We start from the raw sequence: 72,089 nt of genomic DNA on the forward strand, positions 1-72,089 counted from the left end.
ATGGGAACGACTTAGGCACTACTCTTGGGGAAAGGTAACTTTTTCCCATTTTCCTAATTTTTCTTTAAATGTGCCGCTAAATCCACGATTGGGCACCACCACGTGGTCCTAGTCGCAATTGTCGTCATTTTGACATGGGAAAATTTTCAATTGGGGTTTTTTAGGCCTAACTCCAAAGTGAGAGTGGATTTGAAAATTTTGACAAATTGGTTATATTTGCGGGTATAACTATTAATTTGGAAATTATGGTCATAGGAAATATTTAAATAGTATTTTATTTATGAATAATTTAATGGAACTAGGGTTTTTGAATTAGAGTTCGGGTGAGCACCATGGGCATCTGTGTGGGATTCCTGTCGGTGTAGTTCGATAATTCAAGTAAGGGGAAATTAAATATTAAATTAGAATTTATGAAATTAAAGCTAATAATTTACGTTATATTATATGTATGTTTTGGTGTGAATTATTAAAAGGCCAATTATGTTAAACTATGATTTATGAGCCTAGGACCACTTATTTAGTTATGTATTTGTGGAAATGAACTGAAGAAAGTGGAAGAAATTTTCTGGATAATTATGTAAAAAAATGGAAATTGTATTTTCAGCATATAAATGTTAAATGTGGGTTGACCTATTTTACAGAAATATGTATGAATTTTACTATTAAATTGTGTGGCATGAGATTATGTGCAAATATATATTAAATGTATGAAATGCAGGCTAAGTAAATAAAGCATCGAAAGTTAAATATAAAATGAACTATGTTGCTTGTGTATGTTAAATGCAACCATGTAAACTTAAGACAGCTGAAAGACAACCATGTTAACAGATCTAGCACACTTCTGTGTAGACTAACTGATGACAGCTAAAAGGAGCTGTAGACTAATTGATGATGGCTAAAGACCAGTTGTAGTACGAAGAAAATGAAATGAAAATGTTAAGCAATGACAATGAAATGACATGGTATGAAATGACAAATGTAAATGATGTATGATGAAGAATTATGTAAAGTGAAATGTAATGCAATGTTTAAGCTATGAACACGAACATATGTGTATGAATGAATAATGACATAAAGGGATAATGTATTATGATACTAGAAGTACCTATGAACGTAGAACACGTTATGATTGGGCGGGGCGTACTCTTCGCCTGAGGGCTTGCTGAGAAAGACGAGTGCACTAGTAGCTTCAGATGTGACAGTAGCTGCATAACGTACCAGGGCAGAGGGAACCTACTTGTATGGGCGGGTAGATTTCCCTATCCTTAGGGCCTTTTCCAGTAAGCTATTGTTAAACAATGTGAGTTCGAGATTAATCTAACACTTGAGGGCTTACTGAGTAAGGTGAATGCCTTGGTATGCTTTAGTTATGACCCTAGGGTTGCCTGAGTATTAGAGCAGAGAGGTGCTACTTGTATGGATAGGTAATCACCCCTATCCTTGGGTAATCTCGTGGGTTAAACCTTTGTGTGTAATTGTTTAGATTCAGAGAATGATTTCAATGTTTATGATAATGCTTTACAAATGTTATTAAAATGATATTTTGTATTTAATATATTATTTCTTCCTTTACTGAGATGTGTCTCACCCGAATATAATTATTTATTTTTCAGGACATCCTCGAGGTCGAGCTTAGAGAGCTTGAGGGTTTTTAGCCTCTATGAGAATTGTATAAAGAGAAAAGGTATATTTTTTATATACTTTAGGGAATGTAAATATTTATATTTTATGTCTTTATGTTTTAAGTCTGTTGAGAACGGAATGGTTGTGAACATACTGAAATGTTTTGGAGATTTGTGTATGTATGGTAATGCAGGTGTTGGATGGATAGTATGAATGTTATATAGGGATAGTAAACTCTGATATGATTGATTATGGTTTTTATATTATATGAAGATTATGTTTATGTATTCCGTTGTGTATATCATGGATTATGAATTATGAAGGATTTTATCAAGTATAACGGGCCGAACTCGAGTTTAAGGGTTTGGGTCGTTACACCAGCTCCCCAGGAGGTCTGAATACTACCACCCTTCTACGAAAGTCGATCACATCATAACTAGAGAATAACCAATCCATCCCCATTATGATGTCGAGCCCCGACATATCATAGACCACCAGACTCGCCAGTAGCAACCTTCTCTGAATTACCACTGGGCAGTCTTCTAACATCCTCCTACGGAATGATACACTTCCAGATGGTGTAACTATAGACAGTTCTTCATTCATGACTTGGGTCTCCACCCCACACAGTTTTACAAAATTAGTAGATATAAAGGAGTAGGTCGCATCCGAATCAAATAAAACCATAGCTCTATTTAAAAGTAACGTCATAATACCTATCACCATATTCCCCGCATGCTCAACATCCGCTGGAGTAAACGAGTATACTCTTGTCAGAATTGTGTTCGCCTGATAAGTTCCCTGGGATACCTGATTACTTCCCCTATTTTGACTCGAAGCGGGTGTACCCCTCTTTGGTGCATGACAATCTCGAGCCATGTGACCTGACTGGCCACAATTGTAGCAGTTATCCCCAAACGGCTGGCATTCACCGTTATGCCACTTGTGGCACCTAATACAACGATCACGCAACTGATACACATGAGAACCCTGACGCTCATTAGTCTGGCGGTAACCTGAGCCCCTATTCCTCTTCTTCCATGATCCCTGGCAAGATCCCGACTGAGAACCGAAAGGTACTGGCCTCTTATTCGGTTCCTGATCCACCTCATCCTCCCGGATGCTGGTCTCGATCACAGTGGCCTTATCCACCAAAACTGAAAACTCACAGATCTGCAACATTCCCACTAACTTGCGGATGTCTTTCCTCAAGCCCTTCTCAAACCTTTGAGTCTTCTTGTACTCATTCGAGATCAAACATGACGCGAAACAGGATAGCTCTATATACCGAGCAGCATACCCCTGCACTGTTATATTTCCCCGAGTCAAAGCTGAAAACTCATCCGCCTTAGCATCGCGTGTGGAGGCCGGGAAGTATCTTTCAAAGAACATTTCCTTGAAACGACTCCATGTCATCTCCATAGGACCGGATCTCTGCTTCTCCAGCATACTCATCGCAGTCCACCATCTTGCCTCCCTAGATAGCTGGAAGGTAGTATAGAGGACCCTCTGCTAATCTGTGCAACGTAGTACCTCTAATATCCTCTCGGTTTTCTCAACCCAAACCTCTGCTATCATCGGGTCGGGTCCTCTTGAGAACTTCGGAGGATGCATACATGTGAACCTTTCGATGGTATACCTCGCAGCAATAGGAGAATGTTCGTGTTTCCTAACGCTCCACCCGGTTTTTCACATAACCTGCCTCGTCAACCCTCGAGGCACAAAAGGAGACTCATCGCTCATAGTCTCCTCGGAGCCACTTCCTAAATTATTATCCTTGGGCTCCATTTTGAAAATACGATACGAATATATTAGTACTCCTACACCACGTACAATTAACGCAATCATTTACAACTAATCATGTTAACTACTACCTCATGGGTTCAGGTTTGTTCTATCACATCGACACAAAAATCATCAATGGTTCGCCATGATTTTATTGAAATTGTCATTCTAGGAAAAACACAGAACAACGTCAACGAGTCTCTGTTTAGCAACAAAACAACCCTCGACCTACTTTACCCATTTCCTACATCTTATACTCTAGTATGTACACACAGTTATGCCTAACCAAGTCTACAAGACCTAACAACCTGGTTAGATCTGATACCAAGTTGTCACGCCCCGAACTCGGTAATGGGACCCAAGGGTGAATATGTAACCTAACCTGTCCATGTATCATACAAAACATTAATGATATACCATAATAAATGAGGGTCCGACCCCGTGGGGTTCCTATACACTCTATACAAATTCATAAACAATACATATACACAACGAAAAATGGTCTTTCTATACATGTTTTGTACCATACCAGAGTCTATACAAAAGGAGTCTAGGCTCCATACCATGAAACACAAACCTAGGTGCTAGCCAAAAATCCCAAAATGACACCCCGATAAAGGCCTAGTTCTTACATAAGTACTTTCAGTAGTACACCGACCACTACGCTCCCAACACAAGGAAGCTAGTTCCGGTTACTCGAAGGATCTGAAAAACATGTACGTACGATAAGGGTGAGACACCTCTTAGTAAGGCAGATCCAGGTTATATCGGTGTGTGACAAATGAGTATTATCATTACATAAAAACATACACAGTTTAAACAGTTCCAATATTTTCACAAAACAAGCAATACTATCTAGTGTCGTCACACCCTTCGACCGAAGCTGGACTATCTGGTGATATTTCACACCCTTCGGTAAAAGCCGGCAATCTGGTGATATTTCACACCCTTCGGCAAAAGTCAGCAGTCTGGTGATGTTTCACATCCTTCGGAAAAAGTCGGTGCCCCCGGTAACCTGACATAGCATAAACCCACAACGTTGAACCGGTGCAGATCTGGTGTTTTCACACCCTTCGGTAAAAATCGGCCGATCTAGTGGTATTGTGCACTCTTCGGCAAAAGCCGAATATCAAACCTAGAATAATTTGGAACCCCGTTCCTATTTTATTTCAGCAAAACACAATTCATGCATGTTCATATAAGCAAACAATCCACACCCATTTGGTAATCTAAAATCATGATTTTCCAAAAATATATAGTTTAAACAAGTCAAGGCACGACCATCCCTATAACATAATATATATCACAATATATTCACATTTTTCCAACGAAACCAGAGATGCAACCTAATACCCCATTTTTTCCAAAACTGTAACATGAAAAACCCATAATTTTACCCATTAGATTTTCCCAAATGAGTAACCAAAACACACAGAGAACCGTGAACTACAATTCTACCGAGTTCGATTTCGAAAATAACGGATATAAACAGAATTCCCTTACCTTTCCTTGAAAATCCAAACCCAACCTCTACGGCTCTTAAATAGCGAATCGAGTTCCCAAAACTTATAAATCACAGTACAGAACATACTCACAATTCCATTCCCTACAGAACTACCAAAACGGAATTGAAAACTGAGCCTTACTTTGATTTTTAGCTAAAACCCAAAAACGCTCGAAACGAAGATCCGTCCCACAAATCCCGAAGAGAATTCTTCCCTGATCCTTGTAGTAACATCGGATCGACGATTCTAGGAAAGTACGACGAAGAAAACTAAAGAGAGAGAGAGTGAGGTTCGAGTTCCTAGAGAGAGAGAGAGAGAAGATTTTTGATTTCTTAGCTTCTAAGTAACAAGAATGATATTTATAGTCCTTTGATACTTATAAACAATTTTTATAATTTTTAATTATCTTGGTAAACTATTGCCGAAATACTTTAATGTTTAGAATTAATGTTTTGTAAATTCAATTACTCGTTGAATTCATATATTTATTTATTAAAATGAAGTAAAATGAATGTATTAATTTTAAATATAATTAAAATAACAATGTCCATAATTTTTTTTAAATAATGAAAGTCATTTAGAAATATTTTTAATACTTTTTAATTATTATGTATAATAAGATCCTTTTTTATGAATTTGTGAAATATAATAATTAAGTAAATTAATTATAACAATTTTTTTATTTTAACATTTTAATTTATTTTATATTGATACTATTTTAATTATTTTTTAATTTTTATAATATCCAAATGTAAAAATGAACATTGTTTAAATCAAAATTTTAATATTTTTTACATTTTAAAAATATTAGCTAAACATGTTGCTTATTTTTTTTTCTCTATAGTTTTTAATTTTTATTTATAGTTTTTGTTTTCACAAATTTTTTTCGTTATACCAAACAACTCCTAATGAATGATGATGGTAAATTATTAGTGAGCCAATTAAATTACAAAAAAAAAAAAAAATATCCACAAAATATATCTTCTAATTTTGAAGGACATTTCAGTATTTTACATCAATATCCATGCCGATATGAAATTTTCTTTTTGGATGCATTTGTTTTGGTGATTAAGATTGATCAATAAAAACGAGTAAGTAAATAGCACTTATGAATGTGATATTGTATATTTAAATTGCTATTTGCAAAGAACAAATTAGTTGTGACAAAATATTTTTAATAAATATAGCAACATAGCAAACAAAGGCGGCTTGTTTTTAAATGAAAAAAAATAAAAAAAAGTGAAGTAAATGTTTTAGAAAATATTTAAATGAAAAAAAATAAAAAAAAAGTGAAGTAAATGTTTTAGAAAATATTGCAATATTTTTTAAGATTTAAAAATTTTATAAGCATTCCTTAGGATTTTAATTTTTAAATTGAAAAAAAATTATAAGTACGTAGAAAAAAAAATTCTTGTCAAGCTTTTAAAAAAATTGAAATTTTTTTAATCTTATTTAGGTATTTTTTTCGAATTTAACACTATATTAAAATTTAAAAGCATAAACTTTAAATATTTAATATTAATTTTATCTAAATTTATATAAAATTTAATATAATTTCATAGTAGACTTTATTTCATTGCAGTGTCCTGAAGTCTTCTATCCTTCACAAGTGATTGAGCTAGGTGTCGTTCCATCGTCGGATCACTTGAATTAGCCCATCATCACGGGTGATGGAGGGCTGAAAGGACGCGGCGTACGACTCAGAAAGGTAGACTCGATCGTATATTACAATCCTATTTTCTCTGTCCCCTCTCCCTCTCTTTCTCCCTCCCTGTTTTCTTCGACACTCGACCCTGCTCGGCTCCCACGATTCGTTTTCGACGCAATTGCTCCAACACTCAAAAACCGGGAAGAACATGATTGATCGATCGTAGCATCAAGATCAGTTATTGCTACATCTGTGTGTTTTCGCGAACTTTCTCTCTCCCCCGTGTGTGTGTTGTCTCTCCCTGTGCATATCTGGAGGACTCGCTATTTTTCAGAAAGAACACTTTAGTGGCTTAAGAAACTCTGCGGGTCGTGATTCGATTTCAGAAGAGGTACAAGTATGGCGGGGATAGCTATAGTTTTGGATCTGTTACGGAAAAATCCGAGTTTCGGTTCCCAGAAAACCGTACATTCGAACGGTTTCTTCTCAGCAGCAGTTGCAGCTTCCGCCGCAGCTGTATCCGTGGCCGCTGGAACCCCTTTTGCGTCTAGGCCTTTCTTCGGGTACTCTCATTCTCTCTGTCCTCTTTTAGGCTGTGATGTTGTTGCCATTGGACATTATTCATACTTGGGGACGAATCCAGTATTTTCTTGAATTGGGGCGACAAAATAAAGGACATAATAATAAAAAAGCTAAGAAGTAATACTCAATAGTAGTAACAGTTTTAGATGTAAAAGAAGGATGAATTTAAAACAAAACATATAAAGAATACTTCTTTATTGCTTCTGTGAGAAATATTTTTTGCATACTGAATTTGTTCTCCACAGATAGATATAATGGGTTAATTATGTTAGAAAAGAAATATAAAAAGGAAAAATATTTAAACCAGGGGAAATACAACATTTGTTAAAAAATTTATACTTGCTTTGCACTTTCAAATTTATTATATCATTTGTATTGTCACCAATTTGCTGTTCTTCAATATGCGTCTCTGTGTGTAATGCTGAAGGCTTTGGGCCTACTCTAAAATTTTTACGATGACACACACTTACTTCTATTATGACTGTTTCTCTTCATATGGATTAGATGATACATATTATCATATTCGGAGTAACTGCTAGTTTGCTGGGCTGTTATTTGTTGAATCATTTTGGTGCCTTGGAAAATTTTCTGGAAATTGTTTTTAATTGTTTGCATACTGTTTACGTACAAATAATGAACTAATAATTGTATTTGTAAATGTTATAAAACTTCAAATTTTATAGGTTGCCAAAATCGTCCTATTAGTGTGGCACTTGATGTTCATATCATTCAAATTCAAAGTACTGAGCTAGCTAGAGTTAGAAAAAGAAAAGGATTTAGGCAATGTAAAATGTATACAACGTGAGGATGATATTGTCTTGATCAAGGAAGAAGACATAAAAGAAAGATGATGATGTTACTCTAGTAAGCTATTAATGAAAACAAAGTAGAAGGTTTAAATTTATAATTGACAAATGAGGAAAATGCTAAAAATATGATATTTGTTTGCAAAATTATTGTTAATCAAGATAAGTTTGCTTTTAAAAAAATGATGAAAAATGGAAAGTTATAGGGCCAGATAACATCTCAATTGAAGTTTGGAAATGCTAGGTGATAACTAAATTATATGGTTTACTAGTTTATTTAGCACAATTATAAAAACTAAGAAAATGTCAGACGAATGGAGGAAAAACACTTGAATACCTATATACAAAAATAAAGAAGGTATTCAAAGTTGTAATAACTAATGCGGAATTAAATTTATGAGTCTTGCAATGAAACTATTTAAAAGGGTAGTTGAACAAAGATTAAGACCTTGGGAAGGGAGATCCTTGCTAGAGAATAATTAAGAGTTGGGTCAAGGAATTGTTAGGTTTAGTTAGTAGTTTATTGTGTGTTTGGTTTAATTAGTAGACTATTATGTGTATTTGGGGGCTTGTATGTAGTATTTGTGTATTTCAGGGGTTTGTTTGTAATATAATGTAATTTTAGAGGTTTATTTATAATTTCTTGTGAAGAGACGTTCTTGTAAATAGTGTGTAAAAGTAGTCATGTTGTGGGCAGCTGATGTTGAATTTGAATTGAGTTGTGAACATGAGTTCCCCCTGTATCTCCTCTCTCCTCCCTCCCCCTTCCCTCCTCTTTTCTATTTCTTATAATCTCTCCCATAGTTGCAGATCCTTGATGCTACCCTTGCATCATAGTGTCTTAAAAAATCAATTTGATTTTATGCTTGGGAGATCTACTATAGAAGGTACAGATCTTTTAAGAAAATAAATGAAAAATTTGAGGAAAAAGAAGAGGGAATTGCATATGATTTTTATTGACTAATAGAAACCGTATGCTAAGGCATATGGGGAAGTTCTATGGTGGGTTTTAGAAGAAAATGACATATGTAGTAGGTATATTGATGTCATTAGGGATATGTACATAGGAGTAATGATTAGTGTGAGGACTACAAATGGAGAGGTTAGGGAATTTATAATTACAATAAGTATACGTCAAGGATCCACGTCAGTCATAGTTGGAGGAATATTGGAGAAAAGGTTAAACTGATAGTCAAGAAATTAGTAACATTAGTAGATTTCGATACCTTGCATTTATTATGCAAGATGAAGGAAAAATTGAAGAAGATGTAATGCATAGGTTACAACAGGTTGGGTAAAATGGAGAAGTGCTTTGAACGTGTTATGTGATCATAGAATACTCATAGAATTAAAAGGGAAGTTCTATAGAACAGCTGTAAGACCAACTATGCCATATGGTTCAAAATGTTGGACGTCGAAGAAATAACATATCCAAAGCGTAAAAGTTGTTGAGATGAGAATGCGAAGGTGGATGAGTGGTATAATGTTTAAAGGTAAAGTAAGGAATGAAAATATTCATGGCAAGTTAGGCCTAGCTTTTGTAGAAGATACGATAAGGGAGGGATGGATTGGATGGTTTGAGTATTTGCAACGTAGCCCAAATAGTACACTGGTGAGGCTTGTGAGTTAATTACTGTAAGGGGCAATAGGAGGATAGGGGTAGACTTAAAATACCTTGGAATGAGATAGTAAGAATTTAATAACCCTGAATTTATTGGAAGAAGTTGCCCATGATTGTGTAAATTGGTGGAAAAGGATTCCTATAGCTAAGCCCACCTAGTGGGACTTGAGGTTTGGTTGGTTGTTGTATCATCCAAATTCAAGTTCTGAACATGATAATATGGCTATTCCATTTCACGTAATTAATTGTGAATTAGTTCTACTATCAAAATGAATAAGAGCAGAAGGAGATTAATTTTACAGTTTACACATTGAAGTTGATGTGTAATTATATTTCTTAGGAAGACTAATCCTCCTCAATGCTTTCATGCAACGTTAAGTTTTTAAATTTTTTTTTATAGATTTAGGAGAACTCTTATGCTGTGTTTAGGAACATGGAATTCGAGCCTTGGATCTGGATTTGTTTGCCTTGCAAATGAGCTTAGTATAATTTTATATTACACGTTGTCCACATCAATACAATTCTAAATCTAAGGCACAAAAATTCGGTGCTCTCAAACTTGATGTCGGTGCTTTCTTGTATGGTTATCTGATTCTAATTTTGGTTGATAAGTTTTTAATAATAGTTTGTAATTGGAAATATCTTGCATATTTGTTGCCACATAGACGTGTAGTTTTGTGGGATAATTTGTGATGCAAATGCATTTGTTTCCTCACTCCATCTTTCTCAATCTACTTTTTATCATGCATTTTCCATTTTCCGTTGTAGCATTACCCAAGTCTCAACATGCTGAAGCTTTTTTTGGAATATATATATATATATATATATATATATATATATATTTTGGAACAAAAATATACATTTTTTTTAATAATATAAAAATATATTTTCTCATTTAATTTGTTATTTTGTGTGGTGTCAATTATTACTGGTCAGTATGCATGTAATTTTCCCCCTTTTTTCCTTGTTTCTTCATTTCTTTTCCTTGGACTTGCTTTCAACTACATATCTTGCTTCAGATTTTTGAATGTTGGGGCAAATATACCATCTAAAGCCACCCATTTTTTGCTCTGCAAATGTATACTCTGTATGTTTCTTGGGCACATATTTGTTTATATATTAGTGTTTAACTCTCGTTGTGCAGGAATGGGGGCATATCAGTTGCTCATTGTGATGCTGGCGCAGCAAGTGTTGAAGATTATGTTTCAGAAATACGAAGCATCTCTGGAAATATCTTCCATCATGATTCTTTGAAATACAGTACAAAAGAGTACATCATTGAGCTGAAACCTATATTATCAGCCTTTGGATTGAAGTCTTTTGCGATGACATCCTTGAGGTCTTTTCTGATATTCTATTTGCCCCTTTTGGAGCCTCGTATGGACATGGAAGAAGATGATGATTTCCTACAAGATGCACAAGAAGAGCGTCGTGTTGATTTAGTTGTTCCCTTAAAAAAATCAGTGAAGCAAATTGTCCGGGAGGTGAGTTTTGCTAAAATTTCCTCTTCTCCATTTCATGAAGATTTATAGTTTAACCAAGCTGCAATTAATGCTTTGTTGGTTGAGTGATCTTAAGTCATTGGAGTCATTTAGGGTTTGTTTGATATCAATACTATTTTCTATTTTCTATTTCTATTTCTACACAATGAAGAAATAGATCATAAAAAACACGTTTGTTTAGGAGCCATTTGGTATCACTATCAAAAATAGTGAAAGCAAAAACCAGAAACGAAAATAAAAAACTAGAAACATAAACTAAAAATCAGAAACCAACAACTTGTTTGGTTAGTATTTGTAAAACTAAAACAAATTAAAAACTTAATTAAAAAGTGCTCGTTTTTGTCCTTAAATCAAGTAATAATATAGAAATATGATTAAAATAATAAAATTTGAAAAAAACACAAGAAAACAAATACTATAATAAAAATAAAAATTGTTATAATTATTTTGCTTAATAGTTATGCTTTCAAAATTTACTTTACAATAAAATTTTTATTGTACATGAAAATTGAAAAATAGTAAAAATATTTTGTGATTGGCTTTATTATTATTTTTGAAATTTATCTTTATTTTTACTTTAATTATATTTAAATTCATATGATCATTTTATTTTAAATTTAGTTTAAAAGTGTATGAATGAATGATTTGATCCAAAAAAATTATCTGAAAATCGTAAAATTTGATTTTTAGTTTTTTCACTAGCAGTTGAAAGTTGACAATAAAAGTAGAAAACTGGAAACATAAACAAAAAGAAAATCAGATTTTATGGTTTTTAGTTGTTTTCGGTCCCAAGCCCAGTTAAAGGAGGAGGGTTGCGTTAGGTAGCTGACAGCCAGTGTAAAATTTGTCAGATCACTATGATATGAATTCTTACTGAATATTTGCTGGGGCGTCCCCTACGAGCGACGCTTTGTACTTGTACCACCTGAGTGTAGCGAAAAGTGGGCGAGGGTGGGCTAGGTCGTCACCCCGAAGCGACACGCTGTGTCGGCGCCCAGGTACGGTGTCAAATATGTGAGGGTTCCTGCATCATTCTGGACGTGGGAAGGTAAAGACGTTAGTTCAGGAAACTATGATTAGATTAGTAACTTGGAATATAGGGACACTTATGAGTAAAAGCATGAAAATTATGGATACAATGATCAGAAGAAGAATTAATATAATTTGCCTTCAAAAAACTAAGTGGGTGAGGGAGAAAGCTAGAGAAATTGTTAAATCAGGATTTAAATTTTGGTACACTGGAAAAGAAAAGCATAAGAATGGAGTAGGAATTATTATAGACAAAAACTTAAAAGATAGTATTGTTGATGTAAATAGAGTAGTGGATAAAATTATAAAAATCAAGATGGTATTAGGACAAGAGATAATAAATATCATTAGTGCTTATGCTCTTCAAGTCAGCTTAGTAGAAAATCTTGAGAGACAATTTTGGAAAGATATGGATAGCAAGGCATACTAGGGACTTAGAAAATAATTATAGGATAAGTTCTGAATGAACATGTTGGAAAGGATAATAAAAATTATGAGATGATACATAGAGGATATGGATATGGAAACAAAAATGAGCCTGGGGAGATGATCTTAGATTTTGCTATGTCATATGATTTTAGTATTGTGAATACTTGCTTTAAGAAGAGAGAAGAACACTTAATAACCTTTAAAAGTGGACAAAATAGAGGTTAAATAGATATTAAGAGGGTAGATCGTTTATCATGCAATGATTGTAAGGTTATTCCAGGTGAAAGCCTAACCACACAACATAGAGTCTTAGTGTTAGATATATGTATTAAAAAATGGAAAAAAAAGATAAAATAAACTAGTATAAGAGAACTAGGTGGTGGAACCTAAAAGCAGAAAATATAATAAAATTTAAAAATAAAATGATCAAAGATGGGGATTGGACTATAGAGGATGGGATAGATACAAATACTCTTTGGAGTAGATTAGCTAGCTCTATTAAAAAAATAACAAAAGAGATTTTAGGTGAATTAATGGGAAGATTCTCAAATAGCAAAGAAAGTGGGTGGTGGGATAAAGATGTACAAAAAGCCATAAAGACAAAAAGAATTTGATATAAAACGTGGTAAAAATGTAGAAATAGGGATAACTTTGAAAAGTATAAAGAGGCAAGAAAAGATGCAAAAAAGACCGTTAGTGAAGCTAAATACAGATCATTTAATAGTTTGTATGATAGATTAGATACAAAAGAAGGGGAAAGAGATATATTTAAACTTGCTAAAGTTAGAGAAAGGAAGAGTAAGGACTTAGGAAATGTAAAATGTATAAAAGTGAGGATGATATTGTCTTGGTTAAGGACGAAGATATTAAAGAAAGATGACGAAGTTACTTTAGTAAGTTATTTAATGAAAACCAAATAGAAGGTTTAAACTTAGAATTGTCAAATGAGGAAAAGACTAAAAATATGAGATTTATTCGCAAAATTAGAGTTAACGAAGTTAACTTGGCACTGAAAAAGATGAAAAATGGGAAAGTTATGAGACCAGATAACATCCCAATTGAAGTTTGGAAATGCTTAGATGATAACGGAATTATATGGTTAACTAATTTATTTAATACAATTATAAAATTAAGAAAATGCTAGATGAATGGAGGAAAAACACTTTAATACCTATATTAAAAAATAAAGGAGATATTCAAAATTGTAATAACTATCGTGGAATTAAACTTCATACGATGAAACTATGGGAAATGGTAGTTGAACAAAGATTAATGTTAAAAACGAAGGTTTCAGAAAATCATTTTGGTTTTATGCCTGGGAGATCTACCTCAGAAGTTATATATCTTTTTAAGAAGATTAATGGAAAAGTTTAGGGAAAAGAAGAGGGACTTGCATATGATATTTATTGACCTTGAGAAAACATATGATAGGATACTTAGAGAAGTTCTATGGTGGGTTTTAGAAAAAAAGGGTGTATGTAGTAGGCATACTGATGTCATTAAGGATATTTATGATGGAGTAATGACTAGCGTAAGGATTATAGATGGAGAAACTAGATAATTTTCAATCACCATAGGTGTACATCAAGGATCCGATTTGAGTCTTTATATTTTTGCTTTAGTGATGGACCAATTGACTAAGAGTATTCAAAATGAGGCTTCATGGTTTACGTTGTTTGCAGATGATATTGTATTAATTGATAAAATTAGGGACAAAGTAGAGGCTCAATTAGAATTATGGAGAGAAACTTTGGAATTTAGAGGCTTTAGGTAAAGTAGAAATAAGACATAATATATGAAATGTAATTTTAGTAATGATAGGAGGAATATTGGAGACAAAGTTAAACTTTCTGATGAAGAAATAAATAGCACTTGTAGATTTCAATACCTTGGATATATTATGCAAGTTGAAGGAGAAATTGAAGATGATTTAATGCATAGAGTTAAAGCAGGTTGGGTAAAATGGAAAAGTGCTTCAAGTGTGCTCTGTGATCGTAGAATGCCCTTAAAATTGAAAGGAAAGTTTCATCAGACAGCTATAAGACTAGCTAAGCTATATGGATCAGAATGTTGGGCGACGAAGAAACATAATATCTAAAAAGTAAAAGTTGCCGACATGAGAATGCTTAGATGGATGAGTGGTACAATATTGAAAGATAAATTAAAGAATGAACAGATTCACGGTAAGTTAGGTGTAGCTCCTATAGAAGATAAGATAAGGGAGGGACGACTTAGATGGTGTGGACACTTGCAACGTAGGCCTCATAGTGCACTAGTGAGGAAGAGTGAGTTAGCTACTATGGGGGGTGGTAGAAGGGGTAGGGGTAGACCTAAAATAACTTGGGAGGAGATAGTAAGAATCTGTCAAAAGAAATGGTTCCTGATCGCATAAATTGGCTGAAAATGATTCATATAGCCGACCCCACCTAGTGGGACTTAAGACTTGGTTTTGTTCTTGTTGTTATAGTTGTTTTCGGTAACCTGTTGTCAGAAATTTTAATATCCAAAAAAATTTCTTTTGAATTAAATTATTCATTTAATACACTTTAAATGAAAATAAAATTATCATATAAATTTAAACATAATTAAAATAAAATACATAAATTTCAAAAAATAATAATAAAGCCAGTTATAAAATATTTTTACTATTATTTAATTGTCGTTTCCGTTAAAATTTTTATTGTGAAGTAAAATTTGAAACTATAATAGTTAAGTGAAATAATTATAATAGTTTTTATTTTATTATAGTATTTTTTAAATTTGTATCATTCAGTAATATTTTTTATAATGTATTTGATTTGAAAAAGATGAATATTTTTTTAATTAAGTTTTTAATTTATTTTATTTTTATAAATATTAACCAAACAGGTTGTTGGTTTTTGGTTTTCGTTTCTGGTTTTCATTTTTGTAATTTTTAACAATGATACTAAATGGCCCCTTAATAAGTCTGCATTTTTGCATTCACATTGTTTAGGTAGCGACTCTATTGTGTCAGATTTTGTTGACTGGGTGCCAGAATGTCAGCTGTATGAGTAAATCTGGTGTTATGAAAGTCCTGACCTTAAAATAAATAACCGATACCCTGGTCTAAGTATGATGAGCACAAATTTTAGGGCACCTACAATTGTGGAAATTGTTTCTTCTTTCCATTTTCAGTTATCTAAAGAATTACAAAAAAATATCACTTGTTTTTTAGTTTTCCTATGTATAAAAAAGTTGGAAAATATTCCAGCTTTCTGAAGTTTGTATAAAAATTTGGAAAACATCAATAATGTGTTTTCTATTGGAAATTTGAAAAACTGAGGCATATTTTTGTAGTTCTTTATGTTAAGGTTTGATATATATTATTGGCCCTCAACCTAACAGCTTAAGCTTTTAGGTAAAGTGGTAATCTAACATAGTCTCTGAGCTGGTTACCAGGAGGTCTGAGTTCTAGTCTTCTTGACGCGTTTAATGTCTATCTGTCCATGTGGTGTTAGGCTGCAGGCATAGGGGAGTGTTAAGGCTTGATATATATTGTTGGTCCACAACCTAGCAGCTTAAGATTTTCAGTAAAGTAGTAATCCAACACTAGAAAACTTGAAAATGGAAAATGGATAAGTTTTCCAAGACCAAAAACAGACCCTTAATTGTTAGGATTTTATTATAGAAAGGCATTCTCTTTCTGGTTTCTTAATTTATTTTGCCGGTGCAATATGGATTTTAGGGGATCCCAAGAATTTATTCTCTTATTTCCCCAAACATCCGTTCGAGCTGAGCAGCAGAAATAACTGAGAAATAGTTGTCAATTGATCTGTGAAAACAAGTAAAACTGGAGACTTAAAAGTTTTTAATAGTCATAAGATATTCAAAAGGTTTTAATATGACTGTAATTAGATTGTTAATTTCAAACATATTTGAGAAAGTAATTTTAAAGCAGCATAAAAATATCAATTTTTTTTCTGGAATTATATGGTTAAATGCGCCTAATAATTATCCCCATAGTTGTCTGATTTGAATTGTGATTCAAAATCGCATTTTTGGGAGTTGGGAATTGAGAATCAAATCGAATCATAAGATTTGGTAGAAATTTCCGAAACGGATTCTAAATGACATGCATATACTGATATAGGTACAAACATACAACAAACAAAAGATAAATGTATTTAAATTTTAACAATAAAAAGTTCATATTTCATGTCTGCTTTCTCTAAAGAATGCAAAGGGCAGGAGTCAAAGAAAATATAGTAAAAACTGAACTCTATTTTGTTTAAGGAAAGGAATCAAGAAAAATTAAATCTTTGCTGTTTATCTATGATTAAAAAAGAATATTTCATGCACATTCTTTCTCTAATTAAAAAGAAAAAATAGCTCAAAACAAAACTAGTTTAACAAACTACTTAAAAACTAACATTTGAATCTCAACAGCATAGTGAAATATGAGTGCCACCTTAGCTGACTAGTGTTCTGCTTTTCAATGGCAGGCAGAACAGTAGGAACACTCTACTCCTCCAAGAGTGAAGCATGGTTTTGTGAAGGAAAAAGAAGACCTAAATTTGTGTTTATTTTTGCCTCTTTCTCAGTACAAAACTGACATAGAGAATGAATAGAAGGCAAAAAGAAGGCTGTTTTGAGGTTTTAAACCAGTCAGGTCTTACTAGGTTTGATAAGTTCAGAATCATGTGAATTGATCAATTCATATTTGTTCATCAAATTCAGGGGTTGAATTGATATATTTGGCAACAATTTGGTTGCTTTTAATTCTCAAGTAAGATTCAAATTGATTTGGTGTGGAATTGATATGAATCATAGGATTCAAATTGTGAAACAGAAGATTCCAGCAACTATGATTTTCCTTGCTGAAAGTTTGATCTAATAGCATTACATCCCCATTTTGATGTGCTTATTGTTAATTTTTGTTAAATAAATGTAGTGGTATTAACTGGATTATTGTGAATAAAAAAGTGGTATTAATTGGATTTTTACTCAATTTCATCCCCCTTCTCCCCCCCCCCCCACCCAAAAAAAACAAAATCTCTTCCATTTATATGTTGTGCATATTCCATACTTTAAGACTAGTAGAAAATCATTCATATAAAAAAATATCTTGCAGCATCAACTAAACTAAAATGTGGTTGAGATGATTTGGGTACCTTGTCAAATAATGCACCAGCGAGGAGTGAGCCAATTAATGTTAAGTGGCAGTAGAAGCTGTGGACTGAGAATAATGTGGACAGTGATAACTCACAAATTGTTAAAGGATATTGCCCAAGATTGTGTAAAATGGTGGGAAATGATTCATGTAGCCAACCCCACTTGGTGGGGTTTAATGCTTGGTAGTTGTTGTATTATATCTACTAAACTAATGCAATAATTGCTGAATAAATTATGATTGAAAATTTGGAATTTATAAATTTTTGTAAACACCAAATTGTAACATTTTGATAGTGTTCTGAAGATCGCAATGTGCTGACTGATTTATGTTCTAAATAATGTCTTCTATTCAGTCTATGGCTCTTCCACCAGGATTGCACTATGTTATCACAACCCAACCTCGCAGTTTATTTATATTCCTGTCTACTTGTCAATCAATGTTTTGTGTAAGATTAGATTTTGAGTTCTTTTTTTTTTGGGCTTTGTCACTCAATCCTCATGGATAATGAATTTCTTTTGTATGGAAAGTGTGTGCGGAGGCAGCTGCTGGTTTTGTTTGAATTATGTAGTAGTTTGCCATTGCATGCTGGTTTTTGGCTCTATTGGCTGAGTTTTAACTCTTGGCACTCCCAACTTGATAACTGTATTGTTCTCTATTGTTTGTGTCACCATGTTTTGAGTTATTTCCACTGAAGACTCACCCTTATCTTTGGTTTAAAACGTTTCCATGAGATCACTTATTTGTTACATGGAAAACATGAAAAATACTTCAACGTAGGCAAAAATTCCTCTATGAATTCATGTTGAAGTGGAACTAGGAATCTAGGGCCATGAACTGGGATTCTGTGGTTATTCGGAATATCCATGTTGGTTGTCCATCAGCAATGCTTCTATTTTGTCTGCTTGTGCCTTGTTTGATGTGGTCATAAATCATCTTTATCGCCCTTCTTCGATTGGAAGTTTTGGTTTGTTCTCAGAGATTCAAACTTAGCTGTTTATGGGTGTGGTTTGTGCCCAATAATCTGTTCTCAAGCTTGCTTAACATTGGGGTGAGCCTCCCTCAGGGGCAAAATAGGCCATGTCTATTTCTTCTTTTTTTGTTTGAAAAGTTAGATATGGGAACTTATAGAAAGCAACCACACATTGGACTTTCAGCTTTCCCATTCGGTAGCCCTTGAAAATTTTTTTACTGCTTAGAATGAGTACTTGTGCAAAAAAAAAAGGTACTTGAACCACTTTTAAAAGAATTTTTAAGTGGATTTTAAGAAGCAATGAGGGATGTCTTTTTTGACCATTTATAAGCAGTATTATACTTGGGATGAGGTAGTGAGGAAGGATTTGATAGCCCCTTAATCTAATAGAGGAAAAAGCTTTGAATCGGGTGAATTGGCAGCAAAGGATTCATGTAGCCAACCTCGCCTAGTGGGACTTAAGGCTTGCTATTGTTGTTGTTATAAGCAGTATTATTATACAGTGGGAATTTTGTAATTTTACAACTCCATCCTTCCCTCCCTCTCTCTCAGCCTGGGAGCAGGAAAAGCCCTTGCTGAAAGACCTGCCAGAGCTCTGTACCTCTCCTCTCACTGCCTCTGCCACCAGATACCGTTGGTCGAAGTCCCCCCTGAGTCTACTCCTCTGGATCTCGGTTCTCTCCCCCTCTCCTGTCTTCTGTCTCCCTCACCCCTCCTACTCTCATTCTCTCTCTCTCCTCGACCGTGTGGCAGAAGCATGCTGTCTGCAACTACGTGCCACAAGCACATCCTGTGGCTGTAATCATTATTGTCATGCGTCCATCAGCATTCATTGTCATTGTCTCAGTTTATATTTCTGAATGGAGTAACTGGGCATGTTTTGGGTGCCAGAGCCCTTGCTTCCCATTCGAGCTGTCTAGTGCCATGCTGAGCCGCTTCTCCGCCATGGTGATGCTCTGCTAGATCTGGTGGTTGCCTGCATTGCTCCCTCTCTTGATTTCTATTTTATTAGTTAGAAATTAATTATAAATTATAAAAAATATTATAAAACTAATAGCATTATAAAAATAAATTTAATAATAAACCTATTGTTAATTAGAAAGCAAGAGTTATATATTATTTATTTAAAATAAGAAATATGAAAAATGTGAATTAAGAATTTAACATAAGATATTAATTAATTTTTAATTAGAAACTACTAAAAAGTCAATTAAAAATTTAGCATAAAATATTAATGAATTTTTAATTAGAAAATCTTAAAATGTGAATTTATTTAATAAAATATTATAACATAATTTAAAAATCATATATTATTTTTATATATTATAATTTATTAATTATATTTAAATATATAATAATAAATATTATTGATTTATACAACACCTAAAACAAAAATTGAGTATCCAAAAATCACTTATTAATCCACACTTGTGACTTTCAGCAGTTTTCTAATTCAACACTTATTGTAGTTTTTATTAAATTCAGAATTTTTTCTGTAAAGTACTCCACGAGTGGTTCCAAAGGATCCAGGCAATAGAGGTACTAACATGAGTTCCATTGTTAGAATCTTTTTTTCGTAGTTTGGATCTGCTGAAACCAAAGAATCAGATGTTAGGATTCAATGCATTACTTAAATAGGGACTCTTTATACATGCAAAATTTTAAGGATTTTTTTCTTAACTTGATGCCACAGCACTCTGGAAGCATCTCTACAGCAACTTGACCATTCAGCATGCTTGCAACCTCACAATGCAAAAAGACTGAAAATGCTGGATAGAACCCCTGCCCAAGAATCTAGAACCCTTAAACACCAGTTCCAGCTCCAGTTAGTACGGGTGACTTAGCAGTGTGTTTCCTTTTTGATTTTATAGCATTGATTGATAAATTCTCATAAATTGAGCAGTGATTGCACATTAATACTTCAGTGTCCCTCCCCTTTGTGTGTGCGCGCGCGCATGTGAGTATTATTTTCAATAAAAGGCATTAATTTACATAACCCTCTCAATCAGTTCTAGACTCTAGAGTGCTGTCTCTTCTCTCTTCTATTTTTCCATCCATCTTTGATGTGCATGCCTCTATGGCACTTTACTTTTTGGTTTGTTTATTTTCGGTGCATAATCTAGAAGTTATATTGAAAAGATGAATGGGAAGATCTGAGTTGCTTATGTCCTAGTAGACAATTACCTCAAAGCACTGGCAACTGCCTGTTATGTGGGCTAGGTTGATATACTGGATCTGCCTTGTCTTTTTAACAATCATGCCAGGAAATTCCATAAATTGTTACTTTAGTGTTGCTTCCAAAATTAAGTGAAATATGTTTTCCACAATTTGCAGACAACTGTTGTAACTACCAGGCGGATTTTGGAAAGACTTGCAGTCCATTATGTTTCACAGCGGATGGCATGGAAACTTCTTAAAGGTACAAGTCACACACTGATTTAAAGGAAGAATCATTGCATGACATTGTATCCATATTTAACAATCTGCATTGCTTTCTTCATTAGATCTTTGAGGGAACTTATGAATTTGATCATGTACAGATGTTCCCAAGTCAGCTGTGCGCAAGGCCGGAAGGGGGCTGCCTACAACTGTTTACTTCTTTAGTGTTTGCAGAACAACTTTGAGAGGTTAAAATATTTACAGCTTTGTCTCTCTTTTCTTTAATTGATTGCTTCAAGCCTCCAATCTCACTATTTTGTGTCCCATATCCTTTTTTCTTTAAAACCCTCGAAGCAGGACATTTTCTAGGTATTACAGCATCTTGGCTTGTCCAAGTGGGCGTTGAAATCTACCAGTGCTTCTCTGGTATTTTCAGCTCTAAAGATGAGGTAGAGAAGGTCGATAAAGCAGAGAAGGCCAAGCTTCTTGGTAAAAAGGTTTCTGCTACAACTGTGAGGTGTGGTGCATCTCTTGTTTTTGCTTCCATTGGTGCAGGAATTGGTGCCACCCTTTCTCGTCCTTCGGCTGGTCAGTGGATTGGTAAGCACCCATATTCTGCACTTAATCTAAATCAACACTAAATCAACGCTGTTTAAGTTATCATTGAAATTTGTTTAGGATCCCCAGTGGATTGGAAACACCCATAATCCGCACTTAATCTAAATCAATTCTGTTTAAGTTATCATTGAAATTTGTTTAGAATCCCAACTATGTTTTATGATTTAACTGCTATTTTGAATTTTTCTGCAGGCTGTGCTGTTGGGGATTTGGCAGGCCCAGTTATTGTTGCAGTTTGCTTCGACAAAGTTTTTCATGTTGACCTTTAGAGCATCTGAGACTAGATTGTCTGACATATTCTTTACACCTGCTTTATACTCAACTTGTAAGTGCACATGCATATTGCAATTAATTATTGACGAGTGACTCAAATCAGGTGTTGGAGATCAAAGAAGCTACTGGGCAGGCCATATGTCAAGAAAATCCAATTTTGGAACCATAATTATTGTTTTTTCCTCCTACATTAGTAATAAAAAATTGATCAGTAATCCAAATTGAAACATGATTGAGGTATTACGATTTGTGTGATTCAGCAAACAATGTTCTCTGCTTATTTTAACTTCATGTGAATGTTTTGAAGCAAGGGAGATGATCAGTAAGGCAAAATTTGTAGTTCAGGGAAATGAGCAATACAAAGGAATTATCCTTCAATGTGCTTCTAGTTTTTCATCCATGCTCTAGAATCAAGAAAAATCCAACAGAATAAATTATATCCTTTCCCTGAAGCTCTCCTCTGTACATGGTGTGATTGAACAGTGAAATGCATGATGCTTGTAGTGTGAGACGAGAGCAGCAGCCTCCTTCCACCAGCTGGTGTTTGGAGTAAAAACTAGAAAAAAAGGCTGGCACCGATACCTGCTGCAGCAGGATCTTAGGTGTCCCAGATCATCACCACTGCAATGACCCCCACACCTAGAAGCACGGCCAAAAACCTATGGTAGGGCGTTTTGACCGAAACCATTTTCTGGGTCACACCATTCTTCGAGAGGAGATGGTTGATTGATACATAAATGAACACCCCGCAAGCCACACCCATGGATATGGCATATATCCAATCTGCGACTGCACCCTGGGTCGTGGCATCAATCACAATTCCAATGGCAACTCCTATTGGACTTGAAATGGCAAATGCAAACGAGTAGGCTATGCATGAGAAGAGGGGACGATCTGGAATCATTTGGAGGAGGGCTATTCCCATCGCAATGGCTGCAAAGATCTTGTGTAGGCAGACTGTCCATAAAGCTCTCCAGGCATCAGCATCTGTCTCTGCAACTCCGATCGCAATGCCCTCGAAGATGGAGTGGAAGCACAGAGCAATAATCAACAGTATGCTATCTCCAAGTGAAGTTGCAGTTGCAAGTGAGGAACCAGGAGAATGGGCATCAGTGCCATTTTCAACCTGTTACAGAAACAAACATCATTTCTTAAATAGCTACAAAATTTTTTTGGATGGTATAAATGAGTAATTTGTGACTTTGAAAACTTTGGAACTATTCATGGTACCTGATGATGGAATTCTGAAGTCGGATTGTCCAGACTGCTTTTGGCTTGTTGAACACCTGTGATGAGAAAATACGTGAGAAGATGAAACTGAACAGCCCAAAGATGGACATTTATATTTTAGGGTTTCTATTTACCTTCACTTGATTGTTTTAATCTAGGATCAAATTTGGTTTAAATTTAAATAAAATTTGAGCTCAAACCAAGCTTATGCTAAGCTGAAACATGCTTGTTCAAGTTCATTATTCATTTAGCTCTCTATTTTATAATTGAGCTTTAGTCAATTTTAATTTAAAGACAAATTTATTCAATAAATTGATCAGAGTGAATGAATATAAAAAGTTTTTAGGCAAATAAAATAATCAAATTCAAATAATTTGCGAAAAAAAGATCATCATACTACATTGAGTCTTAAACCAGCTGGCCACTAAATGAGTATTAAAATTAGTTTCAACAAGTCAAGTCAAGTCAAGCCCAGCTGGGACAACCCCAATGACCCAAGTAGTTATGCTCCCAGAAGTTAATTCAGTGCAAGGATAAATGTGAGGGGAGTTCAATCACTAGAGTTGAATCAAAATAAAAATTCAACTTCATCCTAGTTTTACTCGAAGTCAAATTAAGCTCGATTTTTAAAATATATCAACTATATGTAGAAATATAAATAAGAAATTAAATATATTTACAAAGATATAATACGTGATCACTTAAATATTAGGGAAAAAAATAATAATAAAATAACGAAAGGCAAGGCGAGACTTGAAATTGTCAACCATGGAAAAAGTATTCAACTGCAAATCCCCAAATTGCAATAAAAAGAGAGAGACTTTACATGCATCGGGAAATATTAACATAAAAAGTGCCAATCAACAGTAACGAAAATCAAATTTCAAATTTTTTTTTTTAAAAAAAAAAGGCAATGAAGACACCATTAGAGCACGAACCTTGAAGCTCGTGAACCCCAGGAGAACGAGGACTCTCTCGCTTCGCAAAAACGCCGCTAACTACACAATCAGCGAGCATGGTGAGCAGGTACCCGGCGCTCGCAAGCATAAACGCAAACGGGTACTTTTTCGGCGTCAAATCCCCAAACGTCTCGTTCGAATCGCTGAGGAAGTGCATAAGCGCCGTTCCCATGAACACGCCGCCGGCGAACTGCGTCCCCAGGGCCAGAAACCCCTCGTTCCACTTCACGAAGTACGGCGACATTCCGCCGGCGAAGGTCCCGGCGAAGACGACGATCAGGCACCAGATCTTGGTGAGAATCAGAGACTTCGACCTCAGATCGGGGTGGTCCGGAGAGGAGTCATCGTCGTCGGCGTGGGAGTCGCCGCCGTGGCCGGAGACGGCGACGGCGAGAAGGAGGAGAGAGAGGGAGAGGCAGAGGAGGCGAGACATAGGTGGGGATTGACGAAGGAAGAGAACACGATGGATCGTTGGGTCATCGCGAGGATTTTTGTGAATTTGAGGTTGAACCTTTAAATAGGGTTAGGTGGTAATGAAGAGTTCGTGAAAATGTCCTTTTCCTTTGTACTACACATACACAGAATTGGGGAAGAGAGAGAAAGTACTGGAGAGAGAGAGAGAGAGAAAGTACTGCAATGGGGACTTGACGACGAAGATGGAAAGAGTACTGCAAAAAATTACGCGTGGGCCCTGGGCCCAGTTATGCTAAACAATGGCAAAAATTTTCTCCCAGTCTCAAATTTTCCAACAATATTTTCATTTTTTTTTAATATAAATTTTCATAAAATTATAAAAAGTTAAAGATATTTTTATAAATCTTAATCTATTTTTATTTTAAAAATAAAAATATTTTCTTCATCCTATATTTATTCACATGAACGCTAAAAACATTCCAAAAGGATATTTATACCATGTTTGGAGCTCTATGTTGAGACCATAATTTGATTTTTGTTATTTTTATTTTTATAAATTTAAATAAAACATAAAATAAATGCATAGAATTTAAAAAATTTTAAATTTGAATTCATGTTTCTAAACAATTTTGGATTCATGTGCGTAATGAATAAATTATGGGGCAATGTTATCCATGCCCACCATGAGTTCACATTGTAGTATCAAATGATTGAAACACCTTGATTCTACTTGTCAACTCATTCTATTCCTAACATAATTATTGGGCCCTCACACTCAATAATTTTTAGGATCTAAGGCTAAATGCTATTTTGTAAGCATTCAATGTTATAACTTTAAAAATGTTGTAAAGAATGCAGAAAAATAAATACAGACGAGATAAACATTTTACATGGTTTGACTATACCTACTCAATGGACATATGAGATTAAAAATTTCACTATCTCGGGAGGAATTATAAGATTTTGAAATCGGTCTTGTACAAAATATTTCTCTTCTTTTTCTCTCTCATCTTCTTCCATTCTTTCTATTCGTATGCCTACTCCAAGTCTTATATGTGTATGTCAAAATGAGAGGGAGAGAGAACCCTTTTATAGGGTAATAAGGATAGCACATAATTTATGCTAGTGAAAAATGAAGGGACATAATTTATAGAGGTAGAAAATGAAGGGGTGACAGCCATCAATTTTTATGATTTTCATAATATTTCCTGACATCCATATATTAACTCTTTCTGTTAAGATCTTTATGATATCTCATTCCGATAAGATGAACCAATTTCTTGAATATTATAATAGACAAAATTTTGGTGAACAAATCTAATAGATTATTACTTGATTGGATCTGCTGAACATCTATATTACCATTCTTCTGGAGTTCATATGTATAGAAGAATTTTGGAGAGATATGTTTCGTTCTGTCACCCTTTATGTATCCTTCTTTTAGTTGAGTTATATATGCAACATTGTCTTCATATAAAACTGTTGGAATACCCTTGATTGATTGAAAACTATAATTTGCTTGGATATGAGAAATCATTGATATGAACCACACACATTCTCAACAAATTTCATGGATAGCTAGTACTTTAGAATTATTTGAAGATATTGCTGTAATCGTCTACTTTATTGACTTCCAAGAAATATCAATTTTTACGTAAGGAAATACATATCCAGTTTGAGATTTAGCGTTGTGAAGATCATATAAATATCCAACATCTGTATATCCTACTAGTTGAAACTTGAAATCAAATGAGTAGAATAGACTTAAATAAAATTACCTCTCAAATAATGTAGAATGTGCTTAATTCCATTTCAGTGTTATTGAGTAGGAGTAGAACTATATCTTACTAGTAGATTTATCGCAAATACAATGTCGGGTGTTGTATAATTGGCCAAATACATCAAAGAGCCGATAACACTTAAATATTGTACTTTAGGACAAAGTAATTCCTCCCCCTCATCATATGGTCGAAATGGATCATTCTTAACATCAAGTGATAACACCATCATTAGAGATCCCAAAGAATGAACTTTGTCTATATAAAATTGCGTTAATGTCCTTTTGGTATATTTAGATCGATCGATGAACAATAATTTTGCAATTTACATGTTCAATCTATAGGCCAAGACAATATTTTGTCTTTCCTAATTCTTTCATCTCAAATTTCGCCCTTAAATAATTAGTAGCTTTAGTGAGTTCTTTAGGAGTCCCAACTAAATTTAATTCATCAACATAAACAACAATTATAGTAAATTTGGATTCTTATTTTTAATAAAAGCGCATGAACAAATTAGATCATTTATAAATTCTTCTTTCACAAGGTACTCACTTAATCTATTGTACCACATTCGTCTAAATTGCTTTAATCCATATAAAGAACGTTGAAGTTTAATGGAATATAAATTTCTGGATTTTGCTTCAGGCAATTTAAATCCTTCAGGGATTTTCATATAAATTTCACTATCCAACGATCCATATAGGTATGTTGTTACTACGTCCATAAGATGCATGCTTAGTCGTTCTGCGACCGCTAACCCAATTAAGAATTTGAAAGTGATTTCGTCCATTATGGGAGAATATGTCTTCTCATAATCAATTTTGGGTTTCTACGAGAAACCTTGTACCCCAAGCCTTGCTTTATATGGAATAATTTCATTATTTTCATGTCGCTTACGCACAAATACCCATTTTTATCCAATGGGTTGGACATTTTCTGGTGTCTGGATTACAAGTCCAAAAACTTGTTTTTTTAAAAGAGAGTTTAATTCTGCTATGATAGCCTCTTTCCATTTTCGCCAGTCACTTCTATATCGACATTCATTAATAGATTTAGGTTCAAGATCCTTATTACTTCTGGTAATATTAGTAGCTATTGCATATGCAAATATGTCGTTGACAACAACTTTATTCTATTCCACATTTCTCTTGTGTAATGGATGGAGATCTCATTATTATTTCCAAGTACCTGTCCCTTTTCAAGGGATGTTTCTTAAGAAGTTTTCTTTTCAGGAGATTCCTCTTCAGAAGGTTCCATAATAGGGATATCATTTTTATGAGAAATGGGTTTGTAAATGTCAAATGAATTATCTACCTTTGTAACCTTTTCTGGAGTGTTTACAGATTTCAATTTTTTCTTTGTGAGAGTTTTATCTTTTGCACCAACAAACCTTCCATGCTTAACTTGTGGTTTAGGTTTATTAGCCGGCTGTTGTCCTTTAAGGACATCAATGCGTGCTGAAATATTTATAGCCAGATATATGAGATTTTAGTATGACCTTGATATCTGTAAAAAAAATCTAGTAACTGATTTGCAATCTCTTACAAATGTATAAACTTCTGAACTTCAAGTTCACTTTAATTTGTGCGAGAATCTAAATGAGGTAAACTCATAGCATTCCATGTGATTTCATGTTGTCCTTTAGACACAAATTTTGTTCCCCCTAATGTAGGGGAATATTGTTTCATAAAAATGACAATCTTGAAACTGTGCTCTAAACAAATCATCTGTCAAAGGTTCAAGATATCTAATAATAGAAGGGGAATCAAAACCAACATAGATATCAAGCTTACGTTGAGGACCCATTTTACTTCTTTGAGGACTAGGATATGCTGCACAACCAAAAGTTCTTACATAAGAAATATCAGGTTGTTGCCGAGAAACTAATTGCATAAGTGAAAGTTTATTGTAAGCAGTTGATCTTATACGAACAAAACATATAACATGAAGAATAGCATATCACCAAACAGATAAAAGTAATTTGGTTCTCATAATCATAGGTCTAACAATGAGTTGAAGTGTTTTAATAAAAAAATTCAACTAAACCATTTTGTGTATGGGTATGAGCAACGGGATGTTCAACATCTATTTCAAGTGACATGCAATAGTTATCAAATGTTTGGGATATAAATTTACTAGCATTATCCAAATGAATTGATTTAATTGGATAATCGGAAAAATGAGCTCGTAATCTAATCAGTTGAGAAAAAAGTCTAACAAATGCAATATTATAAGTAGAAAGTAGAGAAACATGTGACCATCTAATAGATGCATTAATTAAGACCATAAAATATCTAAACGGCCTAGTGGATGTATTGGTCCATATCTATCACTATAGATTCGTTGTAAGAAACTAGGTGATTCAATACTATCTCACTTGATAAAAGAATGTTTTGGTTCTTTAGTGGAAGACTATGTGAATTCTCAATGATTATTCGCATCATTGCATCTCCAAGATGTCCAAGACGATCATGCCAAAGTGTAAATAACTTTGGGTAATTGCACTTCTGGTGCAAGACATTATATGATTTAATTGCTTTAATTTTGCATAATACAATCCAGAAGATAAAATTTATAACTTTTCTAAAATTTGTTTCTTCCCAGAAACAATAAAAGTACTATATAAGAATTCTTTACTGCCTTCATTTGTAGTTTCAATGTGATATCCATTGAATTTTAAATCTTTAAAGTTTAACAGATTTCATCTGGCTATCCTGGAATATAAAACTTCATCAATTTGTAATAAAGTACCATTGGGTAACTTTATATTAGCTCTTTCGGAGAGCTAAATATTCCATTAACATTTGTTGAAGATATATTCAAGTAATGGAAATATTTCCTATCTCGAAAAATTGTATGTCTGGTTGCACTGTTAGCTAAACAAACTTCTTTCATAGAAATCTTTGAATTGATCAAAACTTTGGTACAATCCATGCTGCAATATATATTTTAAAAACTCATTATTATAATTGTTCATCACAACAATAAATATGATAATTTATTTATGGAAATCCAAATACAATATTGCATACTTTATATCTTAAAATATTACATCATTACTTTCATCTTGGTTTAAAAGGAAATCAACAACATCAAGATAAATAGAGTTAGATGGTCCAACATCAAGGTCTATTAGAACAATATTATCAACAAAATTTGTTTCAACTTCTTTACTCTTTTCCTTTTCTTTTATAGAGGCATGGTATAGATCTACCAAGTGTCTGGGCATATGACAAGTACACGACCAATGACCTTTTCCTCCACATTTGTAGAATTAATTTTCATGATACTTGGGTTGTTGATCCTAATCATTATCTTACTTTTGGGTGCCATCCCTTTTTTGGGGGTCATCCCTCTTCTGAGAGATTGCAGCTTCACGTCAATGCCAATGATTATTTCAAATATGGCCATGACCATGCTCATAACCATGCCTGCGGTCTCGTCCTCGACCACGAGATGTATTCATATTCATTTTAGGGAATGGGGTTGAACCAGGTTAACGAGTTTGGTGATTTTTTATCAAAAATTCGTATTTTTGCTCAGCAACAAGACATGATATAAGTTCAAAAAATTTAGTAAATTTCTTTTGTAACGACCCAAAAAATATAGATGCAAGATTAGTGGAATGATACTAAAATAATAATAATAAATTAAATTAAAATTAATTAATTTATTAAATAATAATTATTAATTAAATAATATAATATTATAATATTATATATATATATATATATATATATATATATAAAAGAGCAATTAGGATGTTGGAAGCATCATGATTCAATAGGAACCCTCCCTCACGAATTCACTAACTCTCTCTCTCTCTTAATTTTCTCTACTCCTCTAAGCAAAGTTGAAGAACAGACATCATTCTAAGGTCCCAACTCCACTCTTCTACGATTTAACCAAAGAAACCTTATTGTTGGCATGCAACACCACTACAGGGTTAGGGTAAGTAAACTAGATTATGTCAGGTTTATTTTAAACTATTCCCGATAAAATTTGAGTATGCGAATTTAATTAGATTTATGTTATTTAAAATATGCCCAATTTAAGTTGAGTATGTGAAATTAATTATATCCATGTTCAGATTTTATTTTAAAAATATGCCTGATTTTAATTGATTACGTAAATTTAATTATATTCATATGCTTGAGTTAAATTAAACTACAAGGGTTTGATTATAGCGGATTTTTGGAAATAATTTTGGAATTAAATTAAAATGTGGGGATTTGATCATATCGGTTTTTCTTTTGGAATATATTGGAATTAAATTAAATAGGTGAAAATGATCATATCCGCGTTTTTATTTAAATTTACCGAATATATATTTGTAAAAATCTCTCAGGTAATTTATGAAATTATAGTTATTATATAAATTGTGTGGCATGAGTTTATTTTATTTTATTGTATAATTGAGCAAATTTGGGGTTTTTGCGGAGTTATGCCTAATGTGTGATTCATTGCGAGTATTGACGAGATTGAGAATAAGGATGATATTTTGTACAGATTTTATACTAGGAATAATGATGAGATTACATGTTTTATTGCATAAATTACAATTATATGTTTTAAGAGCCTTGATATGCCGGATGTGATGAATGCTCAGTACCGTAGCTACATATGAGTATTAGTGCAGCCACACTGTTGTGAAAGTATTGGCGGTGGATAGTGGATTTGGCCTGAGTAGGGATGAAGTACCTCACTTGTTTCTAGACCAGGATGGGGAGGCAAATCGCACTTACAAATGGGCTACCTTTGATTTAGCTTTGGTCGGCCAACCAAAGTAAAGTCCAGTTTTCGGACTGCACAACCTGGTCATGAGGGTTAAACATGACATGCATAGGTCAAAAGGAGTTCAATTATACATATTTGTATATTTATGTGGTTCGGATTATGTGGTAGGCTTGAGTGTTGTTTCGAGAAAGAAGTATGCATATATTTATATGTTTATAAATGGCCATATTTGAAGGGCCTAACAGATGATTTTCAGTAAGGAAAAGTATACGTGTATATGTGAATAGAGTTCGGGTAGTAGGGCTAAAATGTGATGTGAAAGAAAGGTATCAAGGGAAATATATATATTTATATGCATACGTCTTTTGGATAAAAATGATTTACAATTATTCAAATGCAATTTTTAACTGTTAATTTATTAATTGAGTTATTTTTACACTAAACCTCATTTGAGTCACACACTGATAATAATTTACTCCTTACTTATTGAGAGGTGTCTCACCCCATTATTATCTTACATTTCAGATACTTTGAAGGGCATAGTCGAAATTAGAGTAGCATAGCAGAAGCGTGGGTGAGATAAAAAAGTTATTTAGAATAGATACTAAATTAGTTATGTTTTTAATGTTTTAGAATTTTTAGGGATGTTAATTGTAATATTGGAGATATTGTTGTATAAGAGTTTTTAGTACTCTGGTAAATAAATTTGAGGTCTTCCACTGTATAAAATTTCGTGTTATCATAGTTGGTATCAAAACAAATTTTTGGTTACCACATCTTCTCCCTATATTGTTGTTGCAGGAGCACATTAGTGGGTTGGAAAGTAGTAAATGTATTTTTAAGCATATTTTCATCAGTAATATTTTTACCACATAATTTTAACTTCGAGTTAATCTTATGCAAAGCTGAATTATATTCACTGATTGTTTTAAAATCTTACAGCCTTGATCAGGTGCAACCATTCATGTTGAGCATTTCGTAAAATTACAGTCTTTTGATGGTCAAATCTATACAATAAATTTTTCCATAATATAAGTGGGTCTTTGATGGTGAGGTATTTAGTTTTTAATTCATCATCTAAATGATGAAGGAAGATCATAACTTTTGTGCGATCCTAAAGGGATGCGGTATATTCATCTAAAATAGTATTTCCCAAGTTCATTGCATTTAGATAGATATTAACATCAATAATCCATGATAAATAATTGTTATCTTTGATATGAAGGGGAACAAATTCAACTTTGCTTAGGTTTGACATCTGAATAAATTAACAATGATAAGACAATTTAGAAAAACAAAATGTAAAACTGAAATAAAATTGAGATAATAATAGATATAATATTACTTCCACCCTTCTGGGGGTACTTAAATATGTTTCTTTAGAAACATTATTTTTTTCCTCAATTTGTATTCTTCAAGAATATGATTTCAATTATAATATGAAAATGGGTAATAATTTACCATCTCTTCTAGTGGTTGAATGTACTATCTCATTTGGAGGATAAACATCTCACCTCTTCAGGAGGTCGATTTTAACATCTCTTTGGGAGGTTAAAATATACCCTTTTTAGCAGGTAAATATTTACCATCTCTTCTAGAGACTAGATACGTAGCCTCTTCAGGAGGTTTATCTCTTCGTGAGATTAAATATATAGGCAGGAGATTTAAATATATAACTTATTCAGGATAACTATCTTACTATCTCTTCTAAAGATTGGTACTCTTTAAACTTTAAAAGACATAATCTCTTCTAGAGAATATTATACTCTTGTGGAGTAAAACTTACAAGAAATAAATTAAATAGGATTTAAAGAAATATCTAAGATAGTTAGAGTCATGTGCTAATAATGTGTTGTAAAATATTTAGAATGTTGTAAAAATGTAGAAAAATAAATAAAGTTGAAACAAAAATTTTACATGGTTCGGCTGTGCCTACTCCATGGGTGGATGTGATAAAAAACTTCACTATCTCGGGAGGAATTATAAGATGATTTGAAACTATACTTGTACAAAATATCTCTCTTCTTTCTATCTCTCATCCTTTATATTCGTATGCCTACTCCAAGACTTATGTGTGTGTGTCAAAAATGAAAGGGAGAGAGAGTACTTTTATAGGGCAATAAGGATAGCACATAATTTATGTTGGAAAATGAAGAGACATAATTTATGGAGGTGGAAAGTGAAGGGACATAATTTATGGAGGTGGAAATGAAGGGGTGACAATCATTTATTTTTATGGTTTTCATAACATAAATAAAGACGAGATAGAAATTTTACATGGTTCGGCTATGTCTACTTAACGAGCAGATGAGATAAAAAATTTCAGTATTTCGAGAGAAATTACAAAATGATTTGAAACTGGCATTGTACAAAATATGTCTTTTCTTTCTATTTCTCCTCTTCTCTTTGTATACCTACTCCAAGCCTTATGTGTGCATGTCAAAATGAGAGGGAGAAATGACCCTTTTATAGGGTAATAAGGATAACACATAATTTATGATGATGGAAAACAAGGGGACACAATTTTTGGAGGTAGAAAATGAAGCGGTGACAACTATTAATTTTTATGGTTTTCATAACAAAAAAACCTACTGATGCTTGCTTGGACTATCCCTATTAAGGAGATATCCAAATCTCATATTAATTTTATTCCTAAGATTGTCTTTGACAAAATAAATTTTGAATTTTAACTTTAAATTTGTGTACATTGAAATAAAATTTAATGTAATTTTACACTATATTTTGTGTAAATTTTCATAGATATTAAATCTTAGTTTTGAAATCTTTTAAACATTAATTGTATTTGGAAGCATGAACATTACTTTCCAAATATAAATTTGTATGGATTTGAATAGAACTAATTGCTATTTATGTTTCAGTACGATGTTGCTTAGGCTTCACGCGTGGGGCATGTCCAAAAGTATTCACATGTGCATGAGATAGGTTCGGCACTATTTTAATATTTACTCAGGTTCATATAAATAAAGGTAAATTTTAATACATAAAATTATATAATTTTTTTAAAAAAAATATAAAATATAATTTATGTTTTCAAATACAATTTATACGTGTGATCTGTAACTTTGTTTCAAGATACGAGTAAAAGAGTTGAGATAATAAATAATTATCAATATTTTTTTGAGAAACATAAATTTAGTGATCGTCATTAATTAATTATTTCATTTTTTTTCTAAACTTGTAAGAAAATGATATTTTAAAAAAAATAAAAAAATACACATTAAAAGTCATCTTTTTTTTTTTTTCATTCACACTTGCATATGCTTTTCAAAAATAATTATTTAAATAGTATGATTCATCGCTATCACACTTTAGTACGAACACGCAAATTATACAACGCGTATAATTGATTGATTTTTTTGTTTGAAATGTAATGACCAATCATGGGTTTTTGGGTATAAAGTTTTTATTTTATTTTAGTGCAAATTTCCTACAAATTCTTATGACCAATATAATGATAATTAGAAAAAATAAATAAAAATTGATGAATTTAGAATCGTGTAATATGTGTGAACATGAATCTGAATCTCAACTTTAAAATTAAGCTCCCTTAGAATTTGTGAAAAATAAATTAAACATTTTATGGGCCTCCTTAGCAATAATTATAAGAAGCCCGTAATTTTTTTATTATCTCAAGGAAAATCTGTTAAATATTAAAATATGAGAAAATTTTAAATTGTAAACATTTACTAAATCTCATATGGAGTCGGTTCTGTTTGCCTAAAGATATAATGCATATATCTTTCCTTCTAATTATTAATTATAAAAAGTAGTTTTCAGTCAAATTTTAATTATTTCTTAACTACCCTTAAGTTCAAAATTTATCATTTACTAATAAAATTTGCAATCCATCAATATATAAATCAAAATTTAAAAATAACTTCAACTTTCAAATTTTAAAATATCTAACTCTTCATAATTTCCCATAAATAAAACTTTGTTCTATTTTCCTTGATTCCATTCTCTTCCTCAACACCAAAAAATGTAAATGTAATTTCCAAAAGTTTTTCCTAAACAATAAAACCTTCCAACGGATTCACTATTTTAACTAAATACATGAATGTTACACAATTTCTTTCATAAATGGATTTGAATCAAATTCATATAAACTCAAAACTAAGACTCCAAATTCAAATTTCTATTCAACAGCTTCCCCAGCTAAAGAATGGCGTTGGCTTCATAGCAAAATGGAATGAGAATAACTAGAAGAATTACTTGATCTTCATCCTTAGCTTTTTTCCAAAGGGTATTTGAATCCAAGTTGCCTGCAATCTGTTTCTATGTTCAACGTCGCCAGAATCGACCCTGCTGCTTCTGCTCTTGCATTCGCCTGCATTTTCCATTTGACCAAATCAGTATCATTCATACAGTTTTCAGCTTTTTCTACTAATGCTAATGAAAAATCAAAGAGGAAATCTGTATGTTCCATGGGAATGAAATGATTCTAATGTTTCTGGTGAAGCATTTAAATCAATTAAACTCGTACGCGACTGGAGATGGGAGTAGAGCAATCATCAAAATCCTTTAATTAGTAAGGAGATTATGTCACGTCATTCATTAAAATCCTAATATTAGCTCATTACAATTTTAAACAAATGTATTTACCATATCACAGGCTCAAATCGCATGTAAGTTTAACAAAGTTACATGTGTATTTTTAGAAGGTTTACATCATTGTCAAGTGCAAACTGAAATTAACAATCAAATAACAATGACTTTTAAAAATATAACACCAAAAGAAAAAATGTAAATCAAGACACACTCTCTAAAAACATATTTAAAATGATAAAGATAAGGCCACAGTTAAAAGATTTTAAAGTCAGGCAAAAACCCAAGCAGGCAAACTACTTTTATAACAATAAAACAATATATCACTTTTGAAGAATATGCCAAAAAGTCTTGCTGCCTAGCAGATTCCAGTGACATAATTAAATGGTGTTTGACAAAAATCTATGGCAAGTATTTTCCTTCTTGTTAGATAATATTCAGTGAATGTACAATATAACCTAGGTCAGTACCTCTGATGGTCTTTACTACGCTCAATAAACTCCTTTGCAATATCATGTCCTTGATAAGATGCTAGCACTGGTCTGATATCAGCTGGTCTATGGCGGGCAACATCTGCATGCAGAATAAGTAGGCAAACAAAGCTTATGCAATCTACTCGATCAAAATAATAATAAAAAAGAGCAGCAATCTAATTCTAAATGTACTTTATAAATTGCAGAGTGCTTACATTCAAGAAATGGAATAAGATCCACAAGTGCTGTGTCATCTTCCTCAAGCTTCCATGGTTTAACTGGGACACAGTTTTCAGGCTGAAGGCTTGATTCCACAGCATGACCACTTACATAAAGTACCCTTGCAGGATCTCTGTTCAGCTTAGAGAGGTCCTGGTAGCAAGAATAACACTATCAATTGCATGGTCCATTTTTAAGGCGTGGGAACACAGAGTATCTTAGCTGTCATTTGTGTAGGACTGCTTTTCTTGCTGCACAATGCAAAATTTTACTGAAGTGTTGAGACAAATTGACTCTAGTTCTGCTTTGATTCAAGCATGATTTAAAGTCAATGTTGTCATGGTGTAATGGTTATGGTAACCATGGGCGATGTAATATGGGTTGTGGATACTGAAGCGATGACATGATTTAGGTTGTAGTTTACTTATAAAACACACGTGCTTGTTTTGGCCGTAGAATCTACACAGTAATGTTCCAAAGTATTTTTGGTAATTTTAGTCAATCCATACAAACATTTACCATAAGCATTCTATTCTATATCTGTTTTCAGCAATTGCTGGCAAGAAAATAATGCATTTTTTTTTTCTCGTTTGACTACTTTCTAGAGAAAATGTAATTAAATTTGAGGAATCATATAAAAACAAATAATAAAGACAACGTGCTGATGTGGTTTAGAGAAAATGCATAATGAATAACTGTGTGCGCGCTTGTCAATGCGGTTGATTAACATCATCAAGCAGTTGCATAATAAATCACAATCAAAGTCGTTTCTGCACAGCAAAATCAAGACAACATGCATGTAGTCCACATCAGAATTATGTCTAACCCAAAAATACAAAAGAAATGAAAACTTAAAATAATTAGCAATAATTCTCTAATGCCAATGATGGCACTGGAAGCTACTCTTTGCTGCACACGACCATCAACTAATTTTCCATTCAATTCAGTCACATCATACATGTATGAAATTTTAGATTGAATGAACAAGCAGGCAATCAAGGAAAGTAAGTGCAGATGTCATGTTTAGATGTTCACGACAAAAGTCAATTATCTGAATGCCAACACAAAATGAAAATTTACATGATTAAGTGAGACAAGAAGAAAATTACCAGATATTACTCACCCTATAATGTTTTCCATCTTGATATCTGGTTGCAGCCCTTGATAGCCTATATCGTATGCATTGTTTCTTATCCAATCTATCTACAACAGGATCAACATACTGCACATGACAAGAAGGTAGACAACGTCAATTCCTATTAAAATTCAAAATGGTAATTATAATGAAAAAGTTGACCAATCTAAGGGAGGGAAATCTAAATTACCATACTCATCTGGTCAGAGTACACAACAATTTCATAAAATTGAGCAAGATGTTCCAAGAAAACATCAACTCCTGGTCTTTTAAATGTTCGCCAGCCTCTGTCACGCTTTAGTCATCAACAGAAAGCACCATAAATAACATCCAACCATGTAAATCTAAAAGTAACAGAACACAAAAAGAGAGAAACAAGAATTCAATGCCTGCCTTCCAATCGGAATATATTAATGTCTCGTTTAGATCCAACACAAGTGTAAATACATGTTGTTCCATTGGGTGCAAGTCTGGAAGAAGCTTCTCAGAAGATGGTTCTGTAAATCCCTACATTAAAGCATGGAGAATTCGAATAATTGAAAAACATATAACCAAAATATCTATGAAAAAAAAGAAAGAAAATGTGATTTGTCATTCTAGTGAGAACATTTGCTTCAAAAAAATCAGAAAAAGAGGATGACAAATTAAAATATGGCACTCACTCGAACATGCTCTTCAATTGCCCTCCTCAGATCTAGATAAAATTCAATTGCTTTAGCAGGCACTGAAATATCAGAGAACAAAAACAATTAAATTGATGATGAAGATTATACGGGAGAAAAGGTTATGCTACTCATCAAGTAATCACACACACACATAAAAAAAACATTGTTCCAATTAAACATCTTTGGGATGAATGCAGAGGAATTCAGGTGTTTCACAACATCAACCCCTACTTGTAACAAGTTTCAGCAGAATACCCTTCTGACAGGTGGTAAAAATAAATATCTACAAGAAAACAGGACATAATCCTAAGAGAAAAGAAGAACATTATGTACAAAAGACAAGGAGAACATACTTAAATAGACATTTACTGGTGGTAATAGGAAAATAATTCAGGGACCCCAACCTGTCATTGAAGCAGAGTAGAGCAAAGCTTGAAATTTCTGCATAAGAGATTGACAACAGAACATTACCCTTCTGTTACATCATGCGTTCGAAGTATTTAATACAAGATTGACTAGATAATACCTATAGAACTGGCATCCGCAGAATACATGCAGGTACACATGCACACACACACACAAACACAGAGAGAGAGAGAGAGAGAGAGAGAGAGAGAGCAAATACAAAAACACAAACAACAACAAATGCATATTGCATGATAGCAATGAGTGTCACTCTTCCTACCCAAAAACAATTAATCTTAGACTTTAGTCACAGACAATAAGAAGAAAGCGATAGATGCAGCCAACTATCAGCAGTTACGATCTGTTGTAAGTTTGTCACTCATTAACTTAGCAGTACCACCATGTAAATTCTGATGAAAAATCACGGCTAGAGGAATGTAAAGACATATTCTATATGCCTAAAAGGGTCCAAAAAATCTACAAATGTTTCAATTAGAAGTCTAGATCCAGTGATCATCAAGAATAAAAACAAACATCAGCTTACCTGCAGTCCAGAGTTTCAGGCTCTTTCCCTTTAGGGTGTAGTATGACCATGAGAGCATGGCGAGAGAGAGAGAGAGAGGAAGAAGAGGAAGAAGAAACTAAGACACAAAAAATTGGCTTCAAGGGGTAAAATGGCAAAATAGTTGGGTTGAGGCTTGGTTAATTGTGTTAGATAAAATACTACTTAATCCTTCACAAGAACTTCATCTATCTTGTAACTTGTTATGTTAAATCTGTGTTTCTTGAGCTTAAATGACTATGGATTTGAAGACTACAAAGCATTATTTGAGATAAAACCCAGTACGGCTTGAATTTGTTAAAAAAAGTACCTGGAAAAGATCAATTGCACAAAATAAAATTTCCACGCACTGCATGACATTTATAAGCAAAACACACTGAGAAATAGAAAAGCAAAATTAAAAAAAAAAAAATGGAAAAGAAAATGTAGGTGAGCATAAACAAACGTCGTATAAATGTTACAAACTTCCAACACGTGCACCGAATAGCTAGTGCAATTTATTTCTTGAAATTCTAATTTGATGAAAGACAAAAAATAGAAGGAATGATTCAATCGCCATGAACATGAAAATAACCTTCAAATTGCTTATTATCTTCCATCTGTGGACCCAGATTGGGAGACATCACCTATGTGGGTTGCCTAGCATTTTGACCTATTAACACAAAATGTAACATAAATGGCAAAGCAGATGTATATTTGAACTTCATCTCAACAGAAATAAAAAAGGAAAAAATCTCAACAGAATTAATAAAGGATAAACTATGAAGGAAATGTAATAAACCAACCCTCTTCTGTTCTGGTAACTAAACCAACACAATCTTACTACTGTTCTATTGTTGCACCAAAATCTTTGCATATCCAATAGAAAAAATTAAATTGCAACTTGATTGTTCACATGTGCTGAATAGAGCTATCCCTGCAGTGCTTGCTTGTTTTCTGTTTGTTAACATTCAGTATTTCAGCTCATTGCTGCTCACGGAATTTACGCATATAGCTCATCCTTATCGCTTATGGGGCACTTCAAGTCTCTCTATCCCTTAGCCTTCACCAAAATTAACAACTCAATTGGGGATAACATTTCTAAACAACCAAAGTGACCAAAAACACCTAATGGTGACACAACAATTGGGCAAAACCGCACAACAAGGTTCATGAGCCGTCCAGTGTTACCTTCAAATGATATGCCGTACATACTAATAAGTGATAGATGGATAAAAGATTATCTCAAACAATATTACACTGTAAGATTATATGTCATCCATCCATTGCATTACCACTTGATCTCACATTATCCATTAAACTTCAAATAATTTTTGACAGGGTTTTTACTCTAGTTCAACAAAGAAACACATTAAATAATCATCGTATTTCTTAATGAGCCAGAGAGTGGTTATGCTTCGTGGCATACACAGATTTGAAGAGTAAAGCTATCCACACATGACATTCACAAAAACTTCATTATTAATAATAAACTTCACTATTCAAATTGTAAAGAAGAGAGAGTCAGTTGAGTTTGAATATGGAATACTGAGTGATGCTTACATCAAGAGCAGATGCATCATCGCCGACTGAATAATTTGTAGATGCTCGCAAAGCCTTGGTCTTTTCATCCACTTCATGCAAGGTGTACGCTGCAAATGAAAATCAAATAAATTCATTTAAACGAATTTCATGGTCATCTCACTTTTGAATAGAATACAACAACAACAAAACCAAGCCTTAGTCCCACTAAGTGGGGTCGGCTATATGAATCCTTTTCCGCCAATTTATGCGATCATGGACCATTTCTTTTGATAGATTCTCACTTTTGAATAGAATAATTATTATATTTGTCTCATCCCCGTACTTCCTTCCCAACATGATTCAGTCATTTAGAGACCTCTTTTTTGGCTAAAGCTTCCCCAGTTCAGTATTAAGTACTTGACTCATTCAGAATTTCAAACAACATTTTAAAACAAGACCATGGACTAAGCTGCAGAAAGTAAACTCTTCTTCTTTTTATTTTTATTTTTCTTGAGCAAAGTCTTCCCTGTTTCACTAGGAATAAAAAAGATCTAATCCAAATCATCATCCAGAATATAAAATAACATTATCACACAACACCAATGGCCAAAATGTAGAAAGTAAAATGTTTTAAAATTTTCAAATAGATCCAAAAATGTAAGTATAAATAGTACATTAATCTCTGTGAAGTAGGAACATATGCCATACCATTCTGCTCCAAAAGTTTCAATACGATCGTGGGCAATTTCCTCCGACAAAATTTAAGGGCTATTAAATCCTAACTCAAAATTAGTAATTCAATATGCACGTACTATTGCTTAGGACTCAAAATTGATTGCAAAGTTCTTAGCGGTATTTGTAGATTGATTATGAAAGCCTTTGCATTAAGACTGAAAAAAGTCACTTGCAAACTAGCATCCAATACAGAAAATGCCCTTGTTCCAGGAAGGCAAATTCTTGATGTGGTTTTGGTCGCTAATGAGCATGTGGATTCCAGAAAAAGGAAGGAGGAGCCAGGTTTGTTTCACAAAATGGATATTTAAAAGATATATGACCTTTTGAATTGGAATTTTATCATCTATTTTGGCAAGGAGGTATGGTTTGAAGCTACATGGAGACCTTGGATCAGTTTTGCAGTGTCACGTCTGCCTTCTTCTCTATTTTGCTAATTGTTCCATTGAAGGATTTTTGTTAGGGTTAAGAGGATTAAGGCAGGGGGACCCTCTCTCCTGTAACTGGTTCATCCTTGTGATGGAGGTGCTTTCTTATTTCTTAACGAGGAGACTAGAAACCAGCTTGATTGAAGGTTTAAGGTGGCATTAGCTCACAGAGCAGATTTGAAGATCTATCATATATCTTGTTTGCTGATTGTACCATCATCTTCTACAGGGCAGAGGAAGAGCAACTTCAGCATCCCAAATGCATTTTTCCCTGGTTGGAGGCTATCATGAGGATTATAAGTGCTTTTGGGAAAAGAGAGATCATTCTGCCCCCCCCCCCTCCCCATCCCCCGCGCAGGGGGAGATGTTACGAAGGTGGAGAATTGGTGAGATTCCTGCAATCTACTTGGGTGAACTCTTGGGGGCTAATTTAAGGTGAAGACAGGGTGGGATGGAGTTATTGGGAGAGTCCAAAGGAGGCTTGCAGGTTGGAGCAGTAGTATTTTTCAAAAGGAGGCAGGCGAACCTTGATTAAAAGTACTTTATCTAGTTTACCAACTCATTTATATCCTTTTTTTCACCCCCCCTCCCTAATTCCGGTGGCTGTGGCTTGAAGAATTGGGAAGCACCAGAGGAATTCTCTTTGGGGTAGCTCACTTTAAGAAAGAAAAGTGCACCTTGTTTGGTAGGACCAGGTTTGCACTCCCATGGGCAGCGGGAGTTGTGGGATCAAGAATTTGGGGGATTTCAATCAAGCTTTGCTAGAGAAATGGCTCTGGAATTTTGCAGTTCAGGATTGAGGGCTATAACGATTTTTGAAAGAGAAATATGGTAAAGAGGAGGGAAAGTAGCTTCCCAAGGAGGTGAACATTACTTAGGTGATAGGATTGTGGAAATGAATCGTTAAATGGGAAGAATGCTTTTTCAAGATTGTTTGGCTTTGTGGCGGAAAGGGAATAGAATCAAGTCGTGGCTTGATGCTTAGCATTAGGATGAAGCAGTAAAGGACACTTCCTGATCAGATTAGCTGTTGTCAGCCCTAAGGTTTCATGGCCTAATTGATGATAAAAAAAACTATTTAAGGACTAACTATTTTGAGCTTGATTGTGACAAACAGGTTTTAATGAATTCAAGTTGGAAGAAATGGACAAAGCTTGAAGAATTATTCAGGACTTTTTTATTCTATATTTGTCACATTTTCTGAATTGTAGAGAATGTAAATCTCCTAGAATATAGTGATCATGGCACAAAAGTAACAAAACTAGGAAAAAGAAGTAATACGGAAGACTGTTTTGGGCTATCAGCCTAGGGTGGTCAACTGAGCTCCATGGGTCAATCGACCAGCCTTGGCAGATTGGCCAGGTGGTTGATCGCCCACCTTGGGCCAAATGACTGGCCTTGTATAAGGCCTGGGCAATTGAATGGTCTAAGGGACAAGCCAACTGATCCTACTTTTCAGAAACTCCAATGGTTCAATTTTTACTTATTAACAGTTACTGTCAAATTGACCAGCCTTTGCAAGTGGTCGACCAGTTTGACCAAAATCAGACTCCAATGAACAAAAATAGCTAGTTTGACCAAGAATCATGTATATATGCTCTCAAAAGCCCAACAAACAGTATCTAAGCTATCTAAACAGTTATTTGAAAGTTTCAAACAGTCTCATCTCTTCAAAACTCTTTTGTGCTCAAATTTGCTAACTTGAGAGAAATTTCAAAAACTCTTGAACCATAATCTCATAGATTCTTTGAGAGTTATCTAGTGCTTTCATTTGCATACACACCTAGTGAGGTTTCTCTTTGTAATTTCCAAACTCTTGCAATTGGTGCCCTTGTCATTGGGTGAAGCAAAGGGATCGTAAGAAAAGTTGATATAATGGAATCTCAAGGTGGGTTGATCCTTGAGAGAGTGTACGTAGGCTTGAGGAATATGAACCACTAAAAGAGTTTACGCATTACTTCTCCCCACCTCATTTATTTTTGTGTACTTATATTGCTTGTGTGCATTTAATTCTTGTCATTTAATTTTTAAGTAACCGAATTCACACCTCCCCAACACCCCCCCCCCCGGGGGCGCGGGGTGGCCTTTGGGACAACAACCACTCGTAATGACCAACTAGTTGTGGGTGTAGCTCTTCCCAACCAAGACAATACAACCTAGAATTTACATTTTGGGAGAAGCTTTTAAGTTAATGGTTGGGAGTTGAACGATGTGATGAATTTCTTGAAGATATCATGTTTGAGGCCCCAAATACTTAGCAGTCAAGGACATCTAAAACTTAGCTTGGAGGGCTATATGGAGGCCCAAAAGGCCCAAGAAAGCAGATTTTTCTTAATGGAAAGATGCTTAGAAAGACATAGTCTGTTTTGAGAGCTGGAATTTGGGAGTGTACAAGCAAGTCACCATAATTAGTTTGGAAAGTGGTTCCCAATTCCCATGTCCATTTTGGTGCATTTCAATGTTTTAAAAGGCAAAGGTGCAAGGCAGGGCATTTTAACCCTTAAGAGGCAAAGCATTAGCCTTAAAGGCATTGAGTTGTAAGCGTTTTGAGAATTTTATTTACAGATGAAAGTATGTAAATAAATTACATATATTTTAAAAAGAAAGAAAAAATTAAAAGAATTACAAATAAAATCTAAAAAAAAAACTTATATAGTTTGTGAACTACTTGTTGGCCACTAAAGAAAAAAAAACTTACTTGAACTCATTAAGTAAACCATGCCAAGAGATAGGTATAACATTACAAAGTTCAAATTATTTTCAAGATTGAAGATGCAACTCAATTATTTTAGGAAGGTTGATGTTCAAGTGTTTTGGAGATTACTCATACCATGACATTCCTTTGATACAAACATATATTTAAAATTTTATAGCCAATTATAACTTGAGATTTAGACACTCAAAATGCATAAGCCTCAACTATGAAGGTGCACAAGCTGTGCCTTTTGTGCCAATGTGCAAGTTACAGTTTGTAATGTGTTGGTCTTTTAGGATTTGGAATTTTAGACTGAGCCTTAAGGCATTTAAGCATGCCTTAAAGAGCAGGAAAAACACATAAAAGGCCAGAAAGAAAATTTTTTTAAACTCTTATTTGCTAGAAGACTGAAGTATTAATCCTGATGTTAACTCTGCAATTGAATTTTTAAACTTTTGACTGTATGTAGTTCACCTTCTTTTGCATGGGTGGCACCCCCTGGTACCCTTTAGTACCATTTTACACTTGCTCTCTGTGTGCGTAGGTCTGAATGCCAATTGTATACGTGTACAGGTTTGAATGTTAATGCACATATATTTACAAACCTCTTTCCTCTATACAGGTATTTTGGGTTGAGTTTGACGGTATTTTGATGCCATATTTTAGTTCTCTTTTTCCCGTTCAACTGTACGAGGCATTTTAGACAACTAAGACTTACAAGATTTTCACATTAGAAGGCGACGTTTATACTAATTTGTTTAATGACATAAAAAAGCTAGTCTCCATTCCTCCTTATTGTGCTAACTTGTTCAGCTGGTGAGGGTTTTCAATTATCCGTGTTTGGGAGCACAAACTTAAGCCTTAAGATTTAGAGTTCAACAAATTTCAATATAAATTTGTGCTGTGTTTTGTCCAAATGAATACAATTTCAAACCTGAGCCTCGAAGTCCATGCCCCCAAACGAATTTCTTAGATGTAAAGTAACAAGCCATATGGTCCCCTACTTGTACAAAAATGATACTTCTTCAAACACATTAATTAAATTAAAAGTATCTTTTCCTACATTTTTTCAGCAACTGAAAAATTCGCGAATCAAATCAGAAACCACAAAGAAAATAAAATTTGATTAAAGGAAAAAAAAAATTAAGGATTCTGTTGAAAAGATGGAACCAACCGTAGCTGGCATATCCAGCAGTAGCAGCAACTCCGGCGAAAGTACCAATAATAGCGTATTTTAGGAAGCTCCACGACTTGCTTGGTGCGGCGTCCGGAGGAGGAAGAGGGGGTGAAGAAGGTGGAGGAGGATCAGTGACGAGCGACGATGTAGATGCGATTGGTTCCTTGGAGCAGAAGCGCCGTCGAGTGTTCTTCGCGGCGAAGGAGACGAGACGAGATCGAGCTATGGATGCAGACATGTTTTTTTTTTTTGGATTTTCCTCTCAGTTTTGATTATTTATGGATTCAAGAAGGGTTTTACAGAGGAGTTTAGTACAGAGAGCGTCTGCAGAAGGAGAGAAGCATTTGATAATTTTGATGGGCGAGCCCATTAACATTAGGAAAAACAGATCCTCGTCGAAGCCCATGGGCCATTTGCAACATCACTCTAGGCTTTTCTTCGGCCCAAAAATTATACCTTGCTACTTTTTTCATTATTAATTAGTATTGCAAGTAATTGCATATAAATACAAATATTTCATATAATCTAATAAATTTTATAAAAAATTTTAAAAATAAAAAATTTGATACAATAGGAATGTTCTAACGTTAGCATTGAATGTGTCCAGTGCATATAAATAAAAATATATAAAAAAAATTTTAAATAAATTTTGATAAAGTTCAGTTATATATTTTAAAAAATTAATAATATATTTCATAATTAAATTTTAAAATATTAAATTAAGACCTTTAAAAATTATTTATAAATATTTATATCTTATTTAAAATCATAAAATTAATATAGCATAGACATGAGACACTATTATAGTAGAGGAATAACTAAGAAAAACCTTAAAAATATAGAATTTGATATTCTAATTAACATTATGTAGAATATTAAATTTAATTTTTATAGTATAAATACAAAATTTAATGCATATTTATTCTTTTTATTTTATAAAAATAATTGATGCATGACATATTTTGTAAAAAATAATAATAAATTTATTGTAATTTCTAAATTGTAATTGTCTATATAAAGTGTTTATAATTATTATTTTTATTTAATTTTTTTTAAAATTTAAAATTAATATTTCGGAGCATATCTAAGTCTATAATTTTATTTCATTCTCCAAATGCAATAGTTAAGCTCTCTCTCTCTCTCTCTCTCTCACACACACACACACACAAACACATTATATAATTGATTCATTTAAATATAATGTATAGTTACTGTATTCTCAGTTGATTGCATTATGTTGTGTACTTGATTTTTTTAAAAAAAACAATACTATTTTAACCAAAATGATTTATACATAAATTGATCTACATACATATATTTTAACTTTTTATTTAGAATAAATATATGTTAGTTTAGGAAGAATTTCAAGAATAATGTTTGATGCTTGTAGACACCCCATTTTGTCCAAGACTTATATAATACAAATTGATTAAAATTTATTAATTTAATAAAATGTGAAAATATAGAAAAGTTTTTTAATATAAGAAAATTGAAAAAAAAATGAATACATTAAAAATTTAAAAAAAATAAGAAAGGAGAAAATCCAGTAGGCCAGTGTCTTAAGATGGGCAAGCAAAAGGAAAAAAGGAGTTAGACATGTGGGATTGCACAATTAACATGTGGGTAAAATGTGAGTTTAATGTAAGCATAATTTGAGGTATCAGTTTAAATTAAATTGATTAGTTAAATGTTGTTAGAATTGTTTGAATCGGATCCATCAAGCCTATAAATAGTGAGCTTCAGAAGGAGGGATACAGACAGTGACTAGGATATAAAGAGAAAATTGTTCATTGAGAGTTCTTTAAGAAAGAATTTTAAGGATTAGGAAAAGAAGTTTGAACATTCGGAATTGAGAAGGAAGAAAAATATAGAATTTAGAAGCTTGAATTGCGGAAGTAGTAGTGAAAGAGTTTAAGAAGGCTCACGAAAAGGAAGGAAATGTTGCAGATTAGAAAATTCAGGAACAAAGGTTGGTATTTTTAAATTCTATATTAGTTTTGTTTAAATCTCAGGTATGTTGAATATTGAACTTAAAATTTTATAATTTAAGTTTAAATTTGAATAGAATAGGAATCAACGAATTAAAAAATTTTCCTAAAATATTCCAAAATGAAAACCGAACAATTGACCCGAATACCCATATCCATACTCATAGCTGGATCCAATAATCCGGATTCAAATGCCCCTGATCCGGGTCAACTTGTCCCGGGTCTTATTCAGATAACACTAAACCTTGTTTGTATCCTAGGAAAATGTAGGAAAACTTAAGAAAATTCATAAAGAAATCACATAATAGTACAAAAAAAGGCTACATACTCATCGTTAGGGGTTTGGATTTGTTGTTCTCTACTTCTACTTTTGAATCAAGGCTTGCAAAAGCAAATTAGGGAGAGAGTCAGAGAAATAGAAAGAGTAGAAAAGGGAAAAGCGAGAGTGAGAGACAGAGATATAGATCACTGCGAGAGAAAGGAAGCGTGAGAAACTGAGAGATAGATTCGTGAGAGAGAGAGAAAGAAAGATAAAGAATGAAAAATGAGAAAGTGAGGATTTATGCGAGAACAGAAGGAAAAAGAGAGAGAGAACGGGAAGGTGAGGGAGAGAAAGTGAAATGCGTGTGAGAGAAAGAAGAAAGCAGAGAGAAAGAGAAAGTGAGAGACAAAGAGGGATTCATGTGAAGAGTGAGAGAAACACAGAGAAAGAGAAAGTGAGAGGCAGAGAGGGAAGAAGAGAAAAAAAGAGAATAAGGAGAAAGAACAGAGAAGAGAAAGTGGGAGAAAAGAGCACATGTAAGAGAGAGAGAAAGGATAAAGAAATGAAAAGAGAGGAAAAAAAGGATTTTTATATACATACAAGTGGGACACGTGGCACAACGTCACTACAAAAAACTGGTTTTTAGTGACGAAAGTATTAGTAGTAGTTTCAATTTCGTCACTAAAAGTACATATTAGTGATGGTTTTAAGAAACCGTCACTACTAGTGTAAGTATTAGTGACGGTTTTCCAAACCGTGACGAAACTAAAACCGTCACTAATACTTTTGTCACTAAAAACAATTTTCTTGCTCAAACCATCACGGGAAACCATTTTTTGCGCGAAAACTATCCCGAAAAAATATTAGTGACGTTTTTTGGGGTATTAGTAATGAATTTAAAGCATCACTAAAAGCCACTTATTAGTGAAAGCTAAATAACCGTCACTAATAGTATTATATTAGTCACGGTTCTATAAGACGTTACTAATAATGCATTATTAGTAACGGTTCTTCTAAACCGTCACTAATAGTCTTGTATTAGTAACAATTTGTAGTGACCCGAAGAATAATGGTATTTAAATAATAAAGAGGGAGGGAAATGGAAACAAAAATAGAAGGAGGCAGCAGGCTTCATCGACGAACGCTTCGTGTTCGTTGACGACGTTGCACTTTGGGTGTAATAATACAGGAATTTAATCAAGGACTCGTTGAAATGCAGGGGATTCGTCGATGAGGATAACATAGGGTCTCATCGACGAGGGTCTGTTTCGTTGATGAGAAGATACCAAGAGCAAGTTTTCTAAATTCTGAAATTCGTCAACGAGGAGAGAGTGTTCGTCGACGAACCCTCTTCGTGATCTCGTTGACAAGATGACGTGACTCGTCGACGAAGGCCGCAGTATAAATAGATTGAAACTCAATTTTTTACGCAGAAATTATAGAAATTCACTCTCGCTCTCTCTCTCTCTCTCTCTCTCTCTCTCTCTCTCTCTATCTTACGACTTCTTCTATCTCTCTCCTCGATTTCGGCCCCGTTGACTGCCAGATCGACGATCTGAGGCCACCATGACGCTCCTAAAGAAGTTCTCCCTAAGTCTGCCGGAGCGGATCGTTGGTGGAACGAAATTGGATTTCATCCCAGATTCAGGGGTAAGACTTTTTTGTTGAAATTTGACTTTCCAGCAGTTGTAGAAAATATAGTAGACGTAGAAATAGTGACATTTTGTTCTGAAATATATGGTTTTCAGGGTGTTGAGTGGGAAGCCTTGCAGGTGTAGGACCCGATACAGTAGGGGGTTTTAGCCAGAACCAGGTAAGGGAAATATGCTATACTAGGCAAACCTATTATGATTCAGTATAAATTATATATTTTTTAGCAAATTATTATTCAGATTATTTATGCAGTTTCATAGCCTGATAATATTAATGTTTAATTGTGTGACATGAGTTTATTATTCCCAGTACACGGTTTCCTTAATTTTAAAAATACCATGATTTTTAGTATACGTAAAGAAACATGTAATTTACAGTATTTTTCAGAATATTCAATTTTGAACTTCTTATCCCATAAAGTTTTCAAGATGTATCATGTGAGCCAAGTGGGAGAATGTTAGCGCGCATGTTTCCTTTTTTGGGTGGCACACATAATACATCTTGTTTTTTTTTGAAAATACTATTATTTAAATTATTATAATTATTATTTTATTCAAAAAATCAAATATGAGATGAGATTTTACAGTAACTACTTGATATACTAAGACTAAGTCTCCTAAAACTAAGTCATCGATTTGAAATTCAAATGGAAGATTTGAATCTGATTTGAAATTCAAATGAGAGATTTTGAAAACTCACAATCCCGGGTAGGAAATGTGGAGGAAATCTCTCAGTAGATGGAGTCTTGACCAGTCTATAAATAGGGTCTGTGATTAATCATTAAATCATACATTGACTTACGGTGATATAGAACTAGCCAAAAATCCTACTTCTTCTACTCTTTTGAAACACAGTGAGAGTAAAGATAATTCCCAAATCTCTTTCTCTATTTCTCATAATTTTATTTCTTATTTCAAATCCCTTTCTTGAAAACTTGAGCAATTATGGTTGAAAGTCAGATCACTGTTCTCTTCCGTTTGTAAACAATTGTTGGTTTGTAATTTTTGAAATTATACTTTCACTTGTATGTTTGAGTTTTAAAGCTTTTATATATTATACATGATGAGATAGAAACTAAAAATGAAATTTAATGAGACAGGGTGAAATTAAAATTTCATTTCCTTGCATTTTATTGTATATGATATAATTTTGCGAGTTTCCATGAGTAGGTCATGGAAGACAACAATATCCAATGCTCGGACAAGACTTTCCATGGGGAACCTTTCCTTCTCCTCGCAGCCAAACACCCCCCCAAATGTAAACAACAACCACGGCAGATCGTGGCAGACAGAGAGTGAAACCTAGATGCTGATGTGGTTTAATGCCCACGCAATGAGATTTGCCTCCCATTCAACATCCATTAAAGAAATTACTCCAATGCTTTGACACGTTGCCACATAATCAGAAACAAGCTTCCCACTGGAGCCGGGGTTTATGGCTTTTTCCAAATCACCGACCAGTGCCACGTTTCAGCCACGTGTCATTTATTGACGCTTGGGGAGGCTTGAACATTGGAAGAAAACTGGTACCACAGTAAAAACAAAATTCCTAGCAAATGATGATATTGATGTAGAATAGAATCAATGAATGAGTCAGCAGTGCTGATCTTGTTCAACATATTAATCTTCAAATTCATTAATACCTATATAGATTAATAATTTAAAAATATCCATGTATATTTTAAAAACATTCTTATAACCACCCATACATATTTCAAAAAATACCCCTAATCACTAAAAATTTTTTTAAAATAATATTTAAAAAATATATATATATATTCATTTATTATTATTTTTTAAAATTATTTCGTTATAATTATCACTCAAAAGTTACAGAGCATGTATATCGTGTGTGTCTATGGTTAATAATAATAATAATAACAATAAATCTCACGGCCATGACGCAGTGGAAAGACATCAGCACGTAAGAAGGAGTATTAGAGGTTTAATTTCAAGTAGATATACTCACGGAACTAGCGATACCTGTGGATGGTGAGAGCTTATTCTGTGAGTCAGTGGAAACCGTGGACGGGGAGAGTTTGTTCTATGAGCCAGCGGGAACTGTAGATGGTGAGAGTTCTTTGTGAGCCAGTGGGGACCGTGGATGGTAATGAAGATGTGTCCCGGGGGTCGGGTTGACCGAACGTCCAATTGATGCACGGAAACCGTGTCTGCAATCCAGACTTTACTCTGATCAGTGACACTTGTGGGCGGAGGACGCTGATCCATAAGTTTGAAGCCACACTAGGGGGTCCGAAGGGTTCGTTGGTGGCAGGACTTCCTATATAATCAAAAACATAAAAAATAATAACAACAACAACCAGTTGCGGGCATACGCAAGACATATTTTTCTCAACTTTTGAGTGATAATTACAATAAAATAATTTTTTAAAAATAATAAATAAGTATATTGTAAAAAGTATTATTTTAGGAAAGTTATGAGTAATTAGGCGTATTATTTGAAATATTTATAGTTAGTTGTAGGACTATTTTTAAAATATTCATGGATTGTTGTAGGGATTTTTTTTTTTTTAAAAAATTTACGAATAATTATAAGGACATTTTTTGAAATATTTATGGATACTTATAAATATATTTTCAAAATATACATGAATAGTTATAGGATCATTTTGAAATTTTTATGATATACAATTATCACAATAAAATATTAATATATTCTTAAAATTTATAAGAAATACTTATTAGGAATAATTTCTTCATGTAAAATTTAAAATGCACTAATCAAAAGATATTATATTAGTATTTAATTCACTAAAATAATATGGATTGGCATTATATGGACTCATAAATATTATATACCTTAAAGATATGATTTAGTAGATATATGAAGAGAAATACTTGAGATTTGCCTCCCATTCATGATTCAACATCCATTAAAGAAATTACTTCAATACTGACACGTGTTGCAACATAACCCTAAAACAAGCTTTCCATTGGAGCTGGTGTTCATGACATTCTCCAAATCACCGATCAGTGCCACGTTTCCGCCAAGTGTCAGTCAGTCAGGCTTAAGGAGGCTTGAACGTTGGAAGAACATGATGCTGGTACGACATTTTTTTATATAAAAAAAAAAAAAATTCAAGCAAATGATGATGTTGATTTAGAACAAAAGTAAATGAGCATAGAGTTCTAAAGTTTGATCGGATAAAGTAAGTTTGAAACAAATGATTACTGAAAAAAATTATTATTTGTATGTGAAAAATTGCTTTTGAGTGTTTAAGTGTTGATGTATATGAGAAATGTGAGAGTATCACTTATTTCGGCATGTGATTGTTATGAGATGAGACAATCAAAAGATGTGAAACATGTTTTGAATAAGAAAGATCTTACTGTTGATGTATGAAAGAAGGTTTCGGTGGAGGTAGGTATACTGTTCTTTAGACACCAAAGTTAAAAAGAAAAAGTCTAAATGTGGTTTAATAGGACTTCCAGATACTCTCAATTGGGAAAATTGATGGGTTTGATTCCTTATTTAATAGTTTGGAGGTTATGAAGAAGGAGATGTGTGACTAGAATGGAGGAAAAATTGGAGAGTAGTACAGATGTGTGATTGTCTATTAAGAATTGGGGGGAGTTTTGAGTGAAAACATGATAGTTATGACTCATTTAAATGATGCCGATGTTCGGATTTTGTAGAATCTAGAGGTGCATATTGTGAATAAAAAGAATAAAGTTATGTAAGTTGTGAGATGGCTAAACCCGAGACAAGGGAGGTTGAAACTGAATTTGGATGGGAGCAACCTAGGGAATCCAGGGCCGGCGGGTGGTGGTGGCATCCTTAGAGACTGTACAAGTTCTTTTATTTTTGATTTTTCAAAATATTTTGGTTCTTATTCAAATAATGAAGCTGAATTGAGAGCAGTGATGGAAGGAATAAAGCTTTACAAATAATTGGGTCATACCAGTATTGACATTGAATGTGATTTGAATATTGTAGTAAATTAGATAAGATCCTGTAAATGCTTTGTATAGTATTTGTGGGATTTTTGGGAGCAACTTATTGGTGTATTGGAGGGAATAGATTTTTGTATAAATCATTTCTATAGAGAATAGAATAAAGTGGCAGTTGCGTTAGCTCGACAAGGTGCCATGAGGGGGAATAGTTTGTTTACAAATAGTAGCCAACTTCCTAGAGTTATCAAATGTTTAATAGATCAGATAAGATAGGTACGACTTATATTAGGTATGTTTAGTTGGTTTCCCTTTGATATTGTTATAAGTTTGTTTTTTTCTTTTATTTGATTTGATGCATGAGGTGTTTTTTATTTTGTTATTATGTAAGCTTCAAGTGTCATTTTACTTCCATGGTATTCCTCCACCATAAGTGAGAGTTATTAATAAAATTAAGAAAGGAGGTGCCGCCCTTTTTCACAAAAAAAAAAAAAAAGAAAAAAGAAAAAAACTCAATACATGCAATTTTTGCTACTTAATTGATCAATCTCTATAATTATCACAAAAAACTCTTAACATATTCTTAAATTTATGAGAAATATTTGTAAGGAACAACTTAACATAAGATTTAGAATACACCAATCATAAGATGTTATATTAATATTTAGACCCACTAAAATGATATAAGATCTACATTATTGGACTCATACGAATTATGATTTTGTATATATATGAAGAGAAATGCTTGTAAGCTCAATATTGAGTTTGGTTTTATAAAACAAAGATCATGAATATATGTGAAGAGTATGGTTTAGCATGAATCCCAATAATATGAATTTCACAGCATTTTAATAGATAAAAAATACTAATATAAGATCTTGTTGATCGATGGTTCCAATTGTACTACATAGTAATGATTGATTACAAGTATTCTCTCATTCTCTATCATAAATTCACATTAAAACACAAATAAAAAAAAAAAATTAAAAACACAAATTGAAAATTGAGGAACCCAATTATTGGGCTAAGTTAAGAAGCCATCTACATTCATATAATTAATTCGTGGGTCTCTCAATAATATTATATCATGCAACCCACAGAGCAGTCAACCTAAATTTATGAAACTAGTGGCTGATCAGGATGCATTAATGATCAATTTTGAGTCCATCCAAACCCATGGCAGTGATCTGATCGATGAGCACCCTCCAGAAGCCTCGAAAATTCCACGCAGCCCTAGTGCAATAATAATAAGAATGGGGAATTAGTATTATTGGTTCTGCCTAATTGGAATCCTCGACCCATCCCCATCATTCCCCAACACTCATATTTTTAAGGGACACTTGGCTTGCCTACCTGCCCTTATTGAGATCCGTATAGCACCCAAAAATTCCATCCCCTCCACCTGTCACATGCTGCACCACTAGTAGAGCTATATGGAGACTCCTTAATTTGTCACTTCTAAACTTCTATATAAGGGGCAAGCCCACAATTTGTTTCTCCACAAACTAACCCACGTATCGAGCTAAGAACAAGCATATGGAGAGTTTGAGTCGGTTCATGAAATATTCTGAGTTTGTAAGGAAGCCCAGTACCACCCACTGGCTTCTTTCAGTTCCTGTGTTTTCACTACTGCTGCTGCTTTCCTACTCATCGTGGCTGTCTTTCTTCCTCCGGGTTTCGTTTAGATTTGAGTGCTCCTTCTTCTCCACAGTTGTTCCTATTCAGCAGTTGTTCAGCCACAGCATTGACAAGAACTGCATGTTCCTCCTCTGCAATGGAATCCTGGCTTTCCTCGCCGCAGCCAACTCTGGTTTAGTCAGCTCTACTACCACTACTGCTGCTGCTACTACTACATCAGAATCTGATCATCATGTTCAATTAGTGTCAGTAATATTGGAGAACAAGGAAGCATCTGTGATGGATACCAGCAGTGTGGAGATTAATGCTGCTGTGGAGAACCCGTGCTTCATGCAAGAAGAGCCCAGAGGAGAAGCCGCAAACATAATAATTGAAGAAGAAGAAGAAGGAGAAGAAGAAGAGGAAGAAGGAGAAGAAGAATTAGAAGAAGAAGAAGGAGAGCAAGAAGGAAGCATTCAACCTTTTAGCACAGAAGATGAGAAGGAAAAAGAGGTAGAAGAAGAAGAAGAAGAAGAAGAAGAAGAAGGAGAGCAAGAAGGAAGCATTCAACCTTTTAGCACAGAAGATGAGAAAGAAGAAGAAGAAGAAGAAGAAGAAGAAAGAAATGGGTTGAGCACCGAAGAATTGAACAAGAAGTTTGAAGATTTTATTAGAAGGATGAAGGAAGAACTCAGGATCGAAGCTCAGAGACAGTTGGTCATGGTTTAGTATTGTTTTATTCATCATCATCACCACCTCCTTGAAATTAAATTTAGCAGATCGTAGCTGATGAGTCAATTAATTTGATTAGGATTGTATATCCATGCATGCTTAGTTTTGAAGTAGTTTAGAGTTTTGATTTTTCTGTTTTCTTAATTTGCACTTCATTTCGCGACTTCTGCTGTTTTATTAGTTACAGAGTACACTCTCTACTTTGTCATGATATATTAGTTGTTTTAATGTACCTAAATGTTTTGTCTACCCAGCATGTACTTTAGATTTTACCCTTTTCTTCTGTTAAACATAGTATAGGCCCCCTGTTGGATCTGTAACTTTAGTTATAATTTTATCGAATGTGTTTTTTGATTTTGGATACCTATACGTACATGTCATGATTATATACCCATACATAGTACTCTTAACTTTAATTTTGATATGATCTTTTGATATTCTTCTATTTATGAAGTAGTGGACAAGGGCAAATGAATGAACCCTAAAGTCATGGGTTGGATTTTTTCTTGAATCATTACGCCGGTGAATTACCGGAAGTGTGTTAATGGGCGGGCGGCATTCACCCTTTCGGGTTTGGTGCCACACCATAATGTCCAATATGGCGCGATGTTGGTTGGAGTTTTCGGATTATAAAAAAATAAAAATAAAAATGAACCGTTACATGTATGTAAGAGGGATCCATTTTTAATAACAGTATAATTTAGAAAATAGACATACGATCATGTAAAGGGAAGGTCCGTTGTACAATTTGTCATGTATATATGATTATGTCTATATATTTCAAGTATTAATAAATAAATTTAAAATGATTAGTTTCAATTATCTTCTTCATTCAAAAATAAAAAAAAATAAAAAATCTCTATACCCCTCAAATTGCATGCATTTTCAATTAATATTCAAGCAATATATAAAAAGTAAATATATAAATTTGTGTTTTATTAATTTATCTTCCCTTCTAAACAAACCAATTAACTTCCTTATTTTCAGGTAAAATGGTTTATGAAATATTTGGACCCTTTCATATATACATTTTTGAAAAATAGAAAATTAATTGATGATCTAATTTTGAATTAAAAAATTTCAAATATTTCAAGTGGGAAGTTTTTACCAAGATTTGACCTAAAATTTCAAATATACATGAACTTATCTATCAAACCTTTAAAATGACAATTAAAATAATTTTTTTCTTTTCCTTAAATAACTATATATATTTTTTTAATTTTTATTTTGATTTGACAATATAAATGTTTGTGGGAGGATATGTAGCTAATTAATCCCATATCTTAGTCAAAAATCATCATATGGTCTCTGAATATATATATATATATATATATATATATATATATATATATGCAATCAAGGAATAAGTAAACATTTTTTGGTCCGTCTAATAATCAAGAAATTATTAGATATACCGAAATTATTAGAAATTATATACCGGAGGTATTATGATTTTGTCATGTATTTGAATTTAACTAATGTAGATAGTTTTTATTTATTTATTTATTTATTTTTCTGGATTTGAAAAAAAATTGACCTCTATCAAGCCTTATGTTCAATTAAATGACTCCAAATAATGAATCGACATGTATTATTGTTGACCTGAAGACCTAATTTTTTTCTCGTCGGATAAGGCATATACAACCGGTCTATCTAGGATTTTCTCCTCGGGAGTAATCCATTTTTGGCGCGACCGCGGACACCGCTGTTGCGTCTGCGAATTCTTGGATCTCGCCGGAATTTGATTTAGACCAATGATTGATAATATTAGGTTGTAGGCTTTCCCCAGCTCTGAAGTTCTCCGGTATTTGATAAATCCCAGAATCGGTAACGACAAACAGACATTTCATCCGGCAGGGGAAATCAAGAACTTGTTCGTTGCGTTTATACACCAGGAAGTCTGTATAAGCTCGGTCGTTTTGCGGCGAGTGGACGCCACACATAATCTCGTCGAATCGACTCAGCACGTTGGCATCAGCTGTGAAGGTGTGCGTCCATCCTGCGCTCAATCTAAGTCCCGGTGGGCCGACAAAGTCGCTTTTTCCTGGGACAAAACAGTTAACCAACAAATCCCTCCCACCCGACAGTTCATTCTTAAGTGTAATTCGGAGCGGCTGGGCGTTCGCTGTTGTAGCAGCTGCTGCCAATATGGATGCTGCCACAATCAATACGGCAATTTTGTAACCCATATTGAATTGCGTCTTAGAGATTGATCTTCCAAAATTAACAAGTTGGATTGGGGATGGTGAAATATTTGTGAACAAGTCATATATAAATACATATGAAATGTGGTTGGTGAATGGTGAGCTACCCATTCCGTTATTAATTTGAGGAAAACGGTCCAATAATTAAATGCAAATAAAAATTCTTTTAGCTACTTTATACTTCTTAATGTGTATTGGACTGCACCTGGTTTAAACCGTGGAGCTCACATGGTTTAAAGGCTGGTTAAGCCACAAGGAAAGGGGAAATAAAACAAAGAAAGATGGCAAGTTCATTTAACCACACCGAACTTGGGCTCTAGCTAGGAAGACTCTGTCTCCTTCTCTTTCATTTTGAAATGATCTAGGATTTAGTATTTTGCATCATCATCATCACCACCTTGAAACTAATGTAGCAGATCAGTTCATGAGTCTATTAATTTGACTAGGATTATATATATCCATGCATGCTTAGTTTTGAAGTAGCGTGGAGCTTAATTTTTCTATTTTCTTAATTTTCTCTTCATTTTTGCGTCTTTTGTTGTCTTATTATAGAGGTTGGTCATAATATATTAGTTGTTGTAATGTACGTAAGTGCTTTCTTTACATAGTATGTACTTCACCATTGAGAGTTTATCCCGGTAAATTATCAAAGGTGGGTCAATGGGCGGACGACTTTCACCCCTCGGGTATGGTGTCGCACCATAGTATCCAAATTATTTTGCAAAGGAATGAACAAAGGATGAGGGTTTTGGCTTGTATGTGAAGAAAGAGCTTTTTTAAAAATTCATAGGAAATTTTTCTTAATCAAATATCTAATTTTGTGTTAATTTTTGCAAATGAGCACATATATATATAGCCTCAAAATTTTGACCATTGGGATATAGTGGGAATTATTAAAAATGTTTTAAACAAGTTTAACCCAAAATAACCCCGTTTGACCCTTAATAACGCATGGTAAAAATAGGCCAATTTGAGAGTTTCGGTCGCCTGATCTATAAGGTCAGTTGCCTGAACACTCACAAAATGAAAAGTTCATTTTATCAATTTGGGTGCCCGATGAAGGGTTTGGTTGGCTAGTCTAGGCGATTTTCCAACTTGTTCAAGGTTCGGTCGCCTGAGCCTAAGTTCGGTCTGTCAAACTTCAACATTCGGTCACTCGAGGTCAAAGTAAACATGATGTTCAGGCACCCGTGGACGGTGAAAAAGTCAGCATTAAACATTTGGTCAACCGAGAACGTTTAGTTCATTTTGGTTCGGTCACCCAAGCCCAGTCAACAATTTTGACTTTTCATACATTCGATCGATCGAGACGTTTTGAACGCACAAGTTCAGTCGCCTGAACCCTTTCAATTTTAAAGCCTAAGTTATATTTTTACCCCTGATTGCATCATTATGATTTGTAAGATTGAGGGGATTTATCAAAGTGGATGTGTAGGGACCTAGGGTCGATCCATGGTCTAGGATTTTCAATTGAGCCTAAAAACCTGGCGGCAGTCGACCTTTGTCTATGATCATTTGTTTCCTTATGGTCAATCTACAATCATTTTGAGTTTATATTCCTATCATGCATGCCATGCATTAATTATTATAAACCGATATAAATTATTATAGACCCAAATATAATAAATGCATTTACAAATGAAGCACAAACAAATCTTCTTCTTTTGCTCTTCATTTTCCCATTGAATATATCAGGAGTATGATCTTTAAGTTCTTTAGGCTTCCATAAATCCACTCTCATGTGTTTGATGTATTGTAAATGTAATAACCCGAAAAATAAAATTTAATAAATTAAAATTATTAATTAGTTAAACATTTTAAATTAATGTATTAAATAAACAAGTAAAAAGAAATTGTATGAAAAAAAAAATAATGAAAAAAAAATTAAGACTAATTATTAATTAATTAATTATTATTGAAATAATTAATTAAATAAACAAATAAAATGAATAGGGTGGAAAAAAAATTAAAATTAAAATATGTATATTAAATTATATATGTACACACACACACATATATATATATATATATATATATATATATAAAATATTAATATAATAATGAATGGATATGTAAGATTGCAGAAGATCAGACTTTCTGGACTTTCGCCCAACACTCAGCTCACTCTCAACCTCTGCGTGCTGCTGTCTCGCCTCTCCGTCTCCATCTCTTTCCTTCTCTCAACTTCTCAACGAGTTTGGGTCGAATCGGGAAACGGAAGGTGCCGTTGGATTCCTAACTCAGTCACCGACATTTCTACTGGAGCAGGCACCAGTAGAAAGGTAATTTTTTAAATTTCTCAATTTCTGATTAAATCTGTTGTTAAATTGACGATCAGGCACCACCACCGGGTCCTAATCGTCGTTATTGTCATTTTGGCGTAAGTAATTTTTCAATTGAGATTTTCTAAGCTCTACTCCAAAGCAAGAGTGGGATTTGAGAAATTTGGCAATTTGGCTAAATTTAAGGGTATATTTATTTATTTAAGAATTATGGTCTTAGGAAATATTTAAATAATATTTTATTTAGAAATAATTTATTGGAATTAGGAATTTAATTTCAGGGTCCGGATGAGCGCCGTAGGTATTTTTCGAAGTCCCTGTTGGCGTAGTTCAAGAAACCAGGTAAGGGAAAAAATATATATTAAATCAAAATTTTTATGAATTTAATGAAAAAATAAATTGTGTTATATGTACATGTATATTTTTAGTATGGGTAAAATGCCAACTGTTTAAATTATATATATATTTTTTGAGTTTAGGACTGTTTATTAGATATGTATATGCAAAAATGAACTGATGAAAGTTGGAAATATTTTCAGGATAATTAAGTAAGAAATGAAAGGTATTTTCAGTATATAAACATTAAATGTTGGTTGACTTATTTTACAGGCAGCGTATGAATTTTATTACTAAATTGTGTGGCATGAGATTCTGTGCAAATATATGTTAAATGCATGAGATGCAGGCTAAATAAGTAAAACAATGAAAATAAAATATGATATGGACAATGTTGCCTGTGTATGTTAAATGCAACCATGTAAATGTAAAACGGCTGAAAGACAGTCATGTTAGCAGATCTAGCACACTTCTGTGTAGGCTAACTGATGACAGCTAAAAGGAGCTGTGTTAGCAGATCTAGCACGTTTCTACGTAGACTAACTGATGATGGCTAAAGACCAGCTGTAGTACGAAGTAATGAAATGAAATGTTATGCAATGAAATGACGATGAAATGAAATGACAAAGGTAAATGATGTAAATGGGAAAGAGTCACTTAAAGTGAAACGAAATGCAAAGTTAAGTTATGAACATGAATGAATGTGCATAAATGTATAATGACAGAAAAGAATGATGTATTATGATATTAGAAGTATGTATGTACGTAAAACATGTTATGATTGGGCGAGACGTACCTTTCGCTTGAGGGCTTGCTGAGTAAGGTGAGTGCACTAGTAGCAACAAATGTGACAGTAGCCGCATAACGTACTAGGGCAGAGGGAACCTACTTGTATGGGCGGGTAGATTTCCCTATCCTTAGGCCCTTTGCTGATAAATTATTGTTGAATGCGTGAGTACGAGATCAATCTAACACTTGAGGGCTTACTAAGTAAGGTGAGTGCCATGGTATGCTTAAATTGTGACCTTCGGGTTGCTAAATGTATCAGAGCAGAAGGGTGCTACTTGTATGGGCGGGTAATCACCCATATCCTCGGATAATCTCGTGGGTTAAACATTTGCATGTGTTTGTTTAGGATCAGAAAATGACTTTCAGTATTATGTTAATGATTTACAAATATTATAAAATGATATGTATAATCTCATGACGACCACACGCTGAGTTTAATATATTGTTTCTTCCCTTACTGAGATGTGTCTCACCCGAATATGAATTCAATTTTTTCAGGATTTCTCAGGATCGAGCTTTGAGAGCTCAAGATTTTATAACATTTTATTTGAAGATATAAGAAAAAGGGTATATTTTTATGTTAATTCTAATATGTATATTTTATGTTTTATGTATTTATGTTTTAAGTCAGTTATGAAAGGATAGTTGTGAAACTTACTGGTATTAGTGGATAATGTTTTGGAGATATGTATATATTTGAATACTGATGAATGATTAATTTATTATGGTTAGTAGTTAGAATTAGTAAACTCTAATATTATGTTACATGGAGATTATGATTATGTTTTTCCGCTGCGTATGTTATGGATTATGATTTATCAGGATATGATCAGGTAAAACACACCGGACCTGGGTTTAAGGGTTCGGGGCGTTACAGTAAACCTGCTCACAAACGAGATACACACATAAGATCCTTGTATTTCTCTACTTTGGGTTGGGATAGCTGGTTAGTCGTTGGGAGTGTATGTTATTGTGAACTCCTGAGACGATTGTATATGTAACCACGGTATTCTTCTACCATAAGTGAGGGTATGTATATGATGTGATAGGGCAGCGTTGTAGTAGTCACCAGTTTCTTTCTAAGAAATGCTTGTATGAGTTTATGAGTGAGAGATGACAAATTTCAAGGACAAAATTTTGTAAGGAGGGGAGGTTGTAAGAACCCGAATTGTGATAGGTGGGTTTAATTAATTAAGAGAGGGGCAAGATGGTAATTAAACAGGCTTTGTTGACGAAGCCAGAGTTCATCGACAAAGGTCTTACATTTCTCGTTGACAAGGTGCAAGGGTTCGTCGATGAGGAGAAGCTGAGGGATTTCGGAAAATCGAAAATCCTAGGCTCGTGAACGAGGCCATCGTCTCATCGATGAGCTGTCTATATGGTCTCGTCGATGAGGATGCCATTCGTCGACGAGAAGTGGTCGGGTCAAAGGGCTATAAATAGATCTTTTAATTATTTCTTAGCTAAGAAATCTCATTTTCTCTCTCTATCTCTCTAGAAACTTTTCTTACTATCCATCTCTCTAGATTTCTTTGTCGTTCGTCGTGAAAATCGCTAATCCGAAGTTACTGAGGATCGTTGAAGGATTCTCTACGAGTTCTACGGATCAGATTTTTGGTTCGGCTATTTTCGAGTTTTGGTGTAAAATCGAGGTAAGGCTCGGTTTTCATTTCTGTTCTAGTAGTTTTGTAGAGAATGGAGTTGTGAGTATATTCTGTACTGTGGGTTGTAGGTTTTGGAACTCAATTCGGTGTTTAGGGGCCTTGGAGTTCAAGATTTGCCATTTAGGGAAAAGGTAAGGGGAATTTTGTTTATGTCGATTATTTTTGAAATCGGACTCGATAGAACTGTGGTTCACGGTCATGTGTGCGTTTTGGTTACTCATTTGGAGGGATCTAACGGGTAAAGCTATGGGTTTTTCATGATTACAATTTTAGAAAAAAAAGGGGTATTGGGTTGCATTCCTGATTTTGTTGGAAAACCGTATGTATATGATGATTTATACTGTGTAATAGGGATGGTCGGGCCTTGATATTATTTAAACTATATATGTTTGGAAAATCATGATTTTAGATTACCAAATGGGTGTAGTATGTTTAGTTATATAAGCATGCATGGTTGTATTTTTGTGGAATGCAATTGGAACTGGGTTCTTAGTTGTTCCAGGTATTGAGAGTGTTCGACTCTATATCCGTGGACGTATGAAATCTCTAGGCCATATTTGGCAAGAGTGTCCGGCTCTATATCCGAGGGCGTAAGCCTTACCGGCTGATCATCAAAGGATGTGGATCCACCAGTTTGTGTCGGTACAATGCCATGGGAGCCTGAGGTTCACCATGTCCTGGGGACACCGAGTACTATGGGTCGGCCGAGCCGACGCCGGGTACTGCGGGTCGGCTACGGGCCGAAGGGTGTGACGACACCGCTTAATCATGTGTGTGTGTGTGTGTGTGCTTGTATGCACTGTGTTGAAACTAGTACTGGCACCTGTATTTAACTGTGTATGTTTTGCTGTCATGATAACACTCGAATGTCACACACCGATATAACCTGTGTTCTTCCTTATTGAGAGGTGTCTCACCCTTACTGTACGTACATATTTTTCAGGTCATTCAGGTAACCGCAGCTAGCTTTTGGGTGTAGGAGCGTAGTGGTTGGTGAATTGTGGGAGGTACCTAGGTAAGTCCTAAGCTTGTGCTGAGTGGTCCTTTGGGAGTTTTGGCTGTCACCTGGGTTTGTGCTATTTTTGTGGAGTTTGACTCCTTTGTATATACTCTGGTATGGTACCATATATGTATAGAATGACCTTTTTTACGCTGCGTATATTCTGTTGTTTATGGATATGTGTAGGGTGCCTTGGAACCCCACGGGGTTGGACCTTTATTTATTGTTCTGTATCTTTGGATGATTTGTTGGATACAGGGACAGGTTAGATTTCATTTTCACCCCTGGCTCCAATTTCCGGGGTCGAGGCATGACACTGGGGGTAATGCCACTCGATAAGCAACCAGACCTACCCTTTCCAGGATCTCGAATGGTCCAATGTACTGAGGGCTCAGTTTCCCTTTCTTCCCAAACCTCATTACTCCATTCATCAGAGCAATCTTTAGGAATACCATATCTCTTACCTCGAACTCTAGCTCTCGTCAGCGAGTATCTGCATAACTCTTCTGCCGACTCTGAACTGCCCTGATTCTCTCTCTAATCAGCTCGACCTTTGCAGAGGCCTTCTGAATCAGTTCCGATCCTAGTATCTATCGCTCGCCTACTTGATCCCAGTACAATGGAGATCGACACCGACGACTATACAATGCCTCATATGGTGCCATCTCTATACTGGCCTGGTAGCTGTTGTTATACACAAATTCCACAAGCGATAGATATCGTATCCAACTGTCCCCAAAATCAAGTACACATGGCCGCAACATATCCTTAAACATCTGAATAGTTCTCTCAAACTATCTATCCGTCTGCAAGTGAAATGACATACTAAATGTAAGTTGCGATCCCAAGGCATCTGTAGACTCTTCTAGAATTGAGAAGTAAAATGTGGGTCTCGATCTGAAATGATAGAAACTGGGATACCATGGAGTCGTGCAATCTCCTGCATATATATCTCTGCCAGCCTATTCAGAGAATAACTGACTCTGATTGGAATAAAATGTGCAGCCTTCATCAGCTGATCAATTACAACCCATATAACATTCTGCCCATGCACTACTATATATAACCCTAATATGAAATCCATCGAGATATGCTCCAATTTCCACTTGGGAATGTCAAGTGGCTGAAGGGGTCCTACTGGCCTCTAGTGCTCTATCTTGACCTACTGACATGTCAGGCAGTGCTCTACGAAACAAAAAATCTCTCTTTTCATGTTCGACCACCAGAAAGATTCCCTCAGGTTTTGGTACATTTTCGTCCTTCCAGGATGTATGGTGTAGAGTGAACGATGTGCCTCTTTCAGAATGACCTGTTTAATCTCAGCGTCATTTAGTACACAAACCCTATTGTCGAATCACAATATCCCATCACTTGAGATATTGAAATCCGACTTTAAACCACTATGTACCCCTTCCATAACTTTTACCAACTCTTCGTCCTCATTCTGAGTTGTTCTCATCCTCTCCTCTAAGGTCAGCTATACCACCAAGCTAGCAAGAAGAGCTTGGTGATTTCCTTCTATAACCTTTAAGCCCAACCTTTCCAAGTCTATACAGATCTGATGCTGAACTCGGACTGTTGAGACTGACGCATCAACAAACTTCTAACTTAGAACATCAACTACCACATTTTTTTTCCTAGATGATAGTTAATGGTGCAGTCATAGTCCTTTATCAACTCAAGCCATCTACGCTGTCTTATATTCAGCTCATTCTAGGTGAAAATGTACTTAAGAATTTTATGGTTGGTAAAAATCTCACACCTTTCACCATACAGGTAGTGCCTCGAAATTTTCAATGCAAATACTTCCGCTACTAATTCCATATCATGTGTTGGGTAGTTCTTCTTGTACTCCTTAAGTTGACGAGAAGCATAAGCAATCACCCTTCCCTGCTACATCAAAACACACTTGAGACCTTTCTTAAAGGCGTCACTGTAGATAAAAAATCCACTATCCCCAGATGGAATGTCAACACTAGAGCAGAAAGCAACCGTTGTTTCAACTCTTGGAAACTCAACTCGCACTCATCCGTCCAATCATACTTCACATTCTTTCTCGTGAGTCGCATCAATGGACCTGATAAACTAGAGAACCCTTCTACAAACCGTTGGTAGTATCCTGTAAGACCTAGAAAACTTCTTACCTCCTAAACATTCTTCAGTCTTGCCTAGTCCACTACCGCTTCTATTTTACTTGGATCCACTGATACCCCGTATTTGGACACTACATGCCCTAGAAACGTAATTTGTTTTAGTCAGAACTCGCATTTCTTCAGTTTAGCATATAACCTCTTTTCTCTTAGCATTTTCAGTACCAATCTCAGATGAACTTCATGTTCTACAGCATTCCTTGAATACACTAGGATGTCATCTATAAATACCATGGTGAACTGGTCTAAGTATTCGTGGAAGACCCTGTTCATCAGATCCATAAATGCCGTAGGTTCATTTGTAGTGACTCGAAGAATAATATAATTTTAATAATAAGAGGGAGAGAAATAGAAACAAAAATAGAAGGAAGCCGTAGACTTCGTCAACGACATTGTATTTTGGGGGATAACCATAATTTTAAGGAAATTGCCAGGACTCGTCGATGAATACAGGGCCTTGTCGACGGGTGCATAAGAAAATTCGTCGACGAACACAGGGCTTCGTCAACGAGAAAATACCGAGAAAGGTTCTGGGGCAGCCTGATTTCATCGACGAATACAGGGTCTCGTCGATGAATTTAATGAAGGACTCGTCGACGAGGTGATGTGTCTCGTCGACGAAATCCCCTGTCTATAAATAGAAAAATCTGGATTTTTAACTTACAAATAAAGCTAAGTTTTCCCTCTCTCTCTCCTCTTCGGTTCTCTCTCTTTCTTTCATTGATTTCGGGCCAGATTTTCATCGAATCGACAATCCGAAGTCACCACGACGCTCCTGGAAAAGTTCTCTCCAAATCTGCCAGAGCGGATCGTCGGTGAAAGCAAGGTGGAGACCATCCCAAATCCAGGGTAAGGCTTTTTACTCAATATTTGGATTTGTGACAGTTGTAAAAAGTGTTATACGCTTAGAAATACTGAACTTTAATTCTAGGCAATGTTGTTTCCAGGGGTGTTGAATTGGGAACGTAGGGAATCATCCCTAAGTTGAGGTAAGACTTTTAAGACGAATTTGACTTAGTGGTAGTTATAGAAAATGTTGTACGTATGAAAATACTTAAATTTAATACTGAGAGTTTTCATTTTCAGGGTGTTGAGTTAGGAGCCCTACGGGTGCGAGGCAGTTTTATTAGGGGCTTTCCAGGAATCAGGTAAGGGGATAAATTAAGCTAATTTTGTTTTGAGAAAATGCATGTATATGTATATATAGCAGTTGGTTTCAGGAAAAATAAATATATATTTATATATATATAATTTATATTTGCAAAATACTGTGAAAATGATCGTATGTTGAATATGAGTAAAAATGTTATGAAATACTGTTTTCTGGGAATATGGATGATATGAATTTTTATGATGGAAAACCGACATACAAGCTGAGATTTTATAGGTTTTGTCGGCGTATGGGCTGTGCTATGTGATGTGATTTGCTAGCGTACGGGTTGTGCTATGTTTGCCAGTGTACGAGCCCTGCTATGTGACTGTGATTTGCCAGCGTACGGGCTGTGCTATGTTTGCCAGCGTATGGGCCGTGCTATGTGACTCTACTTTGCCAGCATACAGGCTGTGCTATATTTGCTGGAGTACGGGCCGTGCTATGTGACTATGATTTGCCAGCGTACGGGCTGTGCTATGTTTTTCTGGTGTACGGGTCGAGCAATGATAAAATGTGTAATACCGGCGTACGGGCTGATGATTTTCATGATACATGTATATATGCAAAATGATATTATTGATGTGTAAATTAATGATATGAGATATTCATGTATCACTGTTTTAGAGTATATATTATATGATATCAGAACCTGGTTGGCTTGGTCTAGGCTAGCACTTGCACAGTACTATTGCTATGTGTCCATGGTCTTTGTGATCATGTTATCTGTGTTAACGCCACTATACAGAGTGGTGTGAGATTGGGTGGTCGATGTGGTTTATAAGAAGTGTGTTGATCGCCCTTGGTGTACGGACCAGGTCTGGCAGACCCATCGGACCTACAGACTACTGTTTGACTTGGCAGTGGTTGGCCAACCATTGTCAGGTCCCGCCTTCGGGCCACACAACCCAGTCATGTGGGGCTAATACATGACAACAACCAGCTAACCTACCAGGATTGTTTTTATGTTATTATTATTATGATATGAGATGAGATATGTTTATGAAATGCAGTATGTTTTGCCATGTTTTGATATACATATGTTTTCCCAGATTTGATAAACAGTACTGAATATGTTATATATGATATATGTAGAACATAGAATACTCATGTTGCCACACACTAGTATTAGTTTATTTCCCTTACTAAGAGGTGTCTCACCCCTAAGTCTTATAAACTTTCAGGAGCCCCAGATAGGAGAGTGGGAAAAGCCCCGTTGAGCTAGTGTTGTATATCTGCCCTCTACGAAGGGTAAGTTTTGTAGGGACAGTTAGATTTTGTAGGAAATGTCCCTAGATATGATTTTTGGTATGTATATATAAAGAAATACAGTGGTATAATGACTCTGGTATATTGTAATGCATGTTTTGGTGAGATGTATATGATTATATGCTTTCTGCTTCTTAGGCTTCTGCTATATATTCTGTTCAATCCCTGGTACCCACAGGTCCAGGTGGATAGTGACTTGCTGAGCTGGGATATATGACGTTGATATCATTTTATAAAAAAAAAATGTGGAAAATGAGCAGGTCGTGACACCATTCGTCCAACCGAAAGGCATAACCATAAATTCATAATGGCCATACTGGGTTTAAAAAGCTGTCTTCGCAATTTCCTCCACTTTCACCTTCAGTTGGTGATACCCACATCGTAGATCAATCTTAGAGAAGATCTACGTACCCTGTAGCTGGTCAAACATATCATCAATCCTGGGTAACGAGTATCTGTTCTTTATCGTCACCTTATTAAGTTCTCTATAGTCAATGCACATCCTCATTGACCCATCCTTCTTCTTTACAAATAGCACTGGTACTCCCTAGGGCAAAACACTCGGTCGAATGTGCCTCTTATCTAGTAGCTCCTGAAGCTGCTTCTTCAACTCTCTCAATTCTGCTGGAGTAATACGATATGGAGCTTTCGATATTGGTGCTATACCTAGAACCAATTCTATAACAAACTCCACCTCTCAATTTGGAGGTAATCCCGACAAGTCCTCTGGAAACACGTCTGGGAACCAACATGCTATAGGAATCCCCTCCAGTTTACGTTCTTCTTCTAGTGTGTCTTTTACAAACACCAGGTACCCTTGGCATCCCTCCAAGAGTAACCTCCTAACCTGCATAGCTAAAAGGATCCATGGTGATGACCGCACACACAACCCTAAAAACTTGAATTCATGCTCCCCTAGCGGTCTAAACACCACCTCTCTCCTGTGACAATCGATACTGGCATAACTAGTAGATAACTAGTCCATCTCTAGGATGATATCGAAGCCATGCATGTTAAATACAATAAGGTTGATTGGTAGTGTAGTAACCGGGAAAAAAAAAAATTTTAAATAATAATAATAATAATAAAATAATAAAATAAAATAAATTAATTAAATTAACAAGTAAAATGAATAATATGATAAGGAACAAATATATATATATATATATATATATAAATTATGAAAGCTACTTAAAGAAGATTTACTTTAATTAAGGTTTACTATTATATATATATATATAAACTAACACAAGCTTCTTTAAGAAGCTTTGAAAGTCAAATCCAAATTGAATTGGATTTTGGTGGGCATGAGTGCACACTCTCTCTCTCTCTCTCTCTCTCTCTCTCTCTCTCTCTCTCTTCGATTCCGGGCTAGTTTTACTCCGGATCGACAAACCAAAGCCACCACGACGCTCCTGGCGAAGTTCTCTACAAGTCTGCCGGAGCGGATCGTCAGGGAAATGAAGTTGGATTTCATCCCAAATCCAAGGTAAGACTTTATATTCAATATTTGAATTTTGACAGTTGAAGAAAGTAATACACGTAAAAAATACTGAACTTTAATACTGAAAATTTTCAGTTCCGGGGTGTTGATTGGGAACGTTGGGAATCATCCCTAAGTTGAGGTAAGACTTTTTAAGTCGAATTTGACTTAGTGGTAGTTATAGAAAATGTTGTACGTACGAAAATACTAAACTTTAATTCTGCGAGTTTTCATTTTCAGGGTGTTGAGTTGAGAACCTTGTGGGTACGGGGAAGATTTTCTTAGGGGCTTTTCAGGAATCAGGAAGGGGATAAACTAAGCTAGTTTTGTTTTGAGAAAATGTATGTATATATATGTAGCATCTGGTTTTAGGAAAAATAAATATATTTATATATATGATTTATATTTGGAAAATACTGTTTAAATGATGATATGTTGAATACATAGAAAATTTGTTTAGTGTGGCATGAGTCTAAAAATGTTGTGAAATATTATTTTTTTTTGGGAATGGGGACGATATGGATTTCTATGATGAAAACCAGCATATGGGCCGAGATATTTTTATATGTATATGTGATTTTTCGGCGTATAGGCCGTGCTATGTGGATGAGATTTGCCGACGTATGGGCCGTGCTATGTGATTTGTCGGCGTACGGGCCGTGCTATGTGATTTGCCGGCGTACGGACCGAGCTATGATAAAATGTGTAATACCGGCGTACGGGCCAATGATTTTCATGATACACGTATATATGTGAAATGATATGATTGATGTGAAAATAAATGATATGAGATATTTATGTATCATGGTTTTAGTATATGTATATGATATCAGAACCTAGTTGGCTTGGTCTAAGCTAGCACTTGCACGGTACCGTTGCTATGTGTCCATGGTCTTCGTGATCATGATATCTGTGTTAACGCCGCTGTACGGAGTGGTGTGAGATTGGATGGTCGATGTGGTTATTTTCAAGAAGTGTGCTGTTATCGCCCCTAGTGTACGGACCAGTCTGGGTAGACCCATCGGACCTACAGACTACTGTTTGACTTGGCAGTGGTCGGCCAACCATTGTCAAGTCCCGCCTTCGGGTCACACAACCCAGTCATGTGGGGGTAATACATGACAACAGCCAGCTAACCTACTAGGATTGTTTTATGTTATTATTAGTGTATGAGATGAGATATGTTTATGAAAATGCAGTATATTCTGCTATGAGTTGATATATATGTATGTTTACCCAGATTTGATAAACAGCATTGAATATGTTATGTATGGTATATGTAGAACACATAATACTCATGTTGCCACACACTGGTATTAGTTTATTTCCCTTACTGAGAGGTGTCTCACCCCTAAATCTTATTAACTTTTCAGGAGCCTCGGATAGGAGAGCGGGAAAAGCCCTGCTGATATAGTACGGTCTATCTACCCTTTTTGAAGGGTAAGTTTTATAGGGACAGTTAGATTTTGTGGGAAATGTCCCTTGGTTTTATTTTTGGAATGTATATATGAAAATACAGTGATTGTAGTAACTCTGATATATTGTGGTATATGGTATTGAGATGTACATGTTTGTATATTTTCTGCTGCTAGGGCTTCTGCTTTATGCTTTGATATATCCCTGGTGCCCATAGGTCTAGGTGGATTGTGACCTGCTGAACTGGAATGTAAGATGTGATGATAATTTATTTATTAAAAAAAATCTATGTGAAAAAGGAGCAGGTCGTTACAGTTGGTATCAGAGCCTAGGTTGCTAGGTTCTGTAGACTTTAGAGTGCAGCAGGAACAATACCAAAGTTTAGGAAATGATTTGAGGTTTTGTTCTACAGTCTAGAGGCAGGACTTCCGTGGTAGTTTTTGTGTTTTTCCTGGGGGGACGATTTCAGGAAAACCATAGTAAGCTATTGTCGGGTTGTGTTCCTAGAATGTAGGACTGGAGATTAACAATGAGTTAGAAATGTTGAGATGAGTGGTGAGGATAGGTGGGTAAATTATGAGGAGAGGATTACTGAATTGCA

At 34.5% G+C, this 72,089-nt stretch overlaps 4 protein-coding genes across 4 annotated transcripts; 2 read left to right on the forward strand and 2 right to left on the reverse strand.

Annotated features, from left to right (window-relative positions):
• Nucleotides 1–6,480: 6,480 nt before the first annotated feature.
• LOC131156263 (uncharacterized) lies at nt 6,481–22,133 on the forward strand. Its single transcript, XM_058109806.1, has 6 exons — nt 6,481–7,124; nt 10,715–11,054; nt 20,969–21,053; nt 21,175–21,261; nt 21,371–21,613; nt 21,824–22,133. Exons 1-6 carry the CDS (start codon nt 6,961–6,963, stop codon nt 21,898–21,900), a joined length of 996 nt encoding a protein of 331 aa, XP_057965789.1. The 5' UTR covers nt 6,481–6,960; the 3' UTR covers nt 21,901–22,133.
• A 26-nt stretch (nt 22,134–22,159) lies between these two features.
• LOC131156259 (zinc transporter 2) lies at nt 22,160–24,728 on the reverse strand. The gene is made up of 3 exons (XM_058109795.1): nt 24,073–24,728; nt 23,135–23,190; nt 22,160–23,030 (listed from the first exon to the last, which is right to left on the reverse strand). Exons 1-3 carry the CDS (start codon nt 24,524–24,526, stop codon nt 22,503–22,505), a joined length of 1,038 nt encoding a protein of 345 aa, XP_057965778.1. The 5' UTR covers nt 24,527–24,728; the 3' UTR covers nt 22,160–22,502.
• Nucleotides 24,729–35,044: 10,316 nt separating this feature from the next.
• LOC131166016 (mitochondrial import inner membrane translocase subunit TIM50) lies at nt 35,045–45,931 on the reverse strand. Its single transcript, XM_058124232.1, has 10 exons — nt 45,580–45,931; nt 40,590–40,678; nt 38,485–38,521; nt 38,078–38,139; nt 37,809–37,922; nt 37,606–37,710; nt 37,404–37,502; nt 36,277–36,433; nt 36,059–36,161; nt 35,045–35,370 (listed from the first exon to the last, which is right to left on the reverse strand). The coding sequence occupies exons 1-10, from the start codon at nt 45,818–45,820 to the stop codon at nt 35,325–35,327; spliced, it is 1,053 nt and encodes a 350-aa protein (XP_057980215.1). The 5' UTR covers nt 45,821–45,931; the 3' UTR covers nt 35,045–35,324.
• Nucleotides 45,932–54,902: 8,971 nt separating this feature from the next.
• LOC131160520 (uncharacterized) lies at nt 54,903–55,992 on the forward strand. Its single transcript, XM_058116297.1, has one exon. The coding sequence runs from the start codon at nt 54,933–54,935 to the stop codon at nt 55,740–55,742; it is 810 nt and encodes a 269-aa protein (XP_057972280.1). The 5' UTR covers nt 54,903–54,932; the 3' UTR covers nt 55,743–55,992.
• Nucleotides 55,993–72,089: the final 16,097 nt, after the last annotated feature.

This window comes from Malania oleifera, chromosome 1 (assembly GCF_029873635.1).
Source record: "Malania oleifera isolate guangnan ecotype guangnan chromosome 1, ASM2987363v1, whole genome shotgun sequence".
NCBI lineage: Eukaryota > Viridiplantae > Streptophyta > Magnoliopsida > Santalales > Ximeniaceae > Malania > Malania oleifera.

Excerpts from the sequence above, each read along its gene's own strand:
- LOC131156263 (XM_058109806.1), top strand. The coding sequence starts at position 6,961 with ATGGCGGGGATAGCTATAGTTTTGGATCTGTTACGGAAAAATCCGAGT. Across the intron at positions 21,054-21,174 it reads GGCATGGAAACTTCTTAAAG|ATGTTCCCAAGTCAGCTGTG; the intron begins GTACAAGTCACA and ends GATCATGTACAG. Across the intron at positions 21,614-21,823 it reads TTCGGCTGGTCAGTGGATTG|GCTGTGCTGTTGGGGATTTG; the intron begins GTAAGCACCCAT and ends ATTTTTCTGCAG.
- LOC131156259 (XM_058109795.1), bottom strand. The coding sequence starts at position 24,526 with ATGTCTCGCCTCCTCTGCCTCTCCCTCTCTCTCCTCCTTCTCGCCGTC. Across the intron at positions 23,191-24,072 it reads TGGGGTTCACGAGCTTCAAG|GTGTTCAACAAGCCAAAAGC; the intron begins GTTCGTGCTCTA and ends TTCTCATCACAG. Across the intron at positions 23,031-23,134 it reads CTTCAGAATTCCATCATCAG|GTTGAAAATGGCACTGATGC; the intron begins GTACCATGAATA and ends TTTCTGTAACAG.
- LOC131166016 (XM_058124232.1), bottom strand. The coding sequence starts at position 45,820 with ATGTCTGCATCCATAGCTCGATCTCGTCTCGTCTCCTTCGCCGCGAAG. Across the intron at positions 38,522-40,589 it reads ATGATGCATCTGCTCTTGAT|AAATTTCAAGCTTTGCTCTA; the intron begins GTAAGCATCACT and ends TCTCTTATGCAG. Across the intron at positions 36,162-36,276 it reads TCTTATTCCATTTCTTGAAT|ATGTTGCCCGCCATAGACCA; the intron begins GTAAGCACTCTG and ends TTCTGCATGCAG.
- LOC131160520 (XM_058116297.1), top strand. The coding sequence starts at position 54,933 with ATGGAGAGTTTGAGTCGGTTCATGAAATATTCTGAGTTTGTAAGGAAG.